The sequence below is a fragment of the Protopterus annectens genome, chromosome 11.part0 (genome assembly GCF_019279795.1).
Source record: "Protopterus annectens isolate FY-2018-M chromosome 11.part0, PAN1.0, whole genome shotgun sequence".
NCBI classification, from domain to species: Eukaryota; Metazoa; Chordata; order Ceratodontiformes; family Protopteridae; genus Protopterus; species Protopterus annectens.
In genome coordinates, this window is record NC_056745.1 from 1,511,048,116 (window position 1) to 1,511,120,204 (window position 72,089).

Here is a 72,089-nt window from a genome sequence, read left to right on the forward strand (position 1 = left end):
TTATTTCTGGGTTAATCACATTTGTTTTCCATAAAATTGTTACCCCTTTTGTCTTTGTCTTATAAGTGGATTGCGCCAATATCATATATTCCTTAGGATTCCATTTATAATTGTCATTTGTTTTGAAATGAGTTTCTTGAAGGAAGACAATTTACACTTTGTTCAGTTTTAAATATTTCAGTAGATTTGATCTCTTGCTAGGATTGTTTAATCCATTGTTATTTAAAGATAATAAAGTTAAGTCCATTTTAGGTTATTTAGACTGTGTATTTTTTGTTTTATTGTGACTATTAAACATTTTCCACTGATAACTATATCATATATATTTGAGCTTTTAAAGGAAATTATCAGTTTTATATTTTGAGTATTTACCAATAAAGTAATGTTTTGATCAGGCATACTAAAAATGTTTTTGTAAAATAACAAATTTAAATTACTAAATGTTAACAAAACTAAGATCCACACTAGCCATGGAATGAAAATAATTCCTAATCTGATGGATAATCCTAAGTCCATCAGATTATCACTCATACCTTGACAATCCAGAACATCTGAGCTCCATAAATTGAATTATCATGTGGAGAATATTTGTAATAGGAATAAGCAATATTTATATTATTTTGAACAAATATAGTACTATTGTTGATTAGACATAATTTTAATACAATATAAATGTCTACTTATTATAGAAGCAGTTAATAGTCACATGAAAGATAGATGACAAGCAATTCAGTAATAGTAAACCTGGATGTATCACATATAAAATCTCAATAAAAGATTATAGCACACAGTTATTTGACACATTCACCCTTATTGATGAAGTCTTTCAAAACATATTACTTAATATAAATAGATGGTAATAATATTATACCTAATGTTTATAATACAATGTATTTACTGGATATATCAGAAGTTATATTTCATTGTTTTCCAGCATTTAAGTAATCACTTTGTTTGTTGCTAACTTACTTAAAGCATCAAGTTTGTTTTATGAGAACATTGATGCAAATTAGTGCATTTTAATTTTCAGTGCACCCCCCCCCCATAAACTACATATGAGGATTTTCATATCTGTCATTTCTTATTATAAAATGAGTAAAATTATAGGTTAAAAACAACAAATTCACTTATTGTGATTAATGATTACAAGTTCATTTTCCATATTGATAAATTGACATTTTATGACATATACTGAACGTTTTTAGATTTAAATGTCAGCATTCTATTTTGTATAATCAGCAAAAGTTAAACTGAGTGATTATTGTCAATTTAATACTATTTGTTCAGAATGTGATTGTTACATTCTCTGACATTCCTAGTTCAGGCTTCTATTGTTTCCCTTGAACAACTTTGTCAGTTTTATGTCATGTATAAAACATTGGTTACCTTGGTAACAACTTAAGTATTATGTATGGTCAAGACGGGTTACAAAACCACTATTCAAGTTAAAGCAATTATATGACTTGTTATGCACATTTACTTATATGAGAAAATCATCATGCTTCCCCTTGATGTTCAATGTAACGCATGTCATTTATGACAAGTTAAAACAGTAGTGTTATTATACTCAAGCCCATGTTATTAAACTGTCTATTGTTAATTTAATACTATTTGTTCAGAATATGATTGTTACATTCTGTAACAATTCACGTTCAGGCTTCTATTGTTTCTCTTAAACAACTTTGTCAGTTTGATGTCATGTATAAAACATTAGTTACCTTGGTAACCACTTAAGTATTATATATGGTCAAGATGGGTTACAAAAACTACAACTGAAGTTAAAGCAATTACATGACTTGTTATGCATATTTACTTATATAAGAAAATCATCATGCTTCTCCTTGATGTTCAGTTTTGTACATGCCATTTATGACAAGTTGAGACAGTAGTCATTATACACAAGCCCATGTTATTAAATCTGGTCTTTAATAGTTAAGTTCAGCATACTGTGTCATCTTATATGGAAATTATATATTTTATATCTAGATTTACTAAAATCATACATTACATAACGCGCGTGTGTGTGTGTGTGTGTGTGTGTGTGTGTGTGTGTGTGTGTGTGTGTGTGTGTTTGTGTTTATTTTGGCTGTTGCTTAGTTATTTGAGAGACCACAAGCTGTAATGCTTATTCTTATTATTAGCTCCTTCCAAGCATGTTTATACAGTCCATAGACTTTAAATTATGAGACCCTTCTAGTTTCTTATTTGTTATAAGTATATTTCCAGCCTTACATACACACATATCAGTACTTCAAGCACAGGCAACAATGGCCATCCAGTTTTGCCAGATTACCATTCACTAGTTCATGTGGTGTGTTTCCAGGCTGTTCTTAAAATATCCAAACCAATATTTGTCCTGTTCCATTTTACCAGCCTGTTCCATGCAGTGGCCACTCTGCCAGTGAACCACTCAACACACCTTCCATTCCCACAGATATTTCAATGAAGGAAATCGGATGACTCTCTAGCACTTCCTGGCAATCCCTAACACCCCTAGAATTCCCTAGCTATTCCCATATGACCAACACGTCTGAGCAAGCTCACCTCCCAGACCACTGCAAAGGGTACTGCACAAGACCAAGTGCTCTTAGACTTTCACAATAACTCAGTGTTTGGACCAAAATACATTTTAAATATAAAATTGAGCTTATTTTTTTTATCAAGAATCAACTGAATGAGCTAAACAAAGTGTTGGGAGGCCATCAATATGTGTACATGTGGTTTAAAACAGCCCATTTATTATATATATATATATATATATATATATATATATATATATATATATATATATATATATATATATATATATATATATATATATATATATATATATATATATATATTTTTTTTTTTTTTTAAATCAAATACTTCATTGCCGAGAATCATTTTGGAGGCTCCTCAGACCCATTAAGCATTATTGTCACTCTGTCTCCATTATCATAGCAACCTGGGAGCGTCTGTTTCTGTTAGTGTGTCTGTGTACTGCATACCAGAGGCTCACGATGCACCTGAAGCAAAGCTTCATTTCACTGCAACTTCAAGCCTAATATCCCTCCCTTTCATTGAGGCAGCAGCCAGGAAAAGAATGAAGAGCAAACAGATAAAAAAAAAACCTCCCAACAAGCTGCCACAACAAGAGATAACACATTCTTCCAGTCTTCCCACTTCTTACTCAGCAGATGTATAAACAAACTATTCTCTGCCAAAATATCCCAAATTACAGTTTTATCCACCCCCTTCCCCTGGATCCAGGCTAAAACACCAAATGTCTCTTCCTAACACACAAGCATCAGTAAACCTCGATCACATGCTGCAACCCACATTTTCCTGGAAAACAGCAACATACAACAGCTGCCGACACATCTGCATCCACAAACACCATGTTAGACTTAATAAAACAGCACTGAAAGCTATGATACCTGCCATAATTGATATTAACTATGTTTAGACAGAATAATAATGACATTTGTACTAGCTGCCAGACACAGCTGCATCCACGCACATCATATCAGGATTGATCAAACAGCACTTGAAGCTATGATACCTGCCATAACTGATATTAACTATGTTTAGACAGAATAATAATGACATTTGTACTAGCTGCCAGACACAGCTGCATCCATGCAGCCCATACCAGGATTGATCAAATAGCACTCGAAGCTGTGATACCTGCCATAATTGATATTGACTATATTTAGACAGAATCTTCTTCTTCTTCTGGCTTTTCCCGATTAGGGGTTGCCACAGTGGATCACCTGTCTGCTCATGATTGGCAGTGGAGTTTTACAGAGTCGAGTTGCCAGCCCGGCACCCAACCATCCACAGAAGGTATACACACTCATGCCTGGGGCCAATTTAAAGTGTCCAATCCACCTACAGCATGTCTTTGGGATGTGGGAGGAAACCAGAGCACGTGGAGGAAACTCACGCAACCACAGGGAGGACATGCAGACTCCACACAGAAGCACCCCAGTCGAGAATTGAACTGGAGAACCTCTTGCTGTGAGGTGACAATGCTAACCGCTGCACCACCATGGCCACCTTATATTTAGACAGAATAATAATGACATTTGTACTAAGAGCTTGCTAATATTATTTAACCAGGATATACATGACATTTCTAAATCATACTTTACCTGAAGAGGGCATTAGTCTCCATGACAGCATTTTTTTTCAAAACACTCGACTGTTACTGCTATTATATATGATGTTAATTTGTTACATTTGAGTCTGAACTCTGATGAATGGTACCTTGTTGAATTAGTTAAATTATTCTAAGTAAAAACAATGAAAAATGAACAAGATAAGTATTCATTGAGTTTAAGCAGGGGAATAGAAACTTCTATGTTTGTATTATATGTTGTTTTGTTTGGCTTATATATAATGCAAATAGTAACCGATCTTGACCTACCTTTGTTTGTGAAAGAATTATTGGACTCTGAACATTCTGAATAAATCATTACTGTTTCTCAGTTATTTAAGAAACCCTCCTTTTTTTAAAATAAAAATAGATGACAAGTGATATACCATATACGTTGATACTTTGAGAGATGTAGTTGTAAGAGTTATTTTTTTCGGACAGCTATCTTGGAATCAGTTTTTTGTTTCTTCTTTCTAGCATCAGTCCAAGGATTTATTTCTTTTATTCTTGTAAGAGTAAGGTCCATCCATTCCATTTCTTCTGGGATAGACACTATGTTGTTGTTTTTGATGAATATAGTAGCTTCTTCTAAGTCATTAAAGGTTCTCATCTCATTGGCAAAAACTATTTTTATTTTGGCTGGAAAGGCCAGTTGTGCTTTAATGTTGTTTTGTTTCAACAGTTTTATTATTGGCCAGTCTTTTTTCCTTTGTTCTAGTATTCTGGAAGAATAATCATTGTCATACCTTAGCAGGCTTTGATTGTATTTTTAGGGTGATTTTCTCCAAGCAGAGTTTAATATTAGTTCCTTGTCCAGAAATGAAAGAAATGTTATAACTATGGATCTAGGTGGAGTATTTGATGAGTTAGAAGCAGGTTTCCTCAGTGCTCTATGCACCCTTTCAATTCCAAATGAACGTCCCTCTTTCAAGTCTAAAAAATCAGGAATCCAGGTTAGGAATGAAATAATGTCCTAACCTTCAGTGTTTTCAGGCAGACCAAAGATCCTTATGTTGTTTCTCCTTTCCCTGTTTTCTAAGTCATCTATTTTGTTAAGCAGCCATGTATTCTGTTCTTTTTGGAATTCTTCCTCTTTGAGTCTCCCTTCAATGTCATTTAGAGAAGTCTCTATTTTTGTTATTTTTGTATGGTGTTGCTGTAATAGTTCCTTGAGAGTATCAGTCTGTTTTTGAAAATTTAATTTGAGGTTTTCTAAGTAATTTTTAAAGACATCCATCTTCAAAGATAGTTCCTGTAAGGTAGATGTCATCAATTCCAGTTCTTTTTCCAATGAAGCATCTGGATGAGAATTCCTTGAGTTGTTCATTTTCAGTGAATCAATATATCTCTAAGTTACGTGCCAGGAACATTTTTGTATGTCTCCACCAAAATTGATATTTATGTAGTTTAGTAGTTTATCTATAGATTTCTGATGTTTTAAATTTGAAAATAATACAATTTTCCTATATTATTATACTAGTTTATGGAGCTCTCAAAATTCACTGCTCGCAGCTGACCATCTAGGCTCTGCCCCTCTTAATTAAGTTTTCTAATGTTTTAGCGTCTCTTTTTTCTAATCTGTACACTGTTTGGTTTATTGTATTGCCAAAAGTCTGTAGTTGGTCCATGAATTGTTGAATTGCTATTTGCTGTGGTTGTAATTCCATTTTCAAGTCTTCCTAACCAGGGAAGTGATCCAGTTTTGGCTTGTTTGTGTCCTTTTGGCTTTCCAGTATCTAATAGTTCTCGGTCGTTAGGAAATAATTTATTTTTCTGGTGGGGTTACTGCTGAAAGTTTAGATTTAGATGTATGTATATCCATGTTTTCTGATTCATTTGCCATCATGTATTTCTTTTTGGTAATATATGTTTTTTTCTTCCTTATAGTACCGTTGGCCTGGAACTCAATCAGGTAAGCTGTTCACCCCTTGCAGGAATGTCACTGTGTGTTTTTGAAAGCTTTCTCATTAGCAGATGTTTAAACTAACCTTTAGAAGTATTTAGGATGTCAGCTAGTCATGTTTTATGCTGATTTAACTACAGTGTCCCTGCCACTTTCATCCGAGCCATGCTGACATGGCACTAACAGTTTGGCTGCCACTTTTCCTATGTTTTTCATCACTCCTATGTAAATAAAATTTGTATATGTAAATGCAACCTGTTTATTATTGTATAACACTCCTACAGATACCAAATTCTGTTAACCTCTGTCTTCATTGTATTACTCACTGCATGATTCTAAAACCCTGTTTCTGCTGCTAAGAAACTGAAATTTTCCCTGTAATTTTTTTTTTTTTTTGTAATTTTTGTAACTTTAATGGAGTTTTTTTCCTGGGCCTCCCATGAAAATGGTATCCAATCACCCTGGGAAACAAAGGGAAATAAATAAATACATACATACACAGATAGATAGATAAATAGATAGATAGATAGATAGATAGATAGATAGATAGATAGATAGATAGATAGATAGATAGATAGATAGATAAATACATTTTCCAGTCTGACTTGTCCTTATTAATGTTTATATCCCTGTAATATGAGAGGTTGTGCACACCTTTATGAGGCTTATATCTTCTGAAATACATTATAGAAGATTAATCTGCTCTTGTTTGTCAAAAAGGTTTACAGTGTCTACTTATAAGAGGCTAATAAAAATAATTAATGTGACCAGTCCCCATTCATCTTTCTGTTAAGTTAGACATTTTTATATACAGGATAGGTAGTCACTTAAAGCCACATTAGTTGACTTCTATATTTTGAACAATGCATGCATGTGTTTTGGTACCACTTTTTAAAAATAAGGGTGATGTACAGAGCTGTAGTAACTACAGAGGGATTAAACTGATCAGTCACAGCATAAAGTTATGGGAAAGAGTAGTGGAAGCTAGATTAAGAAGGGAGGTGATGATTAGTGATCAGCAGTATGGTTTCCTGCCAGGAAAGAGCACTACAGTTGGGATGTTTGCTCTGACAGTGTTGATGGAGAAGTACAGAGAAGGTCAGAAGGCATTGCATTGTGTCATTGTGGATTTAGACAAAGCATTCTTACAGGGTGCCTAGAGAGGAATTGTGGTATTGTATGAGGAAGTCAGAGAAGTGGATATGTACAAGGGTAGTGGACAGTGGTGAGGTCTGCGGTGGGAGTGACAGATGCGTTTAAGAAGGAGGTGGGATTACATCAAGGATCAGATCTTTCTTATTTGCAATGGTGATGGACAGGTTGACAGACAAGATCAGACAGGAGTCCCTGTGGACTATGATGTTTGCAGATGACATTGTGATCTGTAGTGAGAGTAAGGAACAGGTGGAGGAGACCCTGGAGAGGTGGCGATATGCTCTAGAGAGAAGAGGAATGAAGGTCAGCATGACTAAGACAGAATATATGTCTGTGAATAAGAGGGAGGATAGAAGAATGGTGAGGATACAAGGAGTAGAGGTGGCGAAGGTGGATGAGTTTAAGTACTTAGGATCAACAGTTCAGAGTAATGATGAGTGTGGAAGAGAGGTGAAGAAGAGAGTACAGGCAGGATGGAGTGGGTGGAGAAGAGTGTCAGGAGTGATTTGTGACAGACGAGTACCAGTAAAAGTGAAAGGGAAAGTTTACAAGAGGGTAGTGAGACCAACTATGTTATATGAGTTGGAGACAGTGGCATTGACAAAAAGGTAGGAGTCAGAGCTTGACGTGGCAGAGTTGAAGATGTTAAGATTTGCACTGGGTGTGATGAGGATGGACAGAATTAGGAATAAGTATATTAGAGGGTCAGCCCAGGTTGGAAGGTTTGGAGACAAAGCCAGAGAGGCAAGATTACATTGGTTTGGACATGTGCTGAGGAGGGATGAAGAGTATATTGGGAAAAAGATGCTAAGGATGAAGCTGCCAGGTAACAGGAAAAGAGGAAGGTTTATGGATGTGGTGAGAGAGGACATGCAGGTGGTTGGTGTGACAGAGCAAGATGTATAAACACTTTTAATAAAATTAAGTAGTGGTAGCATTGTTGCCTCACAGCAACAGGTTCTCCCATTCGATTCTCAGCTGGAGCGTCTTTTGTGTGGAGTCTGCATGTCCTCCCCATGGTCGAGTGGCATTCGAAAGACATGCGTAGAATGGGTGTGCCTTCGTTGAAGGTTGGGTGCCAAGTTGGCACCCTGGCTTCTGTAAAATGTTTACTGCCAATCATTAGCGGACCAGAGTTCCGCTCTGGCGACCCCTAACTGAGAAAAGCCGAAAGAAGAACAACATCTCACATTTTTTTTGAGCATAAGCAAATTGTATCTATGATGTAAAGAATGCAGCATTGTGGAACACTGCCCTGGGATAACAGTTTTCCTTGTACTGCAAATTAATGAAATTTTGTTTGCCCAAATGACTAGATCATGTATTTCTTATTGCTGTGGGTTATCTAGAGGCAGAGGGAAATGTCCTGGTCTCAGAGTGTGGCTTTATGGTGTTCCAGTCTGTGCTCTTCAGTATCAAACCTTTTTCTGGGTCTTCCAGTTAGTGAGTGCTTTTATGTTCCAATTTTTCCTCTCTTCAGGTTTCTGGTCATGAAGTCAGCACAATAGAGGGCTAGACAGTGCTGTACCTGGTTAGATAAAGGGTTGGAAACTGGAGGTGTTGGGGAAAGGACAGCTAACCAAACTCCTGAGAGAGGGGGGTGGTGCCATTGAGCTCAGGGCAGGTTTAGATAATGTAAGAGGGTGATATAAGCAGTTTGAATGTGGTTTGTCAAGCAAACTAGAAGGCTAGTGTTTGAATCCCTTTTATCACTCCTAAAAACAAAAGGAATACCCAAGTCCCAAATGAGTAGTAGAAAACATTGTCAAATAACTGAAAGTTGCTGTTTATGTTTGTAAACAACACTAGGTAAAAAGCATTTTCAAACTCCTGACAGTGTTTAGATTTGTGCACATCCTGAGTCTTTCATGATATATTTCAGGAGAAATGAGCCCAGTAAAAGTGTACATAGCCTTTCATATTATATGTGATATAAGCATTGATAAGAACAAGGCTGACTGGCAAAGGCTCTGTAATAAATATATCATAATCTACTGCAAGCAATATAAGACCCACAAACACAGTCTCTCTTTTTACATGTCATACAAAACAGGCCAATAAATTCTGCTGATAGCCTTGTAAAGGCAGGCATTTTCAATGATCAAACTGTAAACCACTCTACAAACCACTTTATTAAATGGCCCTGATGAAGTGCAAACAAAAATATTTTCTTAAATATAGTTCTATTGTGTTAGCTCATGGTGTATTGTCTGTTAAATAAGAATACGGTTTCACAGGCTGCTGAGCTGGTAAACCCTCACAGGTCTTTCAGGAATATTCAAATAAGGGGCTAACTCTAAGTGTTGTGATTGGCTCCTTATATATCCAGCTCCCAGATTTTGTTCCAATCAACTCCCCCTTGACCCTCCTACCATTGGTTGTAACTGCCTTTAAATAACTGACCTGATGAATGTAATGAATTAGAACAAGAACACTTGTTCTTCTACCTACTTAACTGAATAAACTACTTGAAACTTCAACAAGGTGTCTTTATTCCTCCAACAGAGAGGGTATCAGAAAGACAGTCTCCTAGATCTGCCAGTTATAGTGAACTTATGTGGACTAATCCTTTATACTTAGGTTCATAGGTGCATAGGTTCATACTAGGCTATCTGCCCTAGGGCATTTATAAGCCTAGCCAGAATGTGTTTGGCTTTCGCCACCCATTTTAAATTTATTTTGCTATGCCCTTTTTCAAGGTTAGTATACTGTTCCTCTGTCTAACAGTGACACAGAAGTGATACCCGGGGTAAACCTACGATCTCCCATCCACTCATCAAGATTCCTCTTGAATAGAGTCAATGAGGGACTCTGCCTAACCTGGAAGGGGATTTTATTCCAGAGTGAAGGGAGCTACTGGGTTATGAATCTGTCCCTCCAGCATGTCCTATTTATTTCAGTGCTGAGGTTCAAGTCTCTCGAGCATGTAGCTCGATGGGATTTGGATTTTCTGAGGTGCAGCATGCCCATTAATTCTGGGTTGGACATGGCTTTATACGTCAGGCACAAATCGCCTCTGAACAGGCGGTATGCCACTGCGTAGAGCTGGAGTTTCTTTAACCGGGCAGCATATGGCATCTGTTTGAGCCCTTTGATCCTCTTGGTGAGGTACTTTTGGGGTCTATCCAGTTGCTGCAGGTGTCTGGTAAGGTACATCCCAAAAGGGGCATTGTACTCAATTATGGGCCTGATGAGGGATGAGTAAAGAGGCACGATGACCTCCCCTGATCTAGATGTGAATCCATTCATGATTAGGTGGGCTATATAAAATGTTTTTCTAACCACTTTGGCCACATGGTTGTCAAATGAGAGATTGCTATCAACTTGGGTCCCCAGGTCCCTAATTACTTTTTCTGTACTTAATGGATTACCACCTATGTGGTAATTTCTGGGCACTTTGTTTTTGCCAAAGGGGATGACTATACACTTTTTGGCATTTAGCTTGAGGCCATGGCTCTGGCACCAGTTGTCTGTTTCTATGAGGCCCTTTTGGAGGATGTTTGTGTCGGCTGGAGAGTCGATTATGGTGCCCAGTTTGCAGTCATCTGTGAACTTGGTCAGCCACAGTCCTTCCATGTTGGCCTGTACCTCCGAGAAATATATACCGAACAAGAGAGGTCCCAGGACTGAGCCTTGTGGGACACCACTTGTAACTGGTTTGGAGTCTGACATGGCTCCAACAATTCTAACCATGTGGGTTCTGTCCTTGAGCCAGTTTGCAATCCATCTAGTGACATAGGGGTTTATATTTAAGCTGGTGAGCTTATCTATAATGCCAGTGGGTATTGTATCGAAGGCTTTTGCAAGGTCCAGGTAGGCTGTGTGGACCACCTTCCCCTCGTCAATGGCCTTGGTGACTGTTTCAAAGAAATCAACCAGGTTTAAGAGGCAGGTTTAAGAAACTTTGTTTCTTATTTAGAAAGATAAATGACAATGAGAGAAAGCAGGATGGGTGCTATCTTAGATAACAAAGGAGACATAAACTACAAACAAAAATACACCATGGAGGTGGTAAGAAATTATGTAGAGAAAATGTATGAAAAAGAGTAAATGGATAAGCTAGAAGAACGGAAAGTGAAAAAATATCAGAAAAATTAGGGTTTTTTTAAGAAAATGATATAACAATAGGAATAAACAGAGAAGGTGATGAAAGTAAGAATGAATTAGGAACAGGAATTTATGAGTATTATAAGGAAGTGAATAAGGATGAAATTGAAGCTTAAAAACTATTAAATGAATGGGTGAAAGAAGGTATAATGGCAGCAGACATATGCTGTAGCATAGCAAATTATATGGGAATAGGATGAAAGAAAAGATAGAAAACATTGAAGGTCCATAACACTAGAGGAATACTGAGTAGAAAATAATTATGAAAATACTGCAAAAAGGATGGATTAAGTATTGGATGAGGTAGTAGGAGAAAGAATTAATGGTATAAAATGAAGAGAGATAAAAGAAAGGTATATTATGGTGAAATAAGTAGAAGAGATGACATTGAAATAAAATAAAGAAGCAAGGCTGATGGCATTTGATGTAGCTAAAACATTTGATAAATTGAGCCAATAAGCAATATGGCAGATTTTAGAGGCATATGGCATAGGAGAAAAAAAATAATGTAATAAAGAAATGCTATGAAAATTCATGGATACAAGTTATAGGTTCATAGGTTCATAGGTTCATACTAGGCTATCTGCCCTAGGGCATTTATAAGCCTAGCCAGAGTGTGTGTGGCTTTCACCACCCCTTAGGATGAGAATACTATACCCATTATTTTGCTGTGCCTCTGTCCAGCACTGATACAGAGATGATTCCCGGGGTAAACCTACGATCTCCCATCCACTCGTCAAGATTTCTCTTGAACAGAGTCAGTGAGGGGCTCTGCCTCACATGGACTGGGATTCTGTTCCATAGTGTAGGGAGTCTCTGGGTGATGAATCTGTCCCTCCAGCACGTCCTATTTATATCCGTGTTGAGGTTTAAGTCTCTTGCTCTCGTGGCTCTGGTGGATTTGGATTTTTTGAGGTGGAGCATGTCCATTAATTCCGGGTTGGACATGGCCTTGTATGTCAGGCACAGATCACCTCTGAGCAGACGGTATGTGACTGAATAGAGCTGGAGTTTCTTCAGTCGGGCATCGTATGACATATGTTTGAGCCCCTTTATCCTTTTGGTGAGGAACTTTTGGGGTCTTTCCAACTGCTGCAGGTGTCGGGTAAGGTACATTCCAAATGGGGCGTTGTACTCAATCATTGGTCTGATAAGTGAAGAGTACAGGGGTACAATGACCTCTCCTGATCTGGATGTGAATCCCTTCATGATCAGGTGGGCAATGTAGAAGGTCTTCCTAACCACTTTGGCAATGTGAGTGTCAAAGAGAGGTTACTGTCAACTTGGGTCCCCAGGTCCCTGATAACTTCTTCCGTGTTTAATGGATTACCACCTATGTGGTAATTAGGGGTTACCTTGTTTTTCCCAAAGGGTATGACTATACATTTTTGGCATTTAGCTTAAGGCCATGGCTCTGGCACCAGTTATCCATTTCTATGAGACCTTTCTGGAGGATGTCTGTGTCTGATGGAGTGTCAATTATGGTGCCCAGTTTGCAGTCATCTGCAAATTTTGTCAGCCACAATCCCCCTATGTTTGCCTGCACTTCAGAAAAATAAATGCCGAACAAGAGGGGGCCCAGGACTGAGCCCTGTGGGACACCGCTCATGACCGGCTTAGAGTCTGACATGGCACCAGCAACTCTAACCCTGTGTGTTCTGTCCTTGAGCCAGTTTGCAACCCATCTTGTGACATATGGGTTTACATATAAGCTGGTGAGCTTTTCTATGATGCCTGAGTTGGGTATTGTGTCGAATGCTTTTGCTAGGTCAAGGTAGGCTGTGTGAACTGCCTTACCCTCATCAATGGCCTTAGTGACTGTTTCGAAAAAGTCGACCAAGTTCAAGAGGCAGGATCTGCCCTTGACAAAGCCAAATTGGGTAGGATCCAGTGTCTGTAGGTCCCCAATGTCTTTATTTATGAGTTCCATTATGATCCTCTCCATAGCTTTGCAGACAAGGTTCGTCAAGCTTATGGGGCGGTAATTTCCAGGGTCCGTAGAAGCACCGCCTTTGTGGAGTGGGACCACAGTTGCCATACGCCATTCTTTGGGTACGTATCCTGTAGTAAGGCTAAGATTAAACAGCAGCCTTATGTGTGGGTTTAGTTCCTCATTGAGTTCGTGTAGCACACAGCCGGGGACACCGTCCGGTCCCATTGATGCTGTGTTTTTGCTTTAGAGAGAGCAGCTCTCACCTGGGCATCTGAGATGTTTGGGAGGCTAGACTCTGGTGGGATAGATATTTCTCCTTTTGGGGGAGGGAGGAGAATTTGCACTGAACCTGTCTGCCAGTATGTTGGCGATGTCTGTGGGTTCAGTGATTTTTTATCATTTTGGACTAATTCTGAGCATATCTGGGAGTTTCCACCCAGGTTTCTAACATAGCTAAAGAAGGCTTTATGATTGTCTTTTGTGTCATTAGCGATTTTTCTCTCAAAGTTGGTCTTGGATGATTTTATGAGTGATCGTAGTTTTTGCTAGTATTGATCAGAGATGCCTTCCCATTTAGGGATTTTGCTCTGTCATGTAGTAGCTTTCTCCTCTTGTTGTAGAGTTTGTTTATGGCTGGAGTCCACCAGACCGGGCGCCTGCCTTTGGTGGAAAAGGTCTTGATTTTATTAGGGATTGCTTGATCCATACATTCCTGGAGGTGCTCGTAGAAGGCATTTGTAAGGGTTTCAGCAGCGTGGGTTGTGGTTTCCACTGGCTCGGGGCCTTGAAGGATACCACTCCAGTCTTAAGAAGTGTGAAGTTTGCTTTTGAGAAGTTCTTCACTGTGGTCTTTTTTGCTGGGGGTGGGTCAGGATGTGGATCTCCAGTGAGATTAATTTATGGTCTGATCTCACCAATGAGGGATATACTTCGGTGTGGAGCATTTTGTCCCCATGTTTGTGATGATCAGGTCTAGTATATTTTCTCCTCTTGTGGGAATGGTGACTAGTTGTTCCATAGCATTTGAGTTTATGAACTCAAGGAACCTTTGGGCTAGGGTGTTGGGGCTTGAGTAATGTTCCCAGTCTATGTTTGGGTAGTTGAAGTCACCCAATATGATGGTGTTTGGAGAGACATTTATACTCTCCAGTGTCTTCAGGAAGGCTGTGTGGGTTTCCTGAGTTTGAGAAGGTGGTCTGTAGCATGTTACAAACTGTAGGGCAGTTTTACCTATGGTTAATTGCACCTGGATGGTCTCCGATGCTTCGTGCATTGCCACTAACCTGGAGGTGTGGGTATCCTTTATGAATATGGATACTCCCCCTCCTTTTGTAGTTCGGTCCAGATTTTGGGGCCGGAATGCATGATATGAGGTATAACCTGATAGTGCTGGGGTGCTCTCAGGAGCCTTGAACCAGGTTTCAGTCACAGCACAAACATCGATTTTCTCCATACTGAGGAGGGCTTCGAGGGCATGCATCTTGAGGTTTAGACTTCTGGCATTGAGCAGTATTACCCTTAGTTTTTCTCCATTTTTGTTTTCTAGGGCGGTAGGTTTATCATTTGAGCCTTGCCTAAAAAAGGCACTATGGGGGTGGCAAGAGCCTTTGCCAATATCCGGAAGCCCAGGGGTGACAGGTGCAAGCCATCCCTTGCAAAGCAGCGTGGCTTGTCAAGCATGTCATCCCAGGCAGACAGACATTGGATCCCCTTAGAATGACACCAGTAATTAAGCCAATTATTAAAGCTGATCATTTTGTCTCTGTATTGTGGCATCATTCTTGGTGAGGGTAGGATACTGCTCAGGGTCAGCGTCATACCGGCCTGGGCTACATAATCTGAGAGCTCCTCTATGTCTCTTTTCATGTAGTCCAGGGAGGTACGTCTCAGGTCGTTCACACCGGCATGGACAATGACTGAGTCATACTTGTACTTGCTGTGGAGTGACCTGAGTGCTTGTGTTATGTGGCGGATTCTAGCGTCTGACAGGCAGCTAACTGTGATCTTTTCCTTGTTCATTCTGGTGAGTGGGACGTCAGTGTGTCTGACTATGGAGTCACCTATAACAAGTGTGTCTGGCATTGTGTTTGGCCTTAAGGGCTGTGACTGTTTAGCACACTGACTTTGAGAACTATGTGTTGCATGTCTTATGTCTTGAGGTGGCAGTTGCTTGGGTGTCTGCTTTGGAGGCCTCTGTAGTTTTGGTAGATTTTTGATCAGTGCCTCGAGTATGTCTTTGTGTGTTTATGTGTTTGTTTTGCAGTTGTGATAGTTCTATGTGAAACTGGGTTTGTGGTGTGCGTGGTTTCCTTCTCCTCCTGTCTGGTCTTGCCAGTCCTGAGTTGAGAGAGCTCAGCCTCCAGTTTGGCTATATAGTTGCATCTCTCTCATGTATTTGTGTTTTGTGGGAGAAGGAGTGGGTTGTCTGTGTACATGAGGCAATTGTAACATTGCCTCAAGATGCCCAGATTCACCAGCTGAACAGGAGAGGACGCTAGCAACTGACCCTTGACATGCTAGAAAAAGTGAAAAGTTTGCTGTGTAACTGAGTCAGAAGGGACCTATAGGAAATGGGTACTCAAGGGGATTCTAGGCTAATGTAGTACTTTGTTTAGTATACAAGTACTTTACCTATATAAAAATGCTTTAGGAGCAAGTGCTGAGCTATTGAGATAGAGAATAGACTGTTTAGATTGCAAGTAGAGAAGTTCTAAGGGAAAAATTGAAGAGCAGACTTTACGGAGCCAGAAATAGTTTAACCTTGTTTAACCGGGCTGCCCGATGGTGCTCTATGGGCAACTCCGCTAAATCACGCCAAAGCGCTAAAGCGGGCTTTATAGCAGGGGTTGAAAAGACCTAGGAATTGACCCAAAATGGCCAATAGACTACAAGTTTCTGGCTGGAACCACTGCTCTAGGGACAAATAGGCTGCTCAGTGCTCCCCACTCCCACTGGTGAACAAAGAAGCTTCCCTTTATCCAAATAAGGATATGGAATAGCACAGGAACCAAGCCAAAGCCCAGAGATCAGCAAACTCTGAAGACTGGACTATTCTAGTTCAGTAAGGTGGGAAAACAAGATTTTTTTTTTTTTTTTTTTACAGAAAACAGAGGAAAAACAGACAGTAAATGCTATAAATGCTTTTAAACGGCTAGCGCACTTGAGTGTGTTAGCCTACAGGTAAAATTAAGCAACAAATAACTTTTTAAGTGCAAAACAGTTAATCAACACAAAAACAGTTTAAATAGAATGCAGAGCTGTATAAACAGGCGAAAATGCAGTCGCTAAGCAGTAAATAATCAAAAAGCCAGAAAAAAATACTTAAATCAAGAAAAAGTCACTCTTTTGCTCTCTGCTGCTTGTAGAACTCTGCAGGACACCACGAGGAGCTGTGCTGAGTTGAATACAAGTGAAAAAGCGCGCTAAAGCGGGCTTTATTACAGGGGGCTGAAAAGAGCTAGGAATTGACCCAAAATGGCCAATAGACTACAAGTTTCTGGCTGGAACCACTCCTCTAGGGACAAACAGGCCGCTCAGTGATCCCCACTCCCACTGGTGAACAAAGACACTTCCTTTTATCCAAATAAGGATATGGAATAGCACAGGAACCAAGACAAAACCCAGAGGTTAGCAAACTCTGAAGACTGGACTATTCTAGTTCAGTAAGGCGGGAAAACAAGATTTTTTTTTTTTTTTTTTTGCAGAAAACAGAAGAAAAACAGACAGTAAATGCTATAAATGCTTTTAAACGGCTAGCGCACTTGAGTGTGTTAGCCTACAAGTAAAATTAAGCAACAAATAACTTTTTTAAAAGTGCAAAACAGTTAATCAACACAAAAACAGTTTAAATAGAATGCAGAGCTGTATAAACAGGCGAAAAAGCAGTCGCTAAGCAGTAAATAATCAAAAAGCCAGAAAAAAATACTTAAATCAGGAAAAAGTCACTCTTTTGCTCTCTGCTGCTTGTAGAACTCTGCAGTACACCACAAGGAGTTGTGCTGAGTTGAATACAAGCGAAAAAGCACGCTAAAGCGGGCTTTATTACAGGGGGCTGAAAAGAGCTAGGAATTGACCCAAAATGGCCAATAGACTACAAGTTTCTGGCTGGAAACCACTCCTCTAGGGACAAATAGGCCGCTCAGTGCTCCCCACTCCCACTGGTGAACAAAGACGCTTCCTTTTATCCAAATAAGGATATGGAATAGCACAGGAACCAAGACAAAGCCCAGAGATCAGCAAACTCTGAAGACTGGACTATTCTAGTTCAGTAAGGCGGGAAAACAAGATTTTTTTTTTTTTTTTCTTTCTTCTTATGATAAATGGATAGCTGGGACAAAATATGTTCTAAGAAAGGAGTAACACAGGGATGCCCAATGAAACTGTACTCATTTGTATTAGTAATTAATGCAGTAGTTCAGACATGCATGTGTGCATGCATGACATTATGGCAGCAAGGTATGAGATGAAATGTCATGCATGACATATACAAATTATTTAGTTCTATAAATTAAAAAAAAAAGGACTGGATAAGGGAGGGTATAAAAAGTAACACAAAACTGTCAAAAAAGCTGGCCTGCAGTTAAATGAAATGAAGTATAAGAGGTTTAGTGAGAAAAGAAAAATAAATGGAATACATTTCATAAGAAAACAAAGTAAATATCTGGCGAACAACATTTGGTGAGTATGAACATGTAATAAATTAAAGAAAGGAGATAGTGGAACAAATAAAAAATGTTAGCTTGGTGAAAATATTTGTACATGTCACTTCAAAAAAAGACATATATGCTGAATACCTATGTATTAGGAAAACTAGCAAATTTATGGGGAAAAGATATAGATATAGATATATATAGATATTTCCCACTGAAATGGAAAAAAGGTTATCAGAACTGAACCTGGTGGAACATGACCAAGATGGCTAACTGAGACCAGCAACTGTTGTAAGCTCTATGACTAAAAGCTTTTCTCTGACAGCAAATACAATCAAAAAATTAAAATTTGGAGATACTTGTTAACTGTTTTTTTCACTTTTTAAACTAATCTTAAAAGGGTACCTTCTGTGACCTACTTTACAGAGGCACAGTAGGCTAATCTAATAGGGAGGCGGAAGCCAAATACATTCTGGCTAGGCTTATAAATGCCCTAGGGCAGATAGCCTAGTATCTAGCTATGAACCTATGGACCTATGAACTAATAGTCAGATACAAGATTTATAGTTTCAAGTCCTTCAAAGGCTGTAATTTTCCTGTCAAAATTTGAACTGCTTGGTTAAGAGAGAAGAAACGTTAACATAAACCACTCAAGAAATGGTACTCAGGATTCTTGTGTTAAAAAAAGACATCCAGTCACTAATACCTAACATGCAGGATGTATTACTTATAATGGACAAATTGCATACCAAAATACAATGTTTCAAAGAAGAGACCAGAAAGAAGAAGTAATATTTAGAAATTCTTGTGAAACAACAAAGTGCCAGATCGGCAGTATGGAAGAAGCTTTAAATTATCATAAAGACAAAATAACTGAAGATCAGTTTCAGACTGAATTTCTTTTAAAACAAAATAACTGGCTCATAGATAAACTGATGATTTAGAAAATAGACTGAGACAAAATAACATTACAGTTTATGGCATACCTGAAAAGTATGAGGGAGACAGTATAATAAACATCTTATCCACCTGCCTACATAAAACATTAAATCTACCTGAAACATTACCTTTTTGAATTGAAAGGGCACATGGATCCCTGAGAGCACTTTTGGAGAAGGAAGATCACCATCACTTTCGATTATAGTTAAATTTATGCCCAGCTTAGAAAAAAGATCAAATATTAAAAACAGTATAGTCCTGTCCACCTATTAAAATAGGTGAACATGTAATCAGATTTGACAATAATTATTCCCATAAAGTAATGAGTTAAAAAATCCTGCTTACCACTGATCAAGGAACTTAAAAAAAGAACAATATTAAAGCCATTGTGGTGTTTCTGCAAAGATCAAGTAATTATTTCAGAAGGAACTTAAAATATTTGACTAACTGGACAAGTCCACTTCTGTCAAGAAAAATAAAATCCTTAATAATATTGAAGAACTGGTTTGGAACAGTGCATCCTTCAAAAGACAGAGTGAGCTAAATTCCTGGATAACTGCTTCTAATATTAAAAAGCTTGAAAACAATTGACGTTTATTCTTTGAGTGCAGTCCTTGTATTTTTTGAAATTATAGAGTTACTGTTTAAGTAAAAGGTTTGTATTGGACTTTAAGCTTCAGAATGTATGTAAATATGTATTTATATTTTAAGCTAAAACATTTTCATGATATAGAATATAAATTGTTAGCTTTACTGTTTTACTATATTTACAGTGAAAGATTGAATTTATTTTTCTTAACTAAATTTATAAATGTATTTATAAATGTTAAACAAATACTTCCTGTAAGAAAATGTCATTAAATTGTAAGCAATAGAACTGGTAAATTTAAAACTATATACGTTAAGCATTTTATTTTATTTGTTTAACTTTGCTTAGTATGTGCTTTGCTGGGTTAACTGAATGCCATATCTAAGTAATATACTAATTAGAATTGTTAAAGTGCTAGTGATTTTCTTTGCTTTGTTACTGTGTAACACATTTCTTTCACTGGTCATTTATGAAGCACTTTAAAAAAGCTTGAGAACTAAACAATGTTTCAGTTGTGTGAGAATGCTGGATTCTTGTTTACCTTGCTTCCTGCCTGCTTTTTGAGCTCTTTTGAAGACAATCTAGGTCAAAGTTCATCACTGATGTCTGTGAAAAAAGAAATTAACTTTTCTTTTTTTTTCTTTTTTAAGTATATATGTGATAAATCTACTCAGATAACACATTTTCTCTTTGCTTAGACATGAATAATTGATAAAACAAAAGCTATAGTAATGTTTTATATTGAGCTTTGCTGTTGTATAATTTGCTTACATTTTGCTGAATCTTAATAGCTTATGCTGTAGTGTTATTAACTCTAATTTTACATATTAATGGAAAGAACTCTGACTGTACATTTATTTATTTATTTATTTATTTACATTCGTTTGCCAGGATAGTTTACTGGGACAAGGAGAACCCATTTTCAGTGAGTCCTGGAAAGAAAAGCCCCATAAACAAAGCATAAGTATAAACAGGACATATATAGCATATTATGTGACAGACAACAAACAAACATTACAAATGTGAAGCATAGTACAAATTCAATACAGCACCATACAGTGGCGAACTAAAAGATAGTACAATCTGATCAATATAGAGTAGCACCCTGTCAGACCATGTACCTGTACAACTTAGTACACAAAGTACCATATGCGGAGAACCAGCAGGTGGTACCTTCTGAGAACCAGTTGTGGATCTATACAAAAGCAATATAGACTAATTGCAGTACATGAAACATACAGTAGTTCACTACAAAAAAAACAGTACAAGGTAAAGACAATACATTTTGAAGCAGCCAGTTTATGAGTAGTTAAAAAAGATAAATAGTATTGTGTGAAAGAATGAAGACAATAGTCAATCAAGGCTGATGACATACATGTGTTGGGATATATAGATCAAGATAGAAATGAGACAAGGAAGGAAGGCGGCAGGTGTAGAATAAGTTTAGGTTATAGGAACTACAGCTTTGGTGCAGTTACATTGCCATAATGAGGCAAGATATTGTTTCAGTGATTTCTTAAAGAGAGAGGTACTGCTAATAGACCTAACTGAAGATGGGACACTATTCCATAGTTTAGCTACAGTGAAGGAGTTGATTATTTGTTCAGCTGTGCGGGTAGGTCTCACACATTTAGGAACAGTTGGTTATAGGATCTGAGAGGACTGTTTGGATGATATTGTGTGAGTAGAGAGGACAAGGAATGACAGTTGGTAGGGTTATAAATAAACTTAAAAAAATATTAATGGAAAAAAGTAAAGTCAGATGTTTGTTACTGATTAGAACAGTTTAAAAGAAGACGAATGAGAAACTTACAGAGGAAATTAGCAGTTACTGTGTACTGTGATTTGTAATTTTCACATGCTTTAATCAACTTGTAATGCCAAGGTGTGTAGTTTATATATATATATATATATATATATATATATATATATATATATATATATATATATATATATATATATATATATATATATATATATAATCAGAACAGCAGTTCACAATGGCTAAAATACACATTCAAATTAAACAAGCAAGAATTATTTTACATATAGTCAAGATTATAATACTAGAATTAATAAGACAAAACACTTTATAAATAATATGTATATGCACAATGAATAAAATATGTACTGTGTAAGATTAATAAAAGAGCAGGACCACTAATTTAAGAAATATATTCACATATTGTAATCTCTAATAGAGAGCTGATGATTAAATAGCTCTTTGATGTATAATTTTAGAAATACAAGTTGTATAGAATAAGGTAAAATATTAGTGGGCAAATAAGACAGAAAAATATATTTAAATAACAAACTGCTTATAAAAAATATATGTATTACATATACCTGCATATGGCAAAAATGTGAACGTACATGATCTCATATTTTGCAAACAAAATCATACAAAATATTTCAAAATATCCTGAAAGCTGAAATTTGAAGCATGGTCATGTAAACTTTGAAGTTTTTGCATATTGTATGTTATTAGATTCATTAACACTACCTGAAATCACTCATTTCTTAAGTCAAATCTGAAATCTGAATATTATATTTCTGAATGAGTACATCTATTTTAATAGAAAATAAAGTAGATGTTTCAGTATGTTTGAACCCAAGAAGAGAGAATGGGATTTGAATTAAGCACCTTGTGACTTTTTAATTTGATAAAGACTGCAATTTTGTTTGACTCAATAGAAAGAGCAATACATTCTACTTCACCTCAGTAATGTACATATTTTTATGAATTAGTTTAATAAGTAAAGGATTTTTAAATATTTTGATATTTATCATATTAGGAGTGTTACACAATTTTAAGCACCTTTATTGAATTATCAATTGTGACATACGCACATTTACATTCATATAAAAGTAATCAAACTGAATTAACAAGTTAAAATTAACAAGCATTATGCTTCACATATATTGCTATATATCATATAACCTAAACAACATTACATACATTATTCAATTCCTGACCCTTTTTTTAAACAAGAAACAACTTTATTAAACCATCACTTATGACATAAGCAATCAACTATATTAGAAGTAGTGAATATAGTAACAGACAGAAAACAGCTGTAACTGAGATCTTTAGAAAAAATGTAGGAGCAGACTACATAGTAGTTTTACACAATTTTGAGATTTAGACATTTGTACTTTTAAAATTAATTCAGAGCTTTTGTTATATCTATAAAATATGTATAGATCTTTTAGCATGATGAATATATCTATTCATTTATATTCCGTTTGTATAATAGTTTAGTATGATAGGATTACCTATCACCTGCAAGTTTACAGGCATCTTATCTCTTCAGGTTCCACTTTGTTCTAATTATTGATTTAGAGACTTAGTTATACTAATGTCAAAATAGTGAATAATTTGAGAATATTTAATGAGTAATTTTTACTAATGTTACATATATATGTATATAGTACACACTATTTGTTGAGATTATTTAATATTTGTGATTAATAGAAGAGGAATATTAGACTTATGTAGTAATGGAGGAATAGTCTTAAATGGCAAAATATGTAACTAAATTAATATTCTCTAATTATTTTAACTTATATATATTATATTAATTATTTGTAGGTCACAGATGCTTTTGGCTAATTTTTTGATGAATTTCTGGTATTGGTAGGTAGAGAGATAGTATAGTAGTTTGTCTATTTGATAGGCACACTAGGAACTTTGGTATCCATGGTAGGCTGTGTTTTATTGGTAATATATACCATTACAGTTGTAGACTTGCTTTTGCTATTTACAACTTTCAGTAGTTCAGTTTGTAGAAAGGAAAAAAAATAAAAGAAATGTGGAATGTTAAGATAGTGTTGGAGGAATGCATTAGAGTCTTATATATACAATTAAATTAAACTGGTGGATAAATGTATCATATCATCTTTTAAAAGAAATCTGTTTAAATACACAATATGGATAGTTTATTCTGATATCTATTAATGTAAATTGATTAAATAATGGCAACCAAAGGACATCATTAATGAGATATCTAGAATTAAAAATAGGAGACATTATATTCTTACAAGAGACTCACTTGTTAGACAAAGGTATACAATATTTAAATAACTTAGGTTACAAAATGTTATCATCTGTTTTTTGTTAACAAAACAAGGAGAGAAATTGTTATACTTTGGAGAAAATCTACTGTAATGCCTAAGGTCATGGAATCCCTTTCAGGATCCCAAAGGAATTTATACATTTGTAATAATTAAATATAATGGCAAACTGTATACACTAGTTAATGTTTACTGTATCCCTGGAATAGGTGAAAGACTGTATAAAGATTACTCAGTGGAAGTGTAGTTTAATTTTAGCAGGGGATTTTACATTTATATCTAGTATAGAAGATAGAAGTGAACAAAAGAAAGCTAAAATTCTGGCATCAGCTAAAGTACTAAATATGTGGATTAGTAATAATTTAGTTGATTTAATATTAAAAGCAGAAGATAAGTCATTGTTAATCACTCATTATTAACATGTGCATGGGACATGAACTAGAACTGACAGGATTTATGCCTCTACAGATTTACTTAATAAAGTGAATTATTTAAAAACTATACTTTGTCCTTTATCTGATCAGACTACACTGAGTACTAATACATTATTGGATATAAGGAAGTTTCAAATTATTTATAGAATCTCAGTATATATGATGAAATTAAAATAATTTAAGAGGTATCTTAAGGAACAAATTGAGAATTTTTTTTTTATCTTTGAATGATAATGGTCAGGTTAGTAAAGTCATACTATGGGGCTCCTTAAAAGTGCATATTAAAGATAGAATGGGAAGATTGACTAGTAATAAAATGAAAGACAGGGATAAAGAGTTGTTGAGTTGTTAGAAATACAAGATGAAATATGCAAAGCAAGGTTTGCACAATAAACAAGTTAAATAACACTGAAGTCATCAAAAATGTAATGACAAAATATCAAACAGTTTTAATGCATAAAGAACAGATAGTTTTAGAAAAATAAAATTGCACAGTTATGCTATGACTTCAAAGAATATACATAGATTGACTAATAGAAGTAAGATATTAAGCAAAAGGCACAAATCAATAATATCTGAAATCTTCACACTAATAAGCTTACTTCAGACATAGAGGAAATGCTAAATATTTTTTAAAAATTTGATGAGGATTTTAATAAAGATAAAAATAATAATCATGATGATTACAAAACTGACAAGTACTTACAAAAAGTGATACTAATAAACATAATTACCAATACATATCTCTGTTGAATAAGCCTAATACCCTAACAGAAGATAAAGAGGCTTTAAAAAATGGGGAGAATTGTAAAGCTTTAGGGTTAGATGGTTAAGTATGGGATTATATAGTCTGTTTCAATTAAATATTTTAGAGTTACTGAGTGACATTTTCAGGATATTTCAGATTAACAAAATAATTTCTCACTCATGGAAATTTTCTGTAGTCTCACCTATAATTAAACAAGAAAATAATAAGTTAGTTTCCTCTTATATACCTATTTAATTCTTAAATGTAAACTGTAAAATATTTCTTTCCATCTTTGCTATAGGATTAAGGGATATAGTAGATCAATTAATTAATAAAGATCAAGCAGGATTTTTAGTCAATAGATTAATGCATGATAATATAAAAAGAGTAGTAACTGTCTTAGATTGGGCAAAAAGAATGAACATGAAATTGGCTCTAATTAGCATATTGAGTAAACATCTGCATTTCTAGAACAGTTTATTGAAATATTAAAAACCTGTATAGAGTCACCAAAGCATATGTTAAAACTGGATCTTGCATTTGTCACGCATTCACTTTAAACAAAGGCAACAAAGGCAGAAAGCAAGGGTGTCCCTTGTCCCTTCTACTATTTGCATTAGTTACTGAACCCTTAGCTAATAGTATAAGAAGCAATGAAAAAATTGATGGAATCTAAATTAACAAGGACTGTTAATCTAAAATACAACTTTTTTTGCAGATGATGTTTTACTAACTATAGGAGATTTACATTTTTCAACTGAAAAAAAGAGATGAGGAAATTGAAAAGTTTCAAGAAGTATCATTGCTGAAATGTAATAATGGTAAAATGGAAACATTAGTGTTAAATCACCTACTAGATAGTAATTGTAAAGATAAGTATAAATATAATAGGAGAGAAAAGAACAGAAATATTTAGGAATAAAAATATATCAAGTTGTGAGTAAGGTTGTTAATAATAATTTTGCTAAAATACCTGAAGAAGTGTTACTTGTTATTAAAAAATAGAATGAATGTCTTTTGTTTATTTTGAGGATATGTTAGTATTTATTAAAATTATATTACACAAGATTATATACATATTGCATTCCAAAGCTTTAATACCTGACAAAAAAAAAAAAGTTTACAGAAAATGAAAGACATGTTAACTTCATTCTTATGATATTCTAAAAAGCCAAGAATTGCTAATAGAAATTGTATAAGATTATGGGAGTATGGTGGTATTAGCTTTCCAGAGGTACAACCTTATTCTTTTGCTGGAAATTTTAACTCTATTATTCCCTGGAAAGACTCAACTCACACTAGTCAATTGAAAACCCTTCAGGAGTGCTCTTTACTAAATTCTTACAAGTTTTTCAGTTATGACAAATTATAAATATGTAACAATCCTTTCATCTGGTTAATAAAATTTACCTTCGGAGAAAATTAATTTCAATCTTTAAACTCTGCATATATGAAATCAATTTTTAAAACAGTTAAGAAGTATATCCTTCCTGCATTTATGTGGGATTCCTCCAGGTACTCTGGTTTCTTCCCACATTTCAAAGACATGCATCTGGAGTGTTTATCCCTGGACCTCTGCTGAAAATGGGCTCTGTCCTAGTCAGAATTTCCCAGTAAACAAATGTTAAATAAAAAAAAAAAGAATAAAATCAAATCAATGATTTGGTTATCATTTATTTATTTATTAAAATGTGTTTACCAGTGAAAGTGACCAGGTCATAGTAGATCCTTTTTAACAGAGACTTGCTGAGAGCAGCTTCAACATGTAAACATACAAAATAGTCAGAAAAACATAATATTGAACAAAACATTGTAAACAATAAGTATTGAAGGCTAAACATTGAGCTAAAAAGGTTGCAGCATTGGTAAAAGACAGGATTAAACTTAAAAATATACATTTTGAATGTGCAAATCAATAGCAACAATTAAAGACTAGTGAAAATCATAACAATTAAAGAGAGACAGTTTAAGGAAATATATTAATTTCAGTGATATAAATGCATTGTGAGAAAATAGGGTTTAAAGTAAAGAGTGAAAAAAATAAAGGTTTAGAAGTAGTAAGAAATGAGGTATGGGATGTACATGGTCTGAGAGCTAATAAATACACAGAGGGATAGAGAACACATGTTTTATAAGGAAAAGGAAAACAGATTGTGGAAGGATAAAACAGAGTAGCATGGAGAAGGTAAAGTATTGATAATGTAATCTATGTGGGTGTACTAGAGCAGTATGAATGAGTTGTCTTATTTGGCATGCTAGCCTCTGACACATTCCAGTGTGATATAAGTTGGTGTGCTAGCCTCTAACACATTCCAGTGTGATATAAGTTGGCATGCTAGCCTCCAACACATTCCAGTGTGATATAAGTTGACGTGCTAGCCTCTGACACATTCCAGTGTGATATAAGTTGGTGTGCTAGCCTCCGACACATTCCAGTGTCATATAAGTTGGTGTGCTGGCCTCTGACACATTCCAGTGTGATATAAGTTGGCATGCTAGCCTCCGGCACATTCCAGTGTGATATAAGTTGACGTGCTAGCCTCTGACACATTCCAGTGTGATATAAGTTGGTGTGCTAGCCTCTGACACATTCCAGTGTGATATAAGTTGGCATGCTAGCCTCTGACACATTCCAGTGTGATATAAGTTGGTGTGCTAGCCTCTGATGCATTCCAGTGTGATATAAGTTGGCATGCTAGCCTCTGACACATTCCAGTGTGATATAAGTTGGTGTGCTAGCCTCTGATGCATTCCAGTGTGATATAAGTTGGTGTGCTAGCCTCTGATGCATTCCAGTGTGATATAAGTTGACGTGCTAGCCTCTGACACATTCCAGTGTGATATAAGTTGGCATGCTAGCTACTGACACATTCCAGTGTGATATGATTGACATTGCTGGAGTATCCAAGATAGTAGACACTCATGTCCTAGACAAGTTCCTACTGGTTATGTGTGAGAAGGCAGGGGACTACGTAATGTTTCTATTAGCTCTGCCTGAGTGACATAACTCCATGAAATAGTGAGCCTGTTTTGTGTCCTCAGTGCAATAGATTTCACTCACATATCAAATGAAATGCCTTCTAGTGCAAATGGTTAACAATACTACACCAGGAAGAGGTGACTCTCTCAATAGCCAGATAAAGCTCTCAGTACAGAGGCTTATCTTACACCTTTTTACTGAATATACTGGTATTGTCCTTCAGTGTACTTGCAGTGTCCTTGATACATCAATCTGAGGCATAATCACCTCAGGTGATTGACCCAGGAAGGGGATATCAGTGAATGGCATCTAGTAGGCATTTGTACATAACAGAACATGCAATGGAGATCTTTTATCCCAGACTTTGAAATACAATATCAAAGAGAAAATTCTGTCTCCTGGTGACAGCAGTTATCAGCTAGAACCATAGCTCATAATACCCCTCAGAAATCACCCCCCACCCACACACACACACACACACACACACACACACACACACACACACACACACACACACACACACACACACACACACCCACACACACACACTGCTACAAAGGAAGCATATAAAAGAGCACACGCAATGACCAGGAATGTTCTTGAAAGATAGGTCTCTGTATCTGAAATCTAGGTCATTTTATTTGTCTATGGTTTCTCTACAGTACATATCTGAGTGGTTTCCCTGATACTTATTAAAAAAAACATTTTTTGACTCACCATTCATTAAAAGATAGAATTCAAACATGGTGAGTCAAAAAACATAAAAATATAAAACAGAAAAAAAAATCTCTTTTTTGCAAGGGAGAAGCCCACCTGCACACCACCCACATCCCCCAAATTCTATATACCATCTCCACATTTGCACCAGAGTGGAAAAAGAGAAACACCCAAACAGCACTCTGATGGCTTACACAGCACAACACATCACCCTAAAATTCACATTTAATTTTCGAAATCCTTTCATCATTAAAAACAGCAACCACTCATAAGTAAGCCCATCAGAAAAAGTATAAAACCATGTATGCCATGTTACACAAAATGTTACCATCTAATCATCATGGCCTTACAATTCATGGACTAGGAGATCTACCTCAAGAGCCTCGTGTACTGGAACTTGAACAATCATAGACCCACCAGAAGATCAGGAGGACACAGGCAACGTACTACCATAGTATGTGAGATGCAGGCTGAAACAATATGACAGAATATTGGTGGCCTGGCAAAGCCTGATTAAATCTATGAACAGTGATATGCCCTCTATACAAATGTACAAAAGGTAGTAATCTGTCTGGCCACCTGGAAAGTTCTAATGATGATACCATCATAGGCCATGCATACACACGTGTGATCTCTTTAGAGAGGCAATCATATGCACTTTACAGAAGTATTTTTATATACATTTTGCACTACAAGCATAAACCATATAAGCATCTATATATGCAGAGCAATGCTAGAGATAGAATCACAGGCTAAGCATATGTATAGGCACTCTGGACAAGTGTGCACTTACGTAGCATGGATGTTAAATATCCTTGAAACACAAGTAGGAGGTGTACTATAAACATAAAGGAAATGTTTATTTATTTATTTATGTATGTATGTAGTAGTATAAATTCAAAGGAAATGTAATGTATTTATTTATTTATATTTGTTTACCAGGGTAGTGCCCTGATTGATAATGAGCAATTTCAGGCTCAGCCAGAGTAAAATATAAAACAATTCATGAACAAAAAATACAGAAATATAAACAACAGAATATACCATGCATGTCCTCAAAAGGTTGTGCACTAAACAGTCGGTAGTGACCTAATCATGACTACTTCTCCACACTAACAACAGTGATGTTTATGGAATGTAAATAATATATGTGGGCATAATCACACCTAAAGGTAATATAGTTATGGGTAGTATACTGAATCAAAATTGTGATAAGGATGTTATATATGTTGGCTCATAGGAAAATGCACAGTTCCATATATGTGCGAATGACACAGCATGTACTCAGTACATAGGTGCCAGGAAATAATCAGGGTTACTGTATCACTGTGTGAATGACATTGCATGTTTTCAGGACATAGACACTAGCATATACACAGGGGTACTGTAACACTGTGTGAATGACACAGCATGTATTCAGGGTACAGGTGCCAGCAAATACACAGGGGTACTGTAACACTGTGTGAATGACACAGCATGTATTCAGGACATAGGCGCCAGCAAATACACAGGGGTACTGTAACACTGAGTGAATGACATTGCATGTATTCAGGGCGTAGTTGGCAGCATATACACAGGGGTACTGTAACACTGTGTGAATACCATCACATGTATTCAGGGTATAGGTGCCATCAAATACACAGGGGTACTGTAACACTGTGTGAATGACATTGCATGTATTCAGGACATAGACACCAGCATATACACAGTGGTACTGTAACACTGTGTGAATAACATTGCATGTATTCAGGGCATAGGCCCCAGCAAATACACAGGGGTACAGAAACACTGTGTGAATGACACAGCATGTATTCAGGGCATAGGCCTTAGCAAATACACAGGGGTACTGTAACACTGTGTGAATGACACAGCATGTATTCAGTGCATAGGTACCTGTATATACACAGGGGTACTGTAACACTGTGTGAATGACATTGCATATATACATCAACTTTATTACAAGCTGAGATAAGTACAAAGTTGCAGTGCTATAAGACAGTACTGCATTTTTTCTGTTTATATATTTGTTTCATTGAGTAGTGTGCTAAAGATAGTACTGCATTTTATTTTTCTCTTTATTTGCTTCATTGAATATTGTGATCTCTCTGTCTCTCTGCAGTTAGTTTCCTGCCCTCCCTCCTTGTTCTAGTTGTGGTATTAATCTTGGTGGCTTTGGAATTGCCCACCCCTCCTGTAAATTTGTGTTTGAACACTCCTCCTGGGTCCATCTCATTTGCTCACTCAATCAAGTACACTGAGATCAAATTTTGATTTCAGACACTCCTACCAGTCCCTTCTGTTCAGCTCTATCCCAGTCTAGTGCCATTAGCTCATTCAACCTAATACAAAGAAAACATTTGAGTAGGCCAACCCACTCAGGCCCTTAACCTTGACTATCTTCTGTTTCTCCTTTCTCCCTTTCCACTTTACTTTGTGTTCTGACTAAGTGTGCTTTTCAGTTGATAAGTATATTTTTGTCACTTTTTAACTGCTCAGAGTCAGAGCTGAATTCAGTTCAGAATACAGTTTGAATAAATTGCTTTAATATTGCTACACACTCAAGTGTGCTAGGTTGTACTGCACCTGAATTGTTTTTAGTGCTGTTTTAGCTGCTTTTCTGTAACAAACAAAACAAAAAATAATAATTCTAAGCTTGTTTCCTGCCTTTCCTGTAGCTAGTCTAGTCCAGATACAGATTTGCGTTATCCATGACTGCTTGTAAGCTTTTGAGCCCTTCAAGCCTTTCTGTGTTGGAGGGAAGCCTTCTAGCTTATCAGTGGGAGTGGTAAGCACTAGGTAGCCTATCTAACACAAGAGTGGTTTCTGCCCCAGAAATTGTAATTTATTAGCTGTTCAACTTTCTGGTCCAAAAGCTAGAGTTTGCACTTGTTTCCACCTTTCCTGTAGCTAGTCTAATTCAGATACAGTTTCTTCTGTATCCAGGACTGTTTGTAAGCTTCTGAGCCCCCCAAGCTTGTCTGTGTTTGAGGGAAGCCTTCTAGCTTATCAGTGGGAGTGGTAAGCACTAGGGAGTTTATCTACAAAAAGAGTGGTTTCTGGCCAGAAATTATAGTTGATTGGCCGTTTTGGCAGTTTTTTTAATCTCTTCCCACTTTCTGGTCTAAAAGCCTGCATTTGCACTTGTTTCCCACCTTTCCTGTAGCTAGTCTAGTTCAGATACAGTTTTTCCTGTAGCCAGGACTGTTTGTAAGCTTCTGAGCCCCCCCAAGCCTTTCTGTGTTGGAGGGAAGCCTTCGAGCTTATCAGTGGGAGAGGTAAGCACTAGGGAGCCTATCTACCACAAGAGTGGTTTCTGGCCCAGAAATTGTAGTTTATTGGCTGTTTGGGCAGTTTTTCCATCTCTTTCAACTTTCTGGTCTAAAAGCCCATGTTTGCACTTATTTCTTGCCTTTCCTGTAGCTAGTCTAGTTCAGATACAGTTTTTCTGTATCCAGGACTGTTTGTAAGCTTCTGAGCCCCCCAAGCTTTTCTGTGTTGAGGGAAGCATTCTAGCTTATCAGTGGAGTAGTAAGCACTAGGTAGCATGTCTACCACAAGAGGAGCACTTTCTAGCCCAGAAATTGTAGTTTATTGGTTGTTTGGGCAGTTTTTTCCATCTCCTTCAACTTTCTGCTCTAGAAGCCCACATTTGCACTTTTCCCACCTTTCCTGTAACTAGTCTAGTCCTGATACAGATTTGCTGTATCCCAGATGTATGTAAGCTTCTGAGCCCCCAAGCCTTTCTGTGTTGAGGGAAGCCTACTAGCTTATCAGTGGGGGTGGTAAGCACTAGGTACCTATCTACCACAAGAGGAGTGGTTTCTGGCCCATAACTTGTAGTTTATTGGCTGTTTGAGCACTTTTTTCCATCTCCTTCAACTTTCTGGTTTGAAAGCCCACATTTGCACTTGTTTCCCACCTTTCTTATAACTAGTCTAGTCCAGATACGGATTTTCTGTATCCAAAAGTGTTTGTAAGCTTTTGAGCCCCCAAGATTCTCTGTGTTGGAGGGAAGCCTTCAAGCTTGTCAGTGGGAGTGGTAAGCACTATGGAGCCTATCTACCACAAGAGGAGTGGTTTCTGGCCCAGAAATTGTAGTTTATTGGCTGTTTGGGCAGTTTTTCCATCTCTTTCAATTTCTGGTTTAAAAGCCCACATTGGGCTTGTTTCCCGTGTTTCCTGTAACTAGTCTAGTCCAGATACAGATTTGCTGTATCAAGGACTGTTTGTAAGCTTCTGAAAGGTGCCAACGTCTGCTCTTCAAATTTCCCTTAAATGTGCTAGTTCTCTCCTCTCCTGCACTTAGCTTATTAGTCTAGCACTTTACCATGCCAAACTTCTTGCAGCAATTATTGTAGCACAAAAAAGTGCTACCAGCACTAAACATTCTAAAAGGAAACAGTTGCAGTACTTATTATTAATGCCCTCCCCTTCAGACATGTCTAAATGTCAGTTCCCTGTGCTTTCTCCTGTTAACCTGGTGAACTTGGGCATCCTGAGGCAATGTAGCAACTGTTTCATGTACACCAACAACCCCCTCCTCTTACCTCCCAACACTCAGACTTGCGAGAGATGCACTTATATATCCAAATTGGAAGCCATGAACTCTCTAGCCAAGACCGGAATAGCTGGTCAAGAGGAGAAGGTCAACACTTGCACCACACCACATGGAACACATAGCCCTTCAGAACACACACCAGCACTGCCTTCACATAAAAACACAAACCACACACCCACCTTCACAGAGGCTCTCAATAAAAATCTACCCAAACAGCAGAGACCTCCAAGGCAGAAACCCACTCGACTACCACAACACAACACTGATCACAAGACACATAACTCTCCTAAACAGTGTGCCACTCAACCAAAGCTACTAAGGCAAAACAGCATGCCCAGCACACTAGTCATAGGTATACTGAGGCACACTGATGTCCCACTCACTAGGTTGAATAAGGAACAAGTAACCGACAGCTGCCTGTCAGGTGCCAGGATCCACCATATAATCCATGCACTCAGGTCCCTCAAGAACAGATACAAATATGACTCTGTCATTGTACATGTGGGTGTGAATGACCTGAGATTTACCTACCTGGACTACATGAAAAGAGACATGGAGGAGCTCTCGGATTATGTAGCCCAGGCGGGTATGATCATAGCCTTGAGCGGCATCCTACCATCACCCAGAATGATACCACAGTACAAGCAGAAAATGATTGAGTTCAACAATTTTATTTTATTTTTATTTATTTATTTAACATTTGTTAACTGGGAAAGTCCAACTTGGAACGAAGCTAATTTTCAGCGGAAGCCCGAGGCGAAATGCTGGGTCTGTATTACATGAACGAGGAATCAAAATGTTGAGTACAACATGCTTGACAAACTTTGATCACTAGATCATGTCATTGAAACCCAAAAAGACTGAAAAAAACTAAATCTAAAGATTTTTTGTCCCACTCCAAACATACAACACACACACATACAACCAGTTCATACAAACACTTACACACTCACATCACTCAAACACTCAAGCACCTACACAAACACACATACTTTTAAAACAAAGTGGGGGGCTTTGTCCTCCCACACCCCCCAATGTGGTGGGCTGTCCCTAACTAAATATACCAACTCTGAGATCGCTGTACATTGCACCAATTACCAGGAAATTGCCCTTTTCCCAATGTACAGTGATCTCGGAGTTGGTATATTAAATAAAGCAGCTTCTTAAAAAGCCATTCCTGAAAGTATAGCATGTTTACGTCACATGCTGCACTCACCAGGAAGGCCGACCAAAACATTTCGGAACTCCAAATTTCAACATCTGGAGGTTCTGATTACATGAACTGTCAATCAAAGTATGTCGAGTATCTTGTACTCGACATTTTGATCACTCACTCATGTACTATAGACCCGAAATGCTCTAGATGCATGTATTTTTAACAACTGGCTATGTTTCTGGTGGCATTCTAAAGGGATCCAGTATCTGTCTGCCTGGGATGACATGATTGACAGACCTTGATGCTTTGCCAGAGATTGCCTGCATCTGTCACCCCTGGGTTTCCAGATACTAGAAAAGGCTCTTGCCACCCCTACAGTGCCTTTTTTAGGCTGTGTTCCAAAGACCAAATTACCACCATAACAACTACAAACAAATGCAATCTGAGGGTCATACTGCTCACCTCTAGAAGTCTAAATTTCAAAATGCACTCAGTCTAAGCACTCCTTAAAATGGAGAAAATCGACATTTGTGCTGTAACAAAGACCTGGTTCAAGGCTGCAAAAAGCACCCCTGCACTACCAGGCTATAAAGCATTTCACACGTTTCTGCCACAGAACTTGGACCAAAGCTCTAAAGGTGGTGGTGTTTCCATATTCATAAAGGATGCACACACCTCCAGACTGGTAGCCCAACATAACACATCAAAGATACTTCAGGTGAAGCTAACATTGGGTAAGACAGTGATTCAGGTCTTAGCCTGTTATAGGTCCTCAACCATGTCCCAAGACACTCACTCCATGTTCCTAAGTAGCCTGGAGAATATTAGGGTCCAACCTAACACACTCAAACTGGGCAACGTCAACTACCCCTCCATTAACTGGGAAAACTACTCATGTACCAATACATTTGCCCAACGTTTCCTGGAATTCATTAATTCCAATGCCCTGGACCAGCTCATTCATACCCTTCAGTAAAGATAGCAACATGCTTGAACTGGTCATTACTAACATGGGTGACAATTGCTCTACACCAATAGTCAACTCCTCCCTGGTTAGATCCGACCACAAACTAATCATCTTGGAAATCCACAGCCACCCCCCCCCACCGCAGAGGTAACCACCATGAAAAATTTCTCCAAATCTAACTTTGGGCTCCTAAGAACAGAGGTGGCTAGCTTCACTGCACCCATGCAAATGAAAAATAGTTGCATGACCGCCGAATCATATACCAATGTACTGTACAAACACATACACAAATGCATGGATTTCTCCATACCCAATAGAACCAGGATGCTCTCCTCCAAATCTGGTGGTCCACTGCCATAAACAAACTTTACAACAGAAGGAAGAAACTGATTCAGAATAAGGTGAAGTCCCAAGACTGGAAAAACTTCCTTATCAGCCTCAATGAAAAGTTGAGATCCCTCATCTAATCCTCTAAAACTAACTATAAAAACAGAATTGCAACAGATAGTAAAGACAACCACAAGGCCTTCTATAGTTACGTAAAGAACATCCACAGCAATACCCAAATTTGCTCTGAGCTACTGCACAATGGAACCTCCTATGCTGAGCCAACAGATATTGCCAATATACTGGCCAACAGATTCAGTGCCAACTTTACCCCCTCTCTCCCCCCAAAGGACCAATAACAATACTAGTAGTTGCCAGGCACCCAGTATTACTGCTGAAGAGGTTAAAACAGCACTGTCCAAGGCCAAGACTACAGCTTTTATGGGATCTGATAATATCCCTTGCTATGTTCTACATGAACTACAGAGTGAACTGGCACCTCATCTGTGTGCCCTCTTCAATCACAGCCTCACCTCAGGCTTTGTCCCTACCAAATGGCTCACTGCTATAGTCATCCTTCTCGACAAAGGAGGAGTGACTACAGACCCTGGAAATTATCGCCCATTAGCCTGACAAGTCTGATATGCAAAGCTATGGAACGCATCATCATGGACCTAATAAACAAGGATATAGGGAATCTCCAAACTCTGGATCCCACACAGTTTGGTTTTGTGAGGGGTAGATCATGCCTGCTCAACTTGGTCAACTTCTTTGAGTCAGTCACCACAGCTGTGGATGAAGGCAAGGTGGTTCATACAGCCTACCTTGATCTGGCCAAGGACTTTGATACTATTCCCCACTCTGGAATCATAGAAAAACTCACTAAGCTAGGCATCAACTTCTATATCACTAGGTGGGTTGCAAACTAGCTCACAGATAGAACCCAGAGTGTAAAAGTAGCTGACTCCAAGTCAGACTGCCAACCAGTCACGAGTGGAGTACCACAGGAATCAGTCCTGGGTCCTCTTCTGTTTGGTATCTACTTCTCAGATGTCCAGTCCAACACGAAGGGACTCTGGCTGACAAAGTTCGCAGATGATTGCAAGTTGGGAGCCATTATTAACTCCCCAAGTGATGTTGACATCCTACAGAAGAGCCTCACTGAGACCAACGACTGGTGTCAGAATCATGGTCTTAAGCTCAATGCCAAAAAATGTGTCATCATCCCCTTTGGAAAAAAAACAGTTCCCATGAACTACCACATCAGTGGTAGTCCACTGAACACAGAAGACCTTACAAGAGATCTGGGAACAGAGGTTGACAGCAACCTCTCTTTTGACCACCACACTGCCACTGTGGTCAGAAAGTCCTTCTATGAGGCACATCTCATTACTAAGGGTTTTGCATCCAGGAAGAAGGAGGTCATTGCCTCTCTCCACTCTTCCCTCATCAGGCCAATCATTGAGTACAATGCCTCATTTGGCATGTACCTCACCAGACACCTGCAACAACTGGAGAGGGTGCATATGTACCTCACAAAGAGGATCCTAGGCCTTAAACACTTGTCCTATATAGACAGACTCACAACACTATTCTCTGTCTCATATCGCCTACTTAGAGGCGATGTCTGCTTGACTTACAAAGCCATGTCTGACCCAGCTCTGTTAGAAATGCTACTTCTAAAGAAATCACAATTCCTCTACACCACATGCTCCAGAGACCTCAACTTCATTACCACAATCAACACAACATGCTGGAGGGACAGGTTCATAACCCAGAGACTGCTCATGCTATGGAATAGACTTCCCATACATGTCAACAGAGCACCTCACTGGCCTTCTTCAAAAGAAATCTTGATGAGTGGATGGCAAATAGAAACATCACCCTGGGGATCACTCCAGTGGCTTTACTCGACAGAGGCACTGGAAATTAAGGTTGGGTGGCATGATGCCAGGGTAATCTTATGGGCTAGGCTTGTAAAGCCTCAAGGACCATTAACCTAGTACACACCCATGAACCAATGTATTCAGGCCATATGCGCCACATATACCAGGGGGGTACTGCAACACGGTGTGAATGATATAGCATGTATTCAGCGCATAGGCACCAACATAAGCACAGGGGTACTGTAACACTATGTGAATGACACAGCATGTATTCAGGGCATAGGCGCCAGCATATACACAGGGGTACTGTAACACGGTGTGAATGACATTGCATGTATTCAGGGCATAGGCGCCAGCATATACACAGGGATACTGTAACACTGTGTGAATGATATTGCATGTATTCAGGACACAGGCACCAGCAGATACACAGGGGTACTGTAATACTGTGTGAATGACATTGCATGTATTCAGGACACAGGCACCAGCAGATACACAGGGGTACTGTAACACTGTGTGATGACACAGCATGTATTCTTGGTGTAGGTGCCAGCATATACACAGGGGTACTGCAAAACTGTGTGATTGCACAGCATGTATTCAGGGCATAGGCTCCAGGATATGCACAGAGGTACTGTAACACTGTGTTAATGACATTGCATGTACACAGGACGCAGGTGCCAGCATATACACGGGTGTACTGTAACACTGTGTGAATGACATCACATGTATTTAGGGCATAGCTGGCAGCATTTGCACAGGGGTACTGTAACAGTGTGTGAATGACATAACATGTATTTAGGGCATAAGCGGCAATATATACACAAAGGTACTGTAACACTTTGTGAATGACATAGCGTGTATTCAGGGCATAGGTGTCAGCATATATACAAGGATACTGTAACACTGTGTGAATGTGTGAATGACATTGCATGAATTCATAGCATGAGCAAAAGCATTTACACAGATGTACTGTAACACTGTGTGAATGACATCGCACATATTCAGGGCATAGACACTAGCATATACACAGGGGTACTGCAACACTGTGTGAATTACACAGCTTGTATTCAGGGCATAGGCGGTAGCATATACACAGGAGTTTTTTAACACTGTCTGAATGACATTTCATATGTTCATTACATAGGTGCCAGCATATACACAGAGGTATTGTAACATTGTGTGAATGACACAGCATGTATTCAGGGTATAAGTTCCATAATATGCACCGGGGTACTGTAACACTGTGTGATTGACATCACATGTACTCAGGATACAGGCGCCAGCATATACACATGGGTACTGAAACACTGCGTGAATGACATCTCATGTACTTAGGACACAGGTGCCAGCATGTATCCAGGGGTACTGTAACACTCTGTGAATAATATTACAGGTATTCAGGGCATAGGCGCCAGCATATACACAGGGGTACTGTAAAACCGTGTGAATGACCTTGCATGTATTCAGGGGATAGGGTCCGGGATATGCACAGGGGTACTGTAACACTGTGTGAATGACACACCGTGCATTCAGGGCATAGGTGCCAGCATATACACAAAGGTACTGTAACACTCTATGAATGACATAGCGTGTATTTAGGGCATAGGCCCCAGCATATACACAAGGGTGCTGTAACACTATGTGAATGACATTGCATGTATTCATGGCATGGGCACCAGCATATACACAGGGGTACTGTATCACTGTGTGAATGACACAGCATGTATTCAGGAAATGGGGGCCAGCATATACACAAGGGTAGTGTAACACTGTGTGAATGACATTGCATGCATTCAGGAAATAGTGCCAGCATATACGCAGGGGTACTGTAACATTATGTGAATAACACAGCATGTATTCAGGAAATAGGTGCCAGTATATACACATGGGTACTGTAACACTGTGTGAATGACACAGCATGTATTCAGGGCATAGGTTCCAGGATATGAACAGCGGAACTGTAACACTGTGTGAATGACACAGCATGTATTCAGGGCATAGCCTGCATAATATGCACAGGGATACTGTAACACTGTGTGAATGACATTGCATGTTTTCATGGCATGGGTACCAGCATATATACATGTGTACTGCAACACTGTGTGAATGACACAGCTTGTATTTAGGGCATAGGTGGCAGTATATACACAAGAGTACTGTAACACTGTTTGAATGACATTGCATGTATTCAGGGCATAGGCCGTAGCATATACACAGGAGTTCTTTAACACTGTCTGAATGACATTGCATATATTCATTACATAGGTGCCAGCATATACACAGGAGTATTGTAACACTGTGTAAATGACACAGTATGTGTTCAGGGCATAGGCACCAGTATATACACAGGGGTACTGGAACACTGTGTGAATGACACAGCATGCATTCAGGGCATAGGTTCCAGGATATGAACAGGGGTACTGTAACACTGTGCGAATGACACAGCATGTATTCAGGGCATAGCCTGCATAATATGCACAGGGATACTGTAACACTGTGTGATTGTCATTATGTGTACTCAGGATACAGGTGCCAGCATATACACATGGGTACTGTAACACTGTGTGAATGACATCTCATGTACTCAGGACACGGGCACCATCATATACACAAAGGTACTGTAACACTGTGTGAATGACCTCACATGTATTCAAGGCATAGGCTCTGGGATATGCACAGGGGTACTGTAACACTGTGTGAATGACACATGTTTTCAGGACATAGGTGCCAGCATATACACAGGTGTACTGTAACACTGTGTGAATGACACTGCATGCACTCAGAGCATAGGTGCCACCATATACACAGGGGTACTTTAACACTGTGTGAATGACATCACATGTATTCAGGGCATAGTTGGCAGCATATACACAGGGGCACTGTAACACTGTGTGAATGACATTGCATGTATTCAGGGCATAGGCGGCAGCATTTACACAGGGGTACTGTAACACTGTGTGAATGACACAGCGTGTATTCAGGAAATAGGCAGCAGCATTTACACAGGGATACTGTAACACTGTGTGAATGACATTGCATGTATTCATGGCATGGGCACCAGCATATACTAGGGGTACTGTAACACTGTGTGAATGACATTGCATGTATTCATTGCATGGGCACCAGCGTATACACAGGGCTACTGTAACACTGTGTGAATGACACAGCATGTATTCATGGCATAGGCACCAGCATATACATGGTGGTATTGTAAGACTGTGTGAATGACACAGAGTATATTCAGGGCATAGGTGCCAGCATATACACAGGGATACTGTAACACTGTGTGAATGACCTTGCATGTATTCAGGGGATAGGGTCCAGGATATGCACAGGAGTACTGTAACACTGTGTGAATGACACAGTGTGTATTATGGGCATAGGCGGCAGCATATACACAGGGGTACTGTAACACTGTGTGAATGACCTCGCATGTATTCAGGGAATAGGGTCCGGGATATGCACAGTGGTACTGTAACACTGTGTGAATGACACAGCATGTAGTTAGGACACTGGTGGCAGCATTTTCACAGGGGTACTGTAACACTGTGTGAATAACACAGTGTGTATTCTGTGCATAGGTGTCAGGATATACACAATGGTACTCTAACACTGTTTGAATGACATTGCATGTATTCAGGTCAGAGGCACCAGCATATACATAGGGGTGAAAGTAAGACACTCCAAACGGAAACAGCAAACTTGTAAATATAAAAATAATAAAAAGCAGTCACCAGAGAAAAACTCGATGGTCTTCCACTTTTAATACACCAACAAACACAGAAATACCAAACGACTAAGCGCTTTCACCAGACTACAAACCACTGGCTTCTTCAGAGTCATTTGGTTTAACATCCACAGCTCGTTATATACAATCCTTTAATTACTTAATTGGTTACATCACCAATTGACCCAATGATTTAACTAACTTCAATCTTCTTCTTCTTCTTTCGGCTTTTCCTGGTTAGGGGTCGCCACAGCGGATCACCTTGTCTGCTCATGATTGGCAGTGGAGTTTTACGGTGTCGAGTTGCCAGCCCGGCACCCAAACTTCCACAGAAGGCACACACACACACACACACACACACACACACACACACACACACTCACACCTAAGGCCAATTTAGAGTGTCCAATCCACCTACAGCATGTCTTTGGGATGTGGGACGAAACCGGAGCACCCAGAGGAAACCCACACAACCACAGGGAGAACATGTAGACTCTGCACAGAAGGCACCCCAGCCGAGGATCAAACCAGAGAACCTCTTGCTGTGAGGTGGCAATGCGAACCACTGCACCACCGTGGCCGCCCCATTTAACTAACTTCAATAATAAGCTCAATTCATGTCTATTCACCTTTCCTACATCTAAAATTTAAAAACTAAAACCACTGTAATGTTAGAAAAAATTTTTTGTTCATATCAAAGTTAAAACTGACTTGAAACAGTCATGTTATTTTAAAAAAAAAACATACAAATTTATAGGCAAGATATTCAACTTATTACTACTATTGTAACCTTTAACTTGTAGTACATTTACATGGTTTCAATAAAAAGTGTCTTTCATTAACATTTTAAACCTACTGGTGTTTACCAAACTCTATTCACCATAATAACTGTTAAAATAATATATTTTTCAGTTACACTTGATTTCACTTTAATTTTAATTTTAAAATGGGCATCAGAGAAATAGCATCATTTAAGCCAGGCAACTTCAGGGCATTAAATCTTAATTGCCAGGTTGTCTCTAGAGCTCCAACCTTGTTGTTGATATCACTGTGTGAATGACATGACACTTATTCAAGACGTAGGCACCAACTTATACACAGGGGTACTGTAACACAGATGCATTACCACAAAGCATGACAGGTCTCAGCAACAACATTGCTTAGTATATACTTTCGGATTCTAAAAAAAACATTTATAAAAATATGTATATGCAGCTAAGGTTTACACTTATCCCTGCAAGTTCAGATACCCATTATGACCACTTATTAGCAATCACAGAAAAAACAATTTTCTGTAAGCACTAGTGCTAATGAATGCATGAACAAGTATAAAGTGAGATCAAAGGTACAGGTATGCCTAAGGCATACATATGTTTGCTCTGGCACAGAAAATGGGAGTGATACCATTGTCCCTCTGTGAATTGTACAAGACCACTTTCAATAAATACATTACACCAAAATCTCTTTTCTTGAAGCATGAACCTTGCTCTTTTTACCCCTGCTTTGCATCTGTAAAGTTAGTGTGTGTGTGTGTGTGTGTGTGTGTGTGTGTGTGTGTGTGTGTGTGTGTGTGTGTGTGTGTGTATATCTATATCTATATATATATATATATATATATATATATATATATATATATATATGTATATATATACATATATACATATACATATATATATATATATATATATATATATATATATATATATATATATATATATGTGTGTGTGTGTGTGTGTCCCATACAAAAGCCTTTGGTTAAGCTTTGCTGAAAATGGACTTCAGAGTAATGCATTCATGGTATGACTATTCCCAAGTAATAGCATTCATAGTCTCATTAACAAACCCACAGATTAGGGTATGCTATCTACAGTAGCATAGAGCCTGCTTTCCCATACATATCCAGACCCTTGTGACAGCACACATTATTAGTTATGTACCAGCAGTAACTGCTCATGTGATGAACATGACAGGTCAAAACCACAGGTAGCACACCCTCGAGATTGGTGTACAATTTGGGAAATACGTTTTATTTAAATGCTGCCTAACAGCACCATTTATGTAGTGCATGTGACAGTCATGTGATTATAGTCTTATCATGTTCATTATAGTCTGTGACAACACATAGCAAATGAGGGTCCAAATGGAGGGCTGATCAAATCTGCAAGCAAAGCAGAATAGTATTGCTGGAACTGAATTCATCCTCAAGTCTTTGTGAGTACCTTACCAAAAGTAAGTCCCAAATTCAGGAGCCGGCTCCTGGATTTGGGGCTTACTTTTGGTATTTAGTTTTTGTGCTTTTGACTTTGTTTGTAGATCTTTGTGAGCACCATAACAAGGTACCCTGTTTTTTTACAAAATCTCACCAAAATGACACTGATATACAGGCTGTATTTTATATAACATATACCATGGACAGAGGTAGGGTAAAAATAAAATAAAATCACCTGGGTGCACAATCCCAGGATAAAAAAGTACCAATACCAGTAGGCAAACTGGTGTCAGGACTGGAATAAATTACAGTGCAGAATCATTAAGACATGGAAGCATCCCTACAATGGGGTTATGCCAGGCCCAGGGGGAGGCTGTCTCCCCTGTTGTAGTCCACAAAAAATACAAAATCTGACATGCAAAAAAGAGTCATAAAGATGATATAGTGGACTATTGAGGATTAAGGAAGAAATTATGTATTGTTACTGTTATATAAGAAGCCCAGAATTTCTGGACAGAAGATATACAAAAATATTAAGAGAGAAATTAGAGGGAAAAAATACTTGCACAACAAAAACTGTAAAAAGGTTCAAATGCAAATTTCTATTTATTAATACAACAGATTCATGAAAAACATTCTGCCGGATTCACGATGGCTTGCACGAAGTGTATGAGTAGAGTAAGACTCCATGCAACCATCATGTCCGACGAGCGATCCAGGAACAGCTTGTAGGGGCGTGTAAGAGAGCTCCTAAAATGTCTCTTACATGGACAGGGCTGGGATATGCAAATTAAGTCACTTGCAGCCGGAAGGCATGCAAATGAGGTAAATATGCGATCCAGGAAGCACAAACCTGTCCGAGTAGGAGCCGTGTTTGCTGCAGAAATGTACTCAGTTGACAACTGAGTACCGTTCTGCAAATAGCACAATGGAGCCTTGTCAGCTCCAAATAAAGGTTGCATATGGTTGAGGAAGCATGCCAATGGCCAAATATACGGCCATTGGAAAAGTTCCTAGATGCAAAATTAAAATAAAAATACTTTTTATTTTTGGCGATTTCCGATGTTTAACCATAGCTCAGCACCGCGCAAACGGGGTGCGCTACAAAAATCATAAAATAAGAAAATAAAAGCCACAAATGGGGTATCTATGAAAACTGTTAAATTACAATGTAAGGGAATAGCAGGCTGAAGACAACATGGCCACCGAGTAGGGGTTGCTAAGGGGAGAAGCCCAGTCTAAGATATGTAACCAAGCATTAGTAGGCAATTCTATCTAAATGAGTGTTAGGATAGTGAATCGCACTTTTAAATAGCAAATGAGCACAGTCAGTGGAGTGTAGGAGTAGGATATGGGGAGTAACAGAGTAGGAGATAGGTGACATTACAAGGGGGGTATGTATGAAAGTAGTGAAGCTCATAGGAGCAGAGTGGCATGTGTCAGCTGTCAGTTAGACATCATGGAAAGAGGTGTGTCAACAGGTAGGCCAGGGAAAGCCAAGAAATGGAAGGTGTATACTGTGGATAACACCAAAGTTTCTTGCTGAGCGGGTATGCACGCGTGTGCCCACCTGTAAACCCGAGTAAGACAGAGTGCGAGCGTGAAAGCGTGAGTGTGCGCGTTTAAGCCAGAGTAAGCATGTATAAGGCTGTTTAAAGACATGTAAGCGCGCTTGCGCTGGTGTGCGTGCATTTTAACCCAAATAAGCAAGTTGTAGTCCGTCTAAGCATGTGTGCGCGCATGTGAGCTGCTGTGAGCATGTCTGCACTTGTATGCGCATCGCTCCCCCCTGAGGAAACAGAAAGGAAAAAGGAAGCACAACAAATAGTAGGAAGCTACCAGGGAATACTAGTAGAGCTATTAGGTGAAAACAATCAAAATCAGGCAATTACACAGGCAGAACACTAGCCCAGCCCAGCACTTAAAACTCTGCAAACAACAGTGCAGTTTGTTACTCTCAAGAGACACTGCAACACTGGAGTAAGCTACTAGAAGTGAAAACTGAAAAAGCTACACTCAGACAAAAAATGCTAGGGGCTGCCATTGCTGTTATAAGGTGACATATGCAACATGCTGAGGGTGGTGACAATGTAAATGCTGCCGGACAACCCAGAGTGAGGAGATGAAGAAGAGTGTACAGGCCCAGGGTAACCTACCAGGGGTTACATGAGCTGGAGATAGTGGAGCACTATAGAGTGGACAGAGACCTCCTGCAGCAAATTGTTGAGCTGTGCAGGCCACGCCTCACACACAGAACCAACAGAGGGGAACCCATCCCAGTGGAAACCAAGGTATGTGTTGGCCTAAGAATACTAGCAACAGGTACCTTAGAGACCAACTGGTGATATGATGGGGATATCACAGGCATCAGCATCCAAGGTACTGCACCAGTTCCTGGATGCCATGTCAGCACATGTCGGTGATCATGTATATTTGCCAAATTCCTGTGAGGTATTGGCCAGCAATATGCGTCTCTTCCAGCAAATAGCAGAATACCCTGAGGTAGTGGGTGCAATAGACTGCACGCGTATATGCATCAAAGCACCAGCTGGTGAGCGGGGTAGGGCCTACATCAACTGCAAGGGCTTCCCCTCCATCAACTGCCAGGTCATGTGTGATGCCCAGGGCATAATAATGAATGTGTGTGCTGGCTGCCCTGGAAGCTACCATGATTCCCATATCTGGCATCTGACGCAGCTGTACCAGACATTTGCCAGTGGGGACATCCCACATGGTCACTTAGTGGGGGATGCTGGCTATGCATTGGAGCCGTGGCTGATGACACCCATCAGAAACGCACACACACCTGAACAGGAACGCCATAATGAGGCACATGCACAAACACGAAATGTAATTGAGCATGTGTTTGGGTTGCTCAAGTCACGGTTCCGGTGCCTGGACACATCTGGTGGAGCTTTGCAATGCTCACCAACTACATGTACCCAAATTGTCATGGTATGCGCTATGCTACATAATATGATTCTGCGAAAACAGCTGCAGCAGGACCAGCATAGGCCTGGGCCAAACAGCCCCCCACCATTGCCAAGGCCATCACAGACAGAGTGTGACTCGGATGAGGAACAACCTGAGCCTGCCCCAGTAGGCAGAAGGAGGCGTGCCCAGTATGCCTTGGCCTTGGCAAAGAGGAAACGCATAGCAAATACACTGGCTCAGTAGGAACCCTGGAAATGATACCTCTCTCTGACTCCCACATATAGTGAAAGGGATGCCTAAGTTGACACAACCTGCTTTCAATCATGTGCAGGGAGTGTAGTATGTGCATCTGATATAGGCAGCCCTGCAGCACCACCTGAGGCATGATTGCTATGTGTTAAGCAATGTAAGGTAGTGCTAAACAGCATTTACCACCATGTAGTATATGCAGACTTGATGACCTTGAGTATCATCCTACCCTCACCAAACATGATGCCACAATATGAAGACAAGATGATCAATTACAACAATTGGCTTAAGTATTGATGTCAGTGAAAGGGAATCCAATGCCTGTCAGCCTGGGATGACATACTCGACAAGACATGATGCTTCGCTAGGGATGGCTTTCACCTGTCACCTGTGGCCTTTTGGATATTGCCAAAGGCTCTTGTCACCCCCATAGTGCCTTTTTTAGGTAAGGCTCAAAAGACAAACCCACCTCCATAGGTATCACAAGGGATAAGAAACTAGAAGTAATGCTACTCAATGCCAGAAGTCTAAACTGCAAAATGCATGCACTCCAAACTCTCCTCAGTATGGAGAATGTTGATATCTGTGCAGTAACAGAGACCTGGTTCAAGGCTCCCAAGAGCACCCTAGCACTAACAGGTTACACCTCATAACATGCTTTACAGCCGCAAAACATGGAACAAACTACAAAAGGAGGGTGAGTTTCAATATTTGTCAAAGATACCCACACCCCCAGGTTGGTGGCACAGCATGAAGCATCAGAGACTATCCACGTGCAGCTAACAGTGGGTAAAACAGCCTTCCAGTTCATAGTCTGCTACAGACCACCCTCCTAAACCCAGGAACCACACTTGGCTGACTGGAGAACACAGGAAAATATGAAAGTCTCCCCAAACACCATTATATTGGGCGACTTCAACTACCCAAACATAGACTGGGAGCATTACCCTAGCTGCAACACCATAGCCCAAAGGTTCCTAGAATTATACACTCAAATGCTATGGAACAACTTGCTACCACTCCCACTAGAGGGGAAAACATACTGGACCTGATCATCACCAACATGGAGACTCTATGCCCAAGACCAGAAGTGTATCCCTCACTGGTAAGATCAGACCATAGAGTAATCTCACTGGATATTCACATCCCGACCCCAGCCCATGCCCAGAAAACCACAGTGAAAGATTTTCACTAAAGCAAATGTCACACTCCTCAAAACTGAGGTGGAATCCTTCACAGCCCCTGTGCCTGTGGAAAATACGTCCCAGACCTCAGAACCCTTTATAAACGCATTCTATGAACACCTTCAGGAATGCATGGATCATGCAATCCCAAATAAAACCAAGATCCAATCCTCCAAAGGAAGGCATCCTGTCTGGTGGACCCCAGCCATAAAAAAACATACAATACAAGGAGAAAGCTACTATATGATAGAGCAAAATCCCAAAAAGGGAAGGCATCTCTGATCAGTATTATTGAAAAACTACGGCCACACATAAAATCGTCTAACGGCATCTTTGAGATAAAACTTGTACAGGACACTAAAGATAATCACAAGGCTTTCTTTAGTTATGGTAGGAACCTGGGTGGGAATTCCCAGATATGCTCAGAATTAGTCCAAAATGGCAAACAATACACCAAACCCACAGACATTGCCAACATCCAAGCTGAGAGGTTCATTGCTAACTTCTCCCCCCCACCAAAAGGGCAAATATCTGTCCCAGCAGAGTGCTAGACCCCTGACATTTCAGATGCTTGGTAACAGCCAGCCTCTACAAAGCAAAACACATGGCATCAATGGGACCAGATGGTGTCCTGGGCTGTGTCCAACATGAACCCCAAGAAGAATTGAACACAAACATAAAACCACTGTTCAATCTCAGCCTTACCACAGGATATGTACCCAAACAGCAATGTACAGCAACAGTGATCCCTCTCCACAAAGGTGGTGCCTCAATGGATACTGCAAACTATTGGCCCAGAAGCCTGACTAGCTTGGTCTGCAAAGCTATGGAAAGGATCATCATGGACCTCAGAAATAAATATATTGGAGACCTACAGACACTGGATCCTACCCAGTTTGGCTTTGTTAAGGGCAGATCCTGCCTCTTAAACCTGGTTGAGTCATTTGAAACAGTCACCAAGGCCATTGACGATGGGAAGGTGGTCCACACAGCCCTACATGGACCTCGCAAAAGCTTTCCATACAATACCCCACTTGGTCATTATAGATGCTCACCAGCTTCAATATAAACCCCTATGTCGCTAGATGGGTTGCAAACTGGCTCAAGGACAGAACCCACATGGTCAGAAATGCTGGAGCCATGTCAGACCCCAAACCAGCTACAAGTGGCATCCAACAAGGCTCAGTCCTGGGACCCCCCCTTGTTTGGTATATATTTCTCGGCGGTACAGGCCAACTTGGAAGGACTGTGGCTGAACAAGTTTGCAAATGACTGCAAACTGGGCACCATAATCGGCCTCCAGCTGACACAAGCATCCTACAAAAGGGCCTCATAGAAACTGACAACTGGTGCCAGAGCCATGTCCTCAAGCTAAATGCAAAAAAGTGTATAGTCATCCCCTTTGGCAAAAACTAAGTGCCCACAAATTTCCACATAGGTGGTAACCCATTAAGTATGGAAGAAGTGATAAGGGACCTGGGGAACCAAGTTGATAGCAATCTCTCATTTGACAACCACGTGGCCAAAGTGTTTAGAAAAACATTTCATATATCCCACCTATTCATGAACATATTCACATCTAGATCAGGGGAGGTCATTGTGCCTCTTTACTCATCTCTCGTCAGGCCCATAATTGAGTACAATGTCCCTTGTGAGATGTACCTTATCAGACACCTGCAGCAGCTGGAAAGACCACAAAAGTACGTTTGAAGACACAAACTTGTAACTAACGACTGGGAAGTTCCACGGTCTGAGTATACTACAGCAATAGCACGTACCTCCTCGTCAAAAATAAAATGTTCTCACTGTTTCAAAAAAGTTCCATGCTGAAGAATGTTACCAAAAAAGGTCCACAGCAATGATGGAATTTATTCTTGAAAACAAACAAACTAATACAGCCAGCACAACGCCATAAGAACAATCCAACAGATTTACCCGGGTTTCGTCCGCCAAGACGAACTTCTTCAGAATAATTTGATCACTAGTTACCTCCCCTTTATATACACTACAAATTTAATCAAACTCCTAATTAACGAATAATTGAATATACTATTGGACAATTATACCCTAAACATAAATATACTACAAATAATTAAAATAATTCCATGTTATATAAAAATATAACCTAATATATGCATCCATAGACAAACATAACCATTATTAAAAACACATTAAAAATTAATTAATTAATTACTACATTATTGTTCATTAAATGATGCAATGCATAAATGGTTGTTATATTACAATTCCCATATGAATATATATATATTAATATATAAAAATATATATATATATATATATAAAAAACATGTCTGTAAAATAATTATATAAATGTGTGTATACACAAAATTTGATACTAAATTGATGCAATGTGTGTATAAATATATTTGTAACCTCATAGATTATATACAAATTCTCCCATGGACTCTCCACCTTTATGTATATATATAATATTCCTTATTCAATAGTTTAATACAAAACAATCTATAATTGTATAGGTGACTCCTAGAGAAATATTATTTGCAGTTTTTATACAAAAAATTAAATAAACATGAATATACTCATAAACCTATTACTTTTCCTTGATGTTAGAAATTGTTTTTTGAAACTATTTAAAAAATTCTATTGTTTTTCTAATTATTGTGTACTAAACTAAAATTAACCTAAAGCCGGTAGTGTACCAAGACTGACTTAACACCTACCCTTAATATGTTTTTTCATAAGGATAGGTTTAATTGTACAATATTCATTGAGTCCCGGCCAGTTATGGGCATTCAACAGGATCTGCCATTTTAACTCCTGTATATCTAGATCATATTTTGTAATTCTTCCTTGTACATCATAAAATAATTGTTCAATTATACAAAATTTGAATCTATGATCAGTATGTAATTGGATATGTCTCACTAAAGCATTGGTGGTTTTCATATGCTTTATATCCAATACATGTTCTTTTATTCTACTCCTGAACTTCCTACTTGTTTTGCCTATATAAAAGGCTCTACAATGTTGACATAGTGCTACATAAATCACATTAGAAGTATGACAGTTAAAATGTCCTTTAATTTTTATGTTGTTAAGATTAATTTTAACTTTGTCCTGTGTATCATGTATGTATTTGCATGTTGTACATCTTCCACATCTGAAGTTTCCAATTGGTCTATTGGTTTTGTATTTTTGTACTTCAATGTTATGTTCAAAAAATTCTTTGAAAGACACATCCTTTTTATATACAAACTTAATAGGTCCTTGAAATATTGGTGCTATCATATGTTCACTAATATACAAATTCCAATTTCTGATAATAATGTTCTTAATTATTGGGGTACAATCATCATACACTGAAATGTATAAGGGTATCTGATCCTTATTTTCATACTGGGTTTTACTTATATCTTTATCATAACCATAACTTAAAATGGCTTGATATATTCCTACCCGTCTCTTATTTTTCACTTCTTGTTTAATTGTTTCACATAAGATTTTTGGATATCCCCTGCTTAAGAACATACTTTGCATAAGCTCCAATTCATCATAAAATTCCATCTCCTCACTAATCATCCTGGCTGCCCTGACCATCTGACCCTTTACAACACCCTTCTTTTGATGGTCAGGGTGCCAGCTGTCATAGTGAAGATAGGAGTTAGAGAAAGTTGGTTTTCTATGTATATTGGATTTTAAATGTCCCCTATGTTTATCAAAGGTTAACTCCACATCCAAATATGATATACTTTCATAGCCAATATGATGTGTAAATTTCAAGAATCGGACGTTTTGATTTATGTATTCAAGGAATATTTTTAATGATACCTCATCGGTGTCCCATATTATAAAGATATCGTCCAAATATCTAGTGTATGTTTTGATGTATTGTTTAAATGGACTATTGAAAATATAGTTGTACTCCCAATATGTCATTATTAAATTAGCATACATGGGGGCACATGCTGCCCCCATTGCAACTCCATCAATTTGTTTGTAGTAATTTCCTTCATAATACAAATAGTTGTTATGTAGTACAATTTCCATTAGACCAATCAGGGTATTAATCTTGGTTTGGTCAAATGTTTTTGATTCAAAAAGCTGTTCTTCTAACCAAATCAACCCTATATCGTGGGGTATAGATGTGAAAAGATTACAAACATCTATAGTAACCATGATATCTCCATCCTTCATTTTAACTTGATTCATCATATTAAGAAAGTCCCAGGAGTCTTTTGTGATGTATGGGAATTTAGACATACTTAATTTGAAGTGACTATCTAGATATTGACTAATAAAACATGTTTTATTTCTCTTCCCATCCACTATAGGTCTGAATTGTAAATTATTCAGACCCTTGTGGATTTTTGGTATTCCAAATATTCCACTAATGACCGGAGAGTCATTAGTTAGATATTTGTATTCATCCTCTGTCAGTTCACCTTGCATTAACATGTCTTCTAATCTATTATCAATTCTTTTGTGAGCAATGTTAATTTCATTTAAACTTATTTCAGAATAAGATGTACCTAACAACATGGTAGTCATATAAGAAACATAATCCCCTTTGTCAGTTATAACAACTCCACTACCTTTATCAGGCCTCATTATTCTAATATCTTTTATATTTAATATATGTTTAAATGTTTCTTCATCACTTTCTGTCATATTACTATGTATAGGAGTTTTATATTGTTTGAAAAAATCCCTAATGTCCATTTCAGCCCGTTTTTCAAAATTAATTATTTTGTCATTCATGGGGGGATTAAAAATACTAGGTTTACTCAAATCAATTCCTGAATAGTTCTTCCTGTTGTCCTGTACACTACCCTGAAAAAATAATTTCAAATTTAATTTTCTACTAAATAATTTCAAATTAACAATTGAATTCACTAATCTCCCCTTACGACAGGGTACAAAATTATATCCTCGTGATAATAAGTTGGCATGTTTACTGTTAAATACATATTTAGAATAGTTAAATATTTTATAATCTCCATAGGTATTGGTAATTATACTTGGGTTGCTTAAAGGTTCTTTATCAATTGGTTCAAAATTGTCATCTGATATACATATATTTTCTTTATTCAAATACTTTTCAATATTTAAATCAATATTGAAATTAATAGGAATATAAATTTCATCTCTTAAGAAATTGATGTTATTCTCATTCATACCATCATTAGTCATGTTATCAACTGTTTTTTCTATGTAACTATTCGGTATATTGGAAGAAGAATGAATAATTTCAGGGTATTCATATATTGTCAAGTCTAATAATGCTTGATCATCTTGTCGTAAAATACTTGAATCTAATTGTATGTCACCCTGACAATTTATAACACTTGATTCTTCAACTATTTTCTGAGCGGCAAAATCACTCTCATTCATAACATAGTTATACTCTTTAACATTACCATGGGTACCATTGTTCTTCGTACCACACTGAGTACAAACATGCCCCGTCTGCCCATGTGAACTGGCTACCATGTCACATACCTTATATGCTATATCATCATTATATGTATTTGTATAATTCACTCTATTATCAACTTGCTCAGCATTACCATCATAAAATTGACTTTCCCCAGCCATATCATTACTAATTGATGCTCGTTGCATACAGGGCTGTAAAACATTGAAAACATTAATATGTCCCAAACCTTGTTCACAAATGCCCTGATCGTGCTGAAACAAATCTTGTGTCATGGTATGTTGATATAAGTCCACAATCGGTGCAGCGATAGCATAGTCCATGTCCGTAATATTATCCGCGTTGATATCAATACAGTGTACGGATGGATTCCTCATTTCCGACTCTTCCATCCGGCTTTCGCGTTGTTTGCCGCTAAAAAACCTCTTTTTGGTCTCGCCCCTGTGTTTCTGTAATCGTCCTCACCATAGTTTTTTCCCCGATTGAAAAGCCTTTCCGAACGCCTTACCGCTTCTGCGTTGTTCTGTTCGTGGGGGCCATGTTGTTGCTGTTCCTCATTGTCGGAAGTGATGTCATAGACTTCCTGTCTTTGTCGGGTACGTTCCGTTTGTATCTCATCACCATGGTTGTTGTATTTATGTTTTGATTTGGGATAGATTTCACCAGCCTCATACCTTTTGATGTCCCTTGTGATCTTATTACATTTCTTATTATATATGATTCCACAGTTGTAATCAATGTCTTTAATGATGGTGGTGTATTTAGTATAATGACTGTCAAAGGTGGAATCTTGACTAATATTTTGATTAAGTACATCAAGTTCTTTAAGCATATTGTCTATTCTTAAATTGTTGTATTTAATCATGATTTCCATCATGCGTACTCCGGTGTTATTAAACAGTTCATGCAGCTCTTCTAACATATTATCGTTGTTTTCACTTCCGTGTGGATATTTCCAGAGTCTTAGTCCTTTGGGGACCATGTGTAAATCTATGTTTCTCTGCAAGTAACTATTTTCAAGTTGTACTCGTTTATATTTGAATAGTTTTATTTCGAAGGTTTTAAGCATATCACACATTGCATCATGTTGTCTCTTTGGTGGTGGTTGAACATCATTCTGAACCATGTTAAACGAAAAGGAATTTTCACGCCAGACGTTAAAATTAGAATTGTTCGTATTGCTGACCTTTTCTCCACTAAAAACTTGGTTTGATACACCTTGCTTAGTTATAATGGGAGATTGCGGCGTAGCTTGTGTCAATGGCAGTCCAAGAGTATCATTGGCAATAGAGTTATTGTCATAGCTGTTCTTACTTAGCAATTTTTGAATTAGAGCCGAATGCTCAATTTGCTGGAGTATAACTCCGGTGTCCGCCGGAACCGCCTCGTCTTCCATACTGACACAAAAACACGTTTGAAGACACAAACTTGTAACTAACGACTGGGAAGTTCCACGGTCTGAGTATACTACAGCAATAGCACGTACCTCCTCGTCAAAAATAAAATGTTCTCACTGTTTCAAAAAAGTTCCACGCTGAAGAATGTTACCAAAAAAGGTCCGCAGCAATGATGGAATTTATTCTTGAAAACAAACAAACTAGTACAGCCAACACAACGCCATAAGAATAATCCAAGAGATTTACCCGGGTTTCGTCCGCCAAGACGAACTTCTTCAGAATAATTTGATCACTAGTTACCTCCCCTTTATATACACTACAAATTCAATCAAACTCCTAATTAATGAATAATTAAATATACTATTAAACAATTACACCCTAAACATAAATATACTACAAATAATTAGAATACACACATTTATATAATTATTTTACAGACATGTTTTTTATATATATATATATTTTTTATATATTAATATATATATATTCATATGGGAATTGTAATACAACAACCATTTATGCATTGCATTATTCAATGAACAATAATGTTGTAATTAATTAATTAATTTTTTAATGTGTTTTTAATAATGGTTATGTTTGTTCATGGATACATATACATGTATATATTAGGTTATATTTTCATATAACATGAATTTATTCTAATTATTTGTAGTATATTTATGTTTAGGGTGTAATTGTTTAATAGTATATTTAATTATTCATTAATTAGGAGTTTGATTGAATTTGTAGTGTATATAAAGGGGAGGTAACTAGTGATCAAATTATTCTGAAGAAGTTCGTCTTGGCGGACGAAACCCGGGTAAATCTGTTGGATTATTCTTATGGCGTTGTGTTGGCTGTACTAGTTTGTTTGTTTTCAAGAATAAATTCCATCATTGCTGCGGACCTTTTTTGGTAACATTCTTCAGCGTGGAACTTTTTTGAAACAGTGAGAACATTTTATTTTTGACGAGGAAAGACCACAAAAGTACCTCACCAGGGGGATCACAGGGCTCAAACACATGCCATTTGCTGCCCGGTTAAAGAAACTGCAGCTCCACACAGTGGCATACCGCCTGCCCAGAGGTGATCTGTGCCTGATGTATAAAGCCATGTCCAACCTGGAATCAATGGACATGCTGCACCTTGCAAAATCAGAATCCCATCAAGCTATGCGCTCAAGAGACCTGAACCTCAGGACTGAAATAAATAGGACATGCTGGAGTGACAGATTCATAACCCAGAGGCTCCCTCCACTCTTGAGTAAACTCCCACTCCAGATTAGCCAGAGTCCCTCATTGACTCTCTTCAAGAGGAATCTGGATGGATGAGTGGATGGCAGATTGTAGGTTTACCCTGGGTATCACTTCTATGTCACTGTTAGACAGAGGCACAGTATACTAACCTTGAAAAATGTCATGGCAAATTCCACTTAAAATGTGTGTTGAAAGCCAAACACACTCTGGCTAGGATTATAAATGGCCTATGGCAGATAGCCTAGTATGAACCTATGAAGAGACTCACACACACCAACTAGTACAACTGTGGTCAATGTGGAGTAATGTTTGGCAATGTCCACCCAAGTTGGTGAATACACAGCAATGTTGGACAAGCCTGGTTTAAGTAGGCCATAGCTGAACAAAATGCAACATGCTCATAGTTGCTCAACTGGCCCTTAACCGGTCTGGTCTGATCAGTATGAACATTTAAAGCAGTGATGGGACTCAAACCCATGATACTGTGCACCATAGTGAAAGTACTGAACCAGTACACCATGATAGTATTGCAGTGTTCAGCCAGTATGAAAGAATGTTGACAAGTCTTTGCAAACTATCCCATGGAAACCCTGCAGGCACAGAACAATCCCTGTTGAGTTATGACACAAAGAAGGCTGGCAGTAAGAACACAACATGATTTCCAACACACACAGTATAAATGTCAATATTGGTCATGTTCACACACAGCCACAAATGTAGTGGACTTCAGATCACAACATATGGAAAGGTGACACTGGGCATGCTCACACACTTGGATAAATGAGAGATATGTCAGGCAACAAACCACGGAAAGCCTGAACTGGGCATGCTCACACACTTAGGCCATGTCTGAGTATAGCAGTCGGCCACACATATCTGGCAGTAGTATGTGTTAAGCCAGGAACCTCCCAAAATCCAGCAATCTGCCCTGTGCACACAGTTAAATGACAACAGACACATATATTAATATACTGCAACCCTGTCATGATCAAACATGTTACACAGATACATAAGTTGTTCATAGAAACTGGGAAAGCTACAGCAATAAAGACCTGCAAATAGTATCAGCAACAAATATTGTGCATCCCCAACATAAACATAGGTGCAGAGGTCGATGCTAGGCTGTCTGCCCTAGGGAATTTATAAGCCTAGGCAGAGTGTATTTGGCGTCCGCCTCCCCACTAGAGTATCCTACTGTGCCTCTGTAAAGTAGGTCACAGAAGGCACCCTTTAAGGCTAGTTTGCTGTGCCTCTGTCAAGCAGGGACACAGTGGAGATCCCAGGGGTGAATTTGCAATCTCCCATCCATGCAGCTGGATTTTGCTGGAAGAGGGTTGGCGAGGGGCTATGTCTAACTTTAATTGGGATTCAATTCCAGAGTGAGGGGAGCCTCTGGGTAATGAATCTGTCCCTGCAGCATGTCCTATTTAGTTTTGTGCTGAGGTTTAAGTCCCTGGAGTGTGTAGCTCTAAGGGTCTTGGATGTTATGAGGTGGAGCATGTCCATTACTTCTGGGTTTGACATGGCTGTGTACGTCAGGCATAGATTACCTCTGAGTAGGCGTTAAGCAACTGAGTAGAGCTGGAGATCCTTTGGTTGAGCTGCATAGGATATCTGTGTGTAGCCCATGATCCTCTTGGGGAGGCACTGTTGTGGACACTGTAGTTGCTGCAGGTGTTGGGTAAGATACACCTCAAAAGGGCCATTGTAGTCAAACATGGGCCTGATGAGTGACTAGTAGAGGGCCACAATGACCTCCCATGATCTACATGCAAACCCCCATGTGATAAGGAGGGCTATATAAAGGTCTTTGCAATGACTCTGTCAATGTGATTAGCAAAGGAGAGTTTACAATCCATGTTGGTCCCCAAATCTGTAAATACATCTTCTGTACTTAATGGATTACACTTATGTGGTGATTTGTGTGCACCTTGTTTTCCCCAAAGGGGATGACTATGCCTGTCTTAGCATTTAGCATGAGGCCATGGCTCTGGCAACAAGCATCCATCTCTATGAGACCCTTATGGAGGAAGCATGTGTCAGCTGCAGTGTTGCTTATGGCCTCCGGTTAGCAGTCATCTGTGACATTTGTTAGACATAATCCCCCCGTGTTAGTCTGAACCTCAGAGAAGAACATACCAAACAGGACAGGTCCCACAACTGAGCCCAGTGAGACACCAGTTGTAACTGGTCTGGAATTGGACATGGCACCTGCAATTCTGACCATGTGGGTTCCATCCCTGAGGCAGATAGCAACACATCTAGTGATATAGGGGTTGATATTTAAGCTGGTAAGCATATGTATGATGCCAGAGTGGGGTATTGTGTTGCAGGCTTCTGCAAGGTACAGGTAGACTGTGTGAACTACCTTGCCTCATCCATGGCTTCAGTAACCGTTTCAAAGATATGAACTATGTGTAAGAGGCAAGATCTGCCCTTAACAAAGCTGAATTGTGTATGATCCACTGTCTGGAGGCTCACAATGTTTTAGATTATGACTTCCATGATAATACGCTCCATAGCTTTTTCTACCACACTAGTCAGGCTTATGGGGTGATAGTTCCTGTGGTCCGTTGTGGCACCACCTTTGTGGAGTGGGAGCACTGTATCTGTATGCCATTCTCAGGGTACATATCCTGTAGTAAGGCTAAGTTGGAACAGTGACTTAATGTGAGTGTTCAGTTCTACTCAGAGCTCGTGTAGGACACAGCCTGGGACACCATCCGCTCCCATACATATGCTGTGTTATTTGCTGTGGAAAGGGCACCTTTCACCTGTGCATCTGTGATGTCAGGGAGGTTACATTCATTTGGGATGGGCATCTGTACCCTTGGGGGGTAAGGGAGGGGGCGTTTGTGCAGACTCTGTCTGCCAGGGTGTAGGCTATGTCCGTAGGTTTGGCATATTTTGTGCTGTTATGCAACAATTCAGAGCATATCTGGGTTGTTTCCACACATATTCCTGACATAACTAAAGAAGGCCTTGTGATTATCTGTAGTGTCTGGTCAATTTCACTGTCAAAACGTGCAAGTGATGATTATATGAGGGATTGAAGTGTCTTGCTAATACTGTTCAGAGATGTCCTCCCTCTGTGGGATATTGCTCTGTTATGTAGTAGCTTCCTCCTTCTGTTGTACAGCTTATATATGGCCGGGGTCAACCAGACAGGTCTCCTGTTTTGGAGGAGTCATGGTTTTATTTGGGATAGCATGATCAATGCATACCTGCAGGTGCTCATACAATGCGTTTGTAAAGGATTCTGCAGATTGGGCTGTATTATCTTCCAGCACAGGGCCTTTGAAGTATTCCACCCCAGTCTTCACAAGTGCAAAGTCTGCTTTTGAGAAATTCTTTACAGTGATTTCCTTGGCTGGGGGTGGGGATGGGATATGGATGTCCAGGGAAAGTTGTTTATGGTCTGATCTTAACAATGATGGTTCTACCTCTGGTGTGGAACATAGAGTCCCCATGTTGGTGATGATCAGGTCGAATATGTATTCCCCCTTGTAGGTGTGGTGACTGGTTGTGCCATAGCACATGGATCCACAAATTGTAGTGGCTGTAGGGTGATGTTGTTGAGGGCCTGAGTAGTATCCCCAGTCAATATGTGTGTACCTGAAGTCAACCACTATAATGGTGTGTGTGAAGACCTTCATATCCTACACTGTTCCCAGGAAAGCCGAGTGTAGTTCCTGGGTATGGGGGGTGGTCTGAACTACACACCAAACCAAAAGGCAGTTTTGCACAATGGTAGTTGCATATGTATGGCCTGTCATGCTTAGTGCAGTGGTACCAACCCAGAGGTGTCTGTATCTATGATGTATATGGATACACCCCTTACTTGTGTTGTGTGTTACAAGTCCTGTTGTCATGAAGCATGGTATAGAATATAAGCTGGCAGTGCCAGTGTGCATATGTGACCTTGAACTAGGCATCTGTTAATGCACAGATATTGTTATCCCCCATACTGAGGGATAGTAAAAGATGTACATTCCTCTTTGGAAAGACTGATGATGTCAGCACCCTATAAATACAGCAGAAGCATATAGGTCATGTAGGCTGGATGGATTGTGAGGTGTTGCCATGGTGGTTGGCCGACTGGTATGGGTGTGACATAACTCTGTATGTCCAGCATTGGCAACCTCTGTGTAGGAAATATGCAAGGCACTCTAGCTATGGTTTTGTGAGTCAGTCTGCATAGGGAATGTGTTTGAGGGCATTATCAGTCTTTGTTAGGTATGTCTGTGGCCTTTCCACTTGCTGTAGTTCCTATGGGAGGTACATACTGCATAGGACATTGTGAGGTGTAGAGGGGCACACTGACTTACATTTCCCTAGCTGACACACCTTTTGTGATGACACGTACCATGTACAGGGATTACAAGACTAGTGTGCCACTGTGGATATCAAAGGGGAGGCTATTTTACACCTGTGTCCCATGTTCCCTTCTGATACCTCCAGTGGTAGGCAGGCAAACACCTATGTGGTAGTTAGTGGGTAACATGTTTTGGAATGGGGTATGGTACTGCAGTATCAGCACTGGTGTTCAGTCCATGCCTTGGTCACCAGGCACCTGTTGCAGTACATCTGCCTCCATGTCCCACTCTCTCTTTATAAATATATATATATATATATATATATATATATATATATATATATATATATATATATATACACATATATACATATATACATATATATATATATATATATATATAAAATGTATATATATATATATATATGTAAATATATATACATATCTACATATATATATATATATATATATATATATATATATATCTATAGACATTCATATCTATCTGTATATATGTATGTATCTACATAAATATCTATATATGTATGTATCTATTATATCTATATGTATATACATATTATATCTATCTATATCTATATATCTCTATCTATCTATACATACCTCTCTATCTTTGTACATATATATATATATATATATAGATATATATATATATATATATATATATATATATATATATATATATATATATATACACACACACACTTCTAAACGTCCATTGCTGTACATATACATGCACATGTAGGCACATAGACTGCCCACCTTTCTTGGTGGGAATATCACTTCTGAAACAGTTGTGAGACACACCATTCTGTAATGATATTGCGCAGTGTTGTGCAGAATGCATTATGCTGTCCTCAGGCCGTATAGCTGTAGCAGGCCTCACTGGCTCAGTCCCACAGACGCTCACCACCACATGACATATACCTGCACTGCATGCAGTTTTCAATGCCACACACTACAACCTATATTGATATGTGCACATAGCAACCTTCAACTACATATGTATGTCCAGCCTTCACTAACAGTTGCAGTATGTCCCTTGCCCTATGCACATCTGCATATACATATAGATACAGACTGCTATCACATATGGAGGGTTCACAGTATGTAGATTTTTAGATTATGTAGTTTACATTACCTTTGTCTTTGACAGCTTTTTTCTTTTGGCTTGCTGGCTGGCTTGCTTGCTGGCCTGCTTGCTGGCTTGCTTGTTGGCTTGCCTGCTGGCTTGCCTGCTTGCTTGCTTGCTGGCTTTATTTATTTTTTTGGTCTCTGTCTCTATCTATCTATCTATCTATCTATCTATCTATCTATCTATCTATCTATCTATCTCTCTCTCTCTCTCTCCCTCCAGTTGCTGCAATGATATTATTGCATGTGTGGACTGGCAGTACAGGCTGCTTTTGTAGGTATCTGCACATGTGCATGTGATAGCCTCTGCACCAATTGGTGGCCAGCATTTAGTAATTGCATGCAGCCTGCTGTGTGGTAATTGCAGATCTCACTCTGATTTCAGGACACTGCTATAAAATGATAGGTTAGGTAGGCATAGGCCTTTCAGTTTTGCAAGGTGGGGACCATGCTAGTTTACTGTGGACACTGTTGTGTCAGTCAGAAGGTTGGTATATCTCTCATATCTGAGGCTGTGTTGTAGCCGCTGAAATGCATGTTGTACTGAAACCTGAATGTTGCTTCTTCCAGTGCACTCTTCTCAGTATGTATGCTAACTCACACCTGCTAATGCTAACACGGTTTACATGGGAGTATGTACTTTCCTGTGGGATTTGTGTATTAACTGGCATACAACAGTAGATCTTGCAATGTGTTGTTATGACTTTTCTATTTTCCCTTTACATTCACTCCTTGAATGCCTGATATTTGTCTTTACTGGAATGTGTTGCTATGGCTTTCCTATTTTCCATTTATGTTCACTCCTTGTAATGCATGATATATGTCTTTCAGCACTAAGTTCTTATATGTTTGGTGTGGCTTGGTGGTACTTCATGCAGTCTGGTGAGCCCAAGGTCTGGGGTTTGACACTTACAAAGGTAGTTTATTTTGCTGCTGAGCAGTACTGGGGCCTTGTCATACAGAGTGAATAAGGCACTTTTAAACAGTTGTAAGTGGGAAGCAGGAAGTCAGTGGGGACACCAGCTAGGGATGTGCAGGCTGGGTGTAGGGAAGGTTCATAGCTGCACATTTCTTTAACTGCAATAGCTGTACATATGTTTGACATTTGCTGTGACATTTGAAACCTTCCACCCCTGAGAGAGGGGTGAGGACAACTAAGTATATTGTACTAACAATTATGAATATCAGGTACATGCAGTGCTTGTGAACTGCTATACTGTCATTAGTATCCTAGATGGCTACATCCTTTGATATTTCTGTGTTGTACTCCTACATAAGGGCATGCTTGTGGAAGTAATTCTACAGCTATTCGCAGAGTGTGTAACAGCAGACAGGCTGATATGCCTGTGTGTTTCTGACACTTCCAGGCCTCAGATACTCTCAGGTATATATTTGACCAGCCTCAGGGAAAGGTACATATCAGTGGGATACACCTGTGATATATTTCAGATATTCTGCAGTTGTGACTGTGGGGTATTTTGAGAATATGTATTACTACACCATTTCTGACATGCAAGTAGTGTCTACTGTAACCTATTGACATTTACCATTATGTGGGATTCCCCACCTTTCTGCCTACTATGAGTACATTTCACAGGGAGTCAGTGGGGCACAGGTAACATTTGTTTGCAGATCAGGGACATCCCTGTAAATCAGTCATGGTTGGGAGGTCTGGCCTCTTACCTATTCAAATATGGCAGTGTGGGGTTTGTAAGGTGCTACTGTAACATTATTACCTACTAGCATGGCTGTTTCCCTTATCACACTAATGTAATGCAATTCCACAAGAATTGCCAGTAAAGATACACAGATCAAGCTTTGTGTAATGGCCTTCCTATTTTCCCTTTACATTCACTCCTTGTATTTCATGATATATTTCTTTCAGCACCAAGTTCTTGTATATCTGCTGTGGCTGAGTGGTAACTCATGCAGTCTAGTGTTTCCAAGGTCCTGGGTTTGAGACTGACAGGGGTATTTTATTTTGCTGATGAGCAGACTACAGGCCTTGTCATACAGTGTGACTAAGGCACTTTTAAGCAGTTGTAAGCTGGTTTGCGCGAGTTTGCCTGACGCTTAGCTACGCTTATCTACGCTTAGCTAAGCGCACACAATCGCACACCCACTGACTACTGCTTAAAAGTGCTTATTCCAGCTAACACCCGCGCTATTTTCTTTTAAAGAAAAGAAAATGGGGAAATATGAAAGTGGTGAAAAAGGGGGCACAAAGAGGGTAGGACAGTAGGAAAACAAGCTCAGGATGTGCAGGAAGGATGTAGGGAAGGCCCATAGCTGCCCAATTCTTTACCAGCAACAGCTGTGCATATGTTAGAAATTTAGAGTGAAATTTGACACCTTCCACCTCTGAAAGAGGGGTGAGGACAACAAAATATGTTGTACAGCCAATTGTAATTATCAGTTTACCTGTCCAGCAGACATGTATGTGAAATGGGCAGCTATGTATGGGGCGTAATTTTTTTGTGGGAACAGAGTGCCCTTTTTTATTTTTTTTTTTCAGATGAGAGTGGAATGTGAGGTACAGAAAGTAGGTATATTTGGGAGGTAGGTTGGGGAGGTTAACAGACAAGACAAACAAGACACATACAGGGGCGGAGTATGACACATGTGGGGGTAAACACAATTGACGGGGACGGATGTTTGGATATCGCAAGCCCATGAGCCCACAGATGGCAACAGTGGAACTGAGATCCCCACCCATGGGCAGTTACCACTGAGCCTTCACAGCCCAGGCCGGGGCTGTGCTGGGGGTTGGATAGGACGGGCAGGCACACCCATGAGTTGTGCCACTCTCGCCTCAAGCTGGCGTAGGGGATCAGTCACGGAACGCCTGATCTCACTACGCACCACAGACCGGACCCTATGGAGGATGAGTGGAGGCTCTCCTCCGGCCACGCTTGCAGAGGGGGGACAAGCCCCATCCCCTGCAGTGCTTCCACCTGAAGGTGGCACAGGGCCACCGGAGGAGGAGGTCCCGGCCTGGGCACTGGTGCCAGGTGCACTCACCAGCTGAGGTGAGAGAGGTGGGTCCGCTGGAACCCGCCTTCCCTGTTGTCCTATGTTTAGAAGTATTGTATGGTATTTTGGGTTAGTAACAAACAACACCATTCAAAATTAGTTGTAACAGCATGCATTAGTATTCCCATTAACCAAACACACATGAATTCCGAACATTGAGCAGCAAGCATAACACATGCATATTTAGAACAACGGTGGACATTCCAACAGCATGCAGAGTTGATTGGTGGCAACAGGCCATCAGGTTTGGATATGTGAACAGGGCACATGCATCAACGTACATGCAGATATGTATAAACCAACAGGACAAATGTCCATGGGAATTAATTGTGAATACACATACCCAGTTTGGTGTGGAATGGCATAATTTGTGAAAATAGGGTAGGGTGGAGAAAATTACATTAACAACTTAAACTACCTATACATATACTGTACATTCCTAGTAGATGCATATATATTTATCCCCTACATGTATTAGTACAGTTTCCTGTATGTAACCTTAGGAATGTTGGTGATGGGGATGTTACTGCTACATTAATATACATTCAATTTTTATTCATATATGTTCATATCTGGCTGTGTTCAGGTAAAGCATCCTGCCACATTTGATTTATATGGGTCTAGACAACTGTGGATGTTCAGCATTTCATACAACCATACTATCTCCATAATGCAAGGGTACAGCAATATATCCAAACTGTGGGACGGACACAGTCCAGGTTCTGTACTTTATTAAAGACATTACACTCTTTGGTTGTGGCTGTCTCATTCATTTCATTATGTAGTGAATGCAGTATACCTTTATTCCAGACTTATTACAGCTTTCTTGGTAGTTTCAAACTCTCTTTCTCACACTCGCTCACTTATTTTATATTTACATTTCAGGATAGTACTTAGTTCTAGGCTTTATTAACATTTATTACTGGGTTACAACAATCCTTTCCAGTTGACTCACATGTTTCATATGGCAGAATTTACAAGGATGTATTCGACAGTTGTCTATCCTTTGTTAATTGATTACAACACTCATTTTCAGGCTGAAGCAGTTATCTGATATTACAATACAGGTGGAAACTCTATTTGAGACTAAATGTGTCATGAAATGTTATCCGAATGTATTATTCAATACAGCTTGTTTTATATATGAGTTTTTAAGCAGAATGTTTCAAGCACAGTTGCATTAGCACTTTAAATTAATTTTCAAAGACTGCTTGACAGCTGATTAACCATCTAGATATATTATTATTTAATTGATTAATTATATCAGCTGATACTTACATCTTTGTATATAAGCCTTAGAACAATTCATTGTGTTAGATCTGATGAAGCGTGCAGTCCAGCATGCGAAAGCGCTTATCTTTTTACCTTTAATAAACCTGTGTTTTATTGAGAATTTGGTCTGTTTCGTGGAAGACTCTACAACTTATATTTCTACATTTTATTACTGGATTGCAATACTCTTTTCCAGGCTGCATCACTTATCTAATCTTACAATACTAGCAGAATCTTTCTGCTAGGCTTATTTCACCTTTATTACTGGGTTACAACACTGAACTCTTTTACAAGCTGTCCCACTTATATTCTATAACAATACCAGCAGAATAATTACTAACCTGCCTGGTGGTGCAACCTCGCCAGCCTATCAGCATAGGCTTGCCGATTCACTGAACGAACACCTGCAGCTGTAATATAAATGAAGGAATATTGTAACATACCTATCCATACTATAGGCTAGGATAGCATTTCTTACATGCTTAATTACATGGATACTTACTCAGTAGTGGGGCATTGGGCATTTGGCGGGCCTCCTGGATCCATCGGTTCAGTTGGTCCTCCTTTTGTCGCTTCAGGTCTGCATGGTGGTGACGGACCTGTTCACCAGTCCTCAGAATGCCTGTGGCAATGGTGAGATCATATGCCAACCATTTCCACGCCTCTGCCTTATACGCTCCCCATTGAACCTGGCCCTGCATGAGTTGCACTTCATAATCATGGACTAGGAGCCAAACCATATATTTTGACTCCTCAACACCCCACCTTTGTGCTCTAAATCAATTTCCCTCTCCTGCACCTGCCATCCTGACTGCAAATGAGTACCACAATCAGTTATGGTGTGTATTCCCACCTACGGGGCTTATATATGCCGGTTTTCTCGCACTTATCTGTGATTGGCCATTTTGAATATTTGTCTGCTTACAGCAAACCTGCTTTGTCATGGTTATATTTTCAATCATTCCTATATGTATGGTAATACTGCATTTTGTCATGGCTTAGTGGTTCAGTATTTTGACTATGGTGAACAGTATCCCGGGTTCGATCCTTGTCATTGCTTTTTTATTTTACTACTGTCTAGACAGGCTAGTAGGTGTGTCTGTGTAAAGGCAACTTTGCTACAGCTTGCCCAACGTTGCCCGACGGTCAGCTGGTTGGCGCACTGCGCAGCTCCGCGCAAACTGCTTACACTGGGTAATGTGTTATTTAGCCATAAGCACTCATATTACGCTTGTTAAAGGGCCGCTCAGCTACGGGCACTCATATTAAGCTTGTTAAAGCGCTGCTCAGCTATGGGCACTCATATTAAGCTTCTTAAAGTGCCGCTCAGCTATGGGCACTCATATTAAGCTTGTTAAAGCGCTGCTGAGCTACGAGCAATTATGATCCTTTTTATATATACATCATATAGGTTTTATTCATAAATACATGGGCCATTTCATTACATTTTACTTAAATTAAATTTATATATATCTGGGAATTGTTTCATACTTATTTAAAGAAAAATGGAGAGGGATGTTGTGGGCCTCGAACTGTGACTACCTATTCTTTGGGCGACATCTCTACTGCTACGCTATTGCTACTTTGCTTAATCTGCATATGTAGATCTTATATGCTTTTCAATGTCATATCTGCTAACTGCGGTTGAGCGAAAGACATACCCATGCAAATGAGCGCAAATGCGGGCAAACATTTTGGAAATTATAAAAAAAAGGAAACTGATATTTTTACATTTTACATATTTTCAGTAGGGTTTATTTAGTCTTTGGGGATGTGTGGTGTTGTGTTCCTTGACATTTCAGCGGACTCACTCATGGGTGTTTACTTTCAGGACTCTGACTCTTCTGGGGGCATGTCCCTTTGCTGTCCTCGGCAATCGGACACGCCCCCTACTTTCTTACACGGACCGTGTTAGACTTGGGTATGATTCAGCATACCCTCATGAATATGCATGGCATGCTGACATCATACCGTTCAACTGCAGCCTCCGAGTAAGACATATTAAGTCTTACACGGAGGTTTTGTGAATCCGGCCCATTATATAGACCAAGAAACCGTAGACTGTTTGGAAAAAAGAAGTGACCGAGGTAGTGCATAACTATAAAGACCAAAATCTACAGATTATTAAAAGGTATTAGAAAGAAGCATCAACACCAGAAAGAAAGAATAAGAGATCTGATATGGTATAATATTTATGCAATGGAGAAAGCCAAATTAATCAATATAAAAATGCAGCTCCAAATATATTTGAACAGAAATATAGACAGAGGCTCCCAGATATGGAAATTTCACAAAACAAAAAATAAGGTCACAAAGAGGGAATGCAGAACAGAAGATTAGTAAAGTAGAAGTAAAAAAAAATAGAAGACAAAGTTATGAAATACCTGCGAAGTGAAGGATTTATTGCAGAAAGTCTAATGTATGTTATGTCACAGCGTAATTTAGCAATGAGACCCCCAAGTAAGGAGAAACAGGAGGAAGAGGAGACATCTGAAGAAGAAATATGGACATGGGAAAGAAAAAGAGATTTAATATGGTGCAATATTTATGCAAAGGAGAAAGCAAAACTAATCAGTACAAAAATATCTGCACTAAAGATATTTGAAGAGAAATACAGGCAAAGGCATCAAGATATGGAACATTTTACAATACAAAAAATAAGAAAATAAAGGGGGAAATTAGAAAAGAGGATTAGTAATAGAAAAGTTAAAAAAATAGAAACTGAAGTTATGGATTATCTGTGAAGTGAAGTGAAGGTTTTATTGTAAACAATCTAATTCTGATAACATGATAGCATGATAGAACAATGAGTACCCAAATTAAGGAAAAAACAGAGGAACAGGAAGCATCTGATCACTTGCCATAGGAAGATACTTTTGAGCTTTGAGTAGGAAGCCAGTACAAAGGTTAAGTTGTAGTTCCACAGGAAGAGAAGGAACAGGAAATTGTGACAACTCTAATGCAGTCATTGTTGTAGAGTGATAGGCCAATGAGTTCCCATATAAAAGAGGAATGGATGATGCAGGATGCAGCTGAAGAGAATATGTTACAAGAAGGTGTTCTGGAACTCTTTCTAGAATGCCCACAGGAAATTGAGAACAAACAATGTGACCTTAAGTTTAGAAGAAAATGATCTAAGGGAAAAAATGCTTGATTTAATAGAGATGGACAGACATATTAAAACTGATCAAAGAAATAGATTACAGAAAGTCAATAAGACCCAAAATCTTAGAAGTTTATTAAAACAAATGAATACAGTAATCAAGACTGTTCACATAAATTCATGTGATGTTACAGAAGTAAATAGGATATATTACTCTGCAGTTAAATTAATAACAGATAAAGTTTTACCACAAAACAGAAGGACGTAAGGGAAACGGAAGGGGAGAAATCAAATGACTTGAAAGAATTGAATAGAAAAAATTATACAGCAATTAAGACAAGAAGAGAAGTGTCACTGGTAAAAGACTACAGACGAGGGAACAGATCAACAAAAACATTCAGAAAGACAAAGCAATGTGCAGCACCAGAAGAGACTAGGATGTTGTAGACTATTGCGAATGATAAATAAACGATAACAGCACAAACAGAAAAAAAACTAGAAGATCTGCAGATGAATATAAAGGAGAAGTACAAAATAGGAAATTTATTGATGACCCAAAAATGTTTTATAAAGAAGTGGGAAATACAGCAAAAGGAATAGAAACAATGCCAAAAAAAGAAACAGACACATTTGGAGAAGTATGTATGAAGATTCTGTGGAACATAACAAAGATGCTAAATGGATAGAAAAAGTCAAAGAAAGAATAAGAAGTTTAAAGGTACAGGATATGAAATGGGATGAAATAACAGTCAGAGCGATTGAAACAAAGTTAAGAAAAGCTCCTAAATGGAAAACCTCAAGCCCAGATGCAGTACCCAACTTTTTAACCTCTTTACATTAACATTTTATCCATGAATAAGAACTGTTTATGTGCACACCCTGAACAGATGCCAACCTGGTGAACAACAGGAAAAGTGATACCCATCCTTAGTGTGAACCTGCAAGCTAACCTAAAAACTATAGACCAATAACTTGCCTTCCACCAATGTACAGTACAAACTATACACTGGAACTGATGCAGACAGATTTGTTTTGGTCATTTAAAAGAAAACTCAATCATGGCAATAAAACAAAAGGCTAACATAAGAAAGTCATGGAAAAAAGGAGCATTTGCTGTTAAATAAAGTCCTAATGGAGAATTTTGAAAAGAGGAATAATCTATGTATGGCTTGGATAGACTACAGAAAAACATTTGACAGCATCCCACACTCAAGGACAAAAGAGTGCTTGCAAATGTATAAGATTTAACATACATAGATGGATTACATTAGAGTGACCATGAAACAGTGGCAAATCACTCTGCAGCTAAGCCATGATAAAGGACAAATTATTATCCCAGGGATAAAAATGCAAAGGGGGATATTCCGGGGTGATTCTCTGTCATCACTGCACTTTTGTCTTGCTGTTAACCCATTAAGCTGTCTACATTTCAGATTAGGTCATGACTACAGTTTGGCTCCCAGAAAAACAACAAAGTGTAAAGAATTCTCATATTTCTGTAGATGATTTTAAAACTGTATAGTTCATCAAAGGAGGAACTGAAAGCACAACTGCAAGTGGCAAAAACATTTTCAGATGATATAAGAATGTCATATGGTCTTGATAAATACAACTGCAAGTGGCAAAAACATTTTCAGATGATATAAGAATGTCATATGGTCTTGATAAATGTGCAAATGCAACCTTTAAAGCAGGAATTCTGCAGCACCAAGTATCAGTCTGGGACAGTAATGTGATATAAAGGAACCTGAGCAGGAAGGAGTGTATAAATATATGGGAACTGATGATGGATCAACAACAAAACATGAACACGTGAATAAAAATTAGTAACAAACATTTCCAAAGACTAATATTAATACTGAAAACAGCCCTGACATCTAGGAACAAAGTCCAAGCTGTAAACCAATTTGCTCTTCCTATTCAGTCTTACAGTTTTGGGGTGATTGAGTGGCCCCAAAAGGTATTGGATCAGGTGAACAGGAAAACAAGAAAAAATGATTCATGTTTATCAAATGATTTATAAAAATCAGTGTATACCAAGTTTATATATTCTTGTTCGGAAGGAAGTATGGGCCTCCTCAAAATTGATTACATGTATAAATTTGCAGTTGTAGGACGCATATATACCTGCACACCTCACAAGATCCAAATATAATGACATTTTTAAAGCATAAGGAGATGACTTCCCTGCTTAGTCACTATAGGTTACATCTGCTGGAAACTAATATTCAGAAGGTGAATATTTTGTCTAAGCTGGAAGTTAACCTAATTAAGTCAGAAGATTTAGAAACGTACTTATGACATATATCTATGAGCTTGATGAGAATATCCAAGGGAAAAAAAAACATTAAATCCTTTTTTTTTCAAAGATGGTTTGTCCATATTTCTTAAGAAATAATTTGGCCATAGTGAAATTGAAATGGCTCATAAGGTTGTTTGGCCTAAACCACCTACACAGAATGCTAATCCTTGTCCTAAAACTGGACATTCTCTCTCTCTTTTCGACACACAGGAGCAATCTTGTGGGCTGTATAGACTGGAGGGGGGCATTATTCCATAATGTTTGAAAATGATTTATGAAAGTATGAAAACATGATTCCAATATTAACTTTTCTACACAGCTGGGGCATTAAGTCTGGCATTCAGTGCTTACTAACTTTATGGGTTTGTCTGAAAATTGAATGGTTTTAGTTAAAATATTTAGATACTATAAGGAATGAACTGCTTTCATTAAAACTAATATGTGGTAACAAATTTATGAAATTTAACTAAAGATTAGATGTCACATACAAGCTTTCAATTCCTTCCACCAAGCATCTAGTGGTAACAAAGTCAGGCTAAAGTGAGGACTAAAAGGTTTGGACTGTAGACATTTGGACAGTAAATATAATGATATAAATGTAGACATTATAAATAAGTATATAATCCACATTTTACCCTGAAACCCTGACTGAGACTATACAATTTTTTGTTTTGTCTACAGCCTTTTCACTGAAGTCGATTCATATTTAGTATCTTAAAAGTTGAAACGAACTGTTTGACTACTGTCATCTCAGCTCTACACAGGGAGTATTTTTTTTCTTTCTGTCACTTTTGGTCTATTGTGCTTCTTGTTTAGTTATTCAGAAGATTAATTTAGTACTTATCTGTGTATGCTGACACAGGTGGTCCGTGCTTGGGATGAGTCTGCTTGCATCTCTGGTACAACAGATTTAGACTGTGTTTGTGATTTGGGGCCACAGTTTGTTTTGACACCTGACAGATTGAGTTATGCTTACAGCAATGGAGTTCTCTGTTGTTGAACTATTTTCAGTTATAATTTCTTTCTGTAGCAAATGTGCTTTTCATGCATGCATTATTGAAGCTTTGTTGTGGACTTTGCATGTTGTATGGGGAGTGCTAGTGATAGAATTACAAAGCGGACTTGTAAATGTCAGCAGGTGTTTGACTTTGTGATAAAAGTTAATATTTTGAAGGGCCTTACATCAATGGTTGGATGTGCTGATGAAAAACATGTGCATATTTGTTCTTAAAATAAAAACGGGCTCCATAGTCCTGTAAAAGGAGGGAAGGACA